Source organism: Salmo salar, chromosome 18 (genome assembly GCF_965601325.2).
Source record: "Salmo salar chromosome 18, fSalSal1, whole genome shotgun sequence".
Lineage (NCBI taxonomy): Eukaryota > Metazoa > Chordata > Actinopteri > Salmoniformes > Salmonidae > Salmo > Salmo salar.
Genome location: NC_138308.1, coordinates 96,049,401 through 96,121,489, shown reverse-complemented (window position 1 = coordinate 96,121,489; position 72,089 = coordinate 96,049,401). Strand labels below are relative to the sequence as shown.

At 43.3% G+C, this 72,089-nt stretch overlaps 2 protein-coding genes across 2 annotated transcripts; both read right to left on the bottom strand.

Moving 5' to 3' along the window:
- Nucleotides 1-16,937: 16,937 nt before the first annotated feature.
- On the bottom strand, nt 16,938-34,414 carry LOC145861708 (butyrophilin subfamily 1 member A1). The gene is made up of 5 exons (XM_082964601.1): nt 34,389-34,414; nt 33,176-33,594; nt 32,420-32,704; nt 32,170-32,298; nt 16,938-24,032 (listed from the first exon to the last, which is right to left on the bottom strand). The coding sequence occupies exons 1-5, from the start codon at nt 34,412-34,414 to the stop codon at nt 23,983-23,985; spliced, it is 909 nt and encodes a 302-aa protein (XP_082820727.1). The 3' UTR covers nt 16,938-23,982.
- An 11,233-nt stretch (nt 34,415-45,647) lies between these two features.
- Nucleotides 45,648-50,193, bottom strand: LOC106574108 (endonuclease domain-containing 1 protein-like). The gene is made up of 2 exons (XM_014149696.3): nt 49,635-50,193; nt 45,648-49,394 (listed from the first exon to the last, which is right to left on the bottom strand). Exons 1-2 carry the CDS (start codon nt 49,980-49,982, stop codon nt 48,693-48,695), a joined length of 1,050 nt encoding a protein of 349 aa, XP_014005171.3. The 5' UTR covers nt 49,983-50,193; the 3' UTR covers nt 45,648-48,692.
- Nucleotides 50,194-72,089: the final 21,896 nt, after the last annotated feature.

Below are 72,089 nucleotides of genomic sequence, written 5' to 3'. Positions count from 1 at the left end.
TACTATATACTGTTTTACTGTACAGTACTATATACTGTTTTACTGTACAGTACTATATACTGTTTTACTGTACAGTACTATATACTGTTTTACTGTACAGTACTATATACTGTTTAACTGTACAGTACTATATACTGTTTTACTGTACAGTACTATATACTGTTTTACTGTACAGTACTAATATACTGTTTTACTGTACAGCACTAATATACTGTTTTACTGTACAGCACTAATATACTGTTTTACTGTACAGCACTATATACTGTTTTACTGTACAGTACTATATACTGTTTTACTGTACAGCACTAATATACTGTTTTACTGTACAGTACTATATACTGTTTTACTGTACAGTACTATATAGTGTTTTACTGTACAGTACTATATACTGTTTTACTGTACAGTACTATATAGTGTTTTACTGTACAGTACTATATAGTGTTTTACTGTACAGTACTATATACTGTTTTACTGTACAGTACTATATACTGTTTTACTGTACAGTACTATATAGTGTTTTACTGTACAGTACTATATAGTGTTTTACTGTACAGTACTATATACTGTTTTACTGTACAGTACTTTATAGTGTTTTACTGTACAGTACTATATACTGTTTTACTGTACAGTACTAAAATACTGTTTTACTGTACCGTACTATATACTGTTTTACTGTACAGTACTATATACTGTTTTACTGTACAGTACTTTATAGTGTTTTACTGTACAGTACTATATACTGTTTTACTGTACAGTACTAAAATACTGTTTTACTGTACCGTACTATATACTGTTTTACTGTACAGTACTAATATACTGTTTTACTGTACCGTACTAATATACTGTTTTACTGTGCAGCACTATATACTGTTTTACAGTACAGCACTAATATACTGTTTTACTGTACAGTACTATATACTGTTTTACTGTACAGTACTATATACTGTTTTACTGTACAGTACTATATACTGTTTTACTGTACAGCACTAATATACTGTTTTACTGTACAGTACTAATATACTGTTTTACTGTAGAGTGCTAATATACTGTTTTACTGTACAGTACTATATGCTGTATTACTGTACAGTACTATATACTGTTTTACTGTACCGTACTATATACTGTTTTACTGTACAGCACTAATATACTGTTTTACTGTACAGTACTATATACTGTTTTACTGTACAGTACTATATACTGTTTTACTGTACAGTACTATATGCTGTATTACTGTACAGTACTAAATACTGTTTTACTGTACCATACTATATACTGTTTTACTGTACAGTACTATATACTGTTTTACTGTACAGTACTATATACTGTTTTACTGTACAGAACTATATACTGTTTTACTGTACAGTACTAATATACTGTTTTAATGTACAGTACTATATACTGTATTACTGTACAGTACTATATACTGTTTTACTGTACAGCACTATATACTGTTTTACTGTACAGTACTATATACTGTATTACTGTACAGTACTATATACTGTTTTACTGTACAGCACTATATACTGTTTTACTGTACAGTACTATATACTGTTTTACTGTACCGTACTATATACTGTTTTACTGTACAGTACTATATACTGTTTTACTGTACAGCACTAATATACTGTTTTACTGTACAGTACTATATGCTGTATTACTGTACAGTACTATATACTGTTTTACTGTACAGTACTATATACTGTTTTACTGTACCGTACTATATACTGTTTTACTGTACAGTACTATATACTGTTTTACTGTACAGTACTATATACTGTATTACTGTACAGTACTATATACTGTATTACTGTACAGTACTATATACTGTTTTACTGTACAGCACTAATATACTGTTTTACTGTACAGTACTATATACTGTATTACTGTACAGTAAAATATACTGTTTTACTGTACAGCACTATACTGTTTAACTGTACAGCACTAATATACTGTTTTACTGTACCGTACTATATACTATTTTACTGTACAGTACTATATACTGTTTTACTGTAGAGTACTATATACTATATTACTGTACAGTACTATATACTGTATTACTGTACAGTACTATATACTGTTTTACTGTACAGCACTATATACTGTTTAACTGTACAGCACTAATATACTGTTTTACTGTACCGTACTATATACTATTTTACTGTACAGTACTATATACTATTTTACTGTACAGTACTATATACTGTTTAACTGTACAGTACTATATACTGTTTTACTGTACAGTACTATATACTGTTTTACTGTACAGCACTATATACTGTTTTACTCTACAGTACTATATACTGTTTTACTGTACAGTACTATATACTGTTTTACTGTACAGTACTATATACTGTTTTACTATACAGTACTATATACTGTTTTACTGTACAGCACTAATATACTGTTTTATTGTACAGTACTAATATACTGTTTTACTGTACAGCACTAATATACTGTTTTACTGTACAGTACTATATACTGTTTAACTGTACAGTACTATATACTGTTTTACTGTACAGTACTAATATACTGTTTTACTGTACAGTACTATATACTGTTTAACTGTACAGTACTATATACTGTTTTACTGTACAGTACTATATACTGTTTTACTGTACAGTACTATATACAGTTTTACTGTACAGCACTAATATACTGTTTTACTGTACAGTACTATATACTGTTTAACTGTACAGCACTAATATACTGTTTTACTGTACAGTACTATATACTGTTTAACTGTACAGTACTATATACTGTTTTACTGTACAGTACTATATACTGTTTTACTGTACAGCACTAATATACTGTTTTACTGTACAGTACTATATACTGTTTAACTGTACAGCACTAATATACTGTTTTACTGTACAGTACTATATACTGTTTAACTGTACAGTACTATATACTGTTTTACTGTACAGTACTAATATACTGTTTTACTGTACAGTACTATATACTGTTTTACTGTACAGTACTAATATACTGTCTAACTGTACAGTACTATATACTGTTTTACTGTACAGTACTATATACTGTTGTACTATTACTATTAATGCACATGATACTTCACAATATCATACTGGAACTATACTGTAAAAATAACTAGCCACAATATATTGTTATAGAGTGATGGTGCTTGATGCTGCTGTGAACCATCACAACTATATCTTTGTTGATGAAGTGGTTCTTCAATCTGGCCAAAATTCAGCGCCGTGGGTCAGAACCTCATCGGCCAACGGGCATCCATCCAGGTGCCTGGACAACGGAGAGGAAACATCTCCATGTGCGCTGCTATCTCTGAAGATGAAGATGGTGTGGTAGGACGTAGACAATTACTTGGATCCTACAACGCTGCACACCTCATTGTGTTTCTCAGTGAAATTGAGCAGGCCTGTCAAGGTGAAGGGGTCACACACCTCATTGTGTTTCTCAGTGAAATTGAGCAGGCCTGTCAAGGTGAAATGGTCACACACCTCATTGTGTTTCTCAGTGAAATTGAGCAGGCCTGTCAAGGTCAAGGGGTCACACACCTCATTGTGTTTCTCAGTGAAATTGAGCAGGCCTGTCAAGGTCAAGGGGTCACATATGTCATTGTGTGGGACAATGTCAGGTTCCACCTTGCAGAGGTGGTTCAGGCATAGTTTTCGGGACCAGCCCTGATTCGTGACTCTACACCTGCCCCCATACTCTCCTTCCCCTCCACACTATTGAGGATTTGTTTTTCAGCATGGAGGTGGAAGGTGTACGATCGGCGTGTCGACCACCTTCTGGCCATGGATGAGGCATGCGACAACATCAACGCAGACTAATGTCAAGCTTGGATTCATGAACAATGAGGACGTTCACTGTGATGTGGATGAGAATTTACAGCTAAATGCTCAAGACAGGCTTGATGCAAATGTGTGCCTGCTAAACATTATGTTTCTGTCATTTCATTCATTTCGTTTGTTTCATTTACTTTCTTACATTTGATTACAGACAGCACACGATTTGAAACACGTATCTTGCATTGTTCACTATTTGATTAAACTGGTAGTTAAAACGACTAAATAAAAAATATATTATTATGCTGTGTTTTGGTGATTAAATCAATGTTCTCATTACATTTCACAATAAACTTATATTTTGAATCAATGGTTATGTGGTGAGAGATGTTTACAATCCAAATGATGCACTATTAATGCACATGATACTTCACAATATCATACTGGAACTATACTGTAAAAATAACTAGCCACAATATATTGTTATAGAGTGATGATGCTTGATGCTGCCGGTAACCATCACAACTATATCTTTGTTGATGAAGTGATTCTTCAATCTGGCCAAAACCCGTCAAACATCGAAGACAGTCAGGTTTTGATCAGCTAGAGAACAACTGGTCTCACCTTGCTGTAGTTGCATGTTCTATCCAGAAGGGGGAGCCGTCTCCCCTCTGTACCACACAACGCTTGATTACTAACACCTACGTTGTAACCTTTCATTCATAGGCCAGGCTGTAGCAACCTCACGATGGGTACAGGGAACATTCTAGTATCATGTAGTAACCTAAACCCATCACTGTTACATTGAACTGGGTGAATATGAAGGACAGTATCCTAAACCCATCACTGTTACATTGAACTGGGTGAATATGAAGGACAGTATCCTAAACCCATCACTGTTACATTGAACTGGGTGAATATGAAGGACAGTATCCTAAACCCATCACTGTTACATTGAACTGGGTGAATATGAAGGACAGTAACCTAAACCCATCACTGTTACATTGAACTGGGTGAATATGAATGACAGTATCATAAACCCATCACTGTTACATTGAACTGGGTGAATATGAAGGACAGTAACCTAAACCCATCACTGTTACATTGAACTGGGTGAATATGAAGGACGGTATCCTAAACCCATCACTGTTACATTGAACTGGGTGAATATGACGGACGGTATCCTAAACCCATCACTGTTACATTGAACTGGGTGAATATGAAGGACGGTATCCTAAACCCATCACTGTTACATTGAACTGGGTGAATATGAAGGACAGTATCCTAAACCCATCACTGTTACATTGAACTGGGTGAATATGAAGGACAGTAACCTAAACCCATCACTGTTACATTGAACTGGGTGAATATGAAGGACGGTATCCTAAACCCATCACTGTTACATTGAACTGGGTGAATATGAAGGACAGTATCCTAAACCCATCACTGTTACATTGAACTGGGTGAATATGAATGACAGTATCATAAACCCATCACTGTTACATTGAACTGGGTGAATATGAATGACAGTATCATAAACCCATCACTGTTACATTGAACTGGGTGAATATGAATGACAGTATCCTAAACCCATCACTGTTACATTGAACTGGGTGAATATGAATGACAGTATCCTAAACCCATCACTGTTACATTGAACTGGGTGAATATGAAGGACAGTATCCTAAACCCATCACTGTTACATTGAACTGGGTGAATATGAATGACAGTATCCTAAACCCATCACTGTTACATTGAGCTGGGTGAATGGAATATGAATGACAGTCATCCATTATGCTGTAATAGAAATAAGGCCAATCCTCATTCCTCATCTGAAACTGCACCGACCGCCACTGGTGTGTGTGTGTGTGTGTGTGTGTGTGTGTGTGTGTGTGTGTGTGTGTGTGTGTGTGTGTGTGTGTGTGACATGGGAAGTTGAACAGTCGAGGTTCTTCGATGATCCTGATGAGAACTTCTCAGCAGGCGATATGTGTTTCAACAGAGAACTGTTCACATACACACACAGACCGACATGTCTCTACAATGCTACCGTTTTCGGGGGGCATATTCTCCTAAAATATTTTGCTGTGCTTCCTGGACTTCTAATTTAGGAGCACCAGCGCCCCTAGAAAAATAATCACTCAGGTAATAATGGTTGTAATGATTTCTTTGCTGTCCCGCAGCCTCAGCAGTATGCATGTGGTGGCACAGAGAGAAAGAAAGACAGAGAGAGAGAGAAAGAAAGAAAGAAAGAAAGAAAGAAAGAAAGAAAGAAAGAAAGAAAGAAAGAAAGAAAGAAAGAAAGAAAGAAAGAAAGAGAGAAAGAAAGAGAGAAATAAAACGAGAAAGAAGGAGAGAAAGAAAGTGTCATGCTCGTCGTAAAGATGAGACCAAGGCGCAGCGGGAATGTGTCTGCTCATCTTCTTTATTTAATGAGACGAAAACGAAACAAAACACTTAATCAAAACGACGACGAGAAACAGTCCTGTAAGGAACACAACTACACAAGGAACAACTACCCACAAAAACCCATGAAAAAAACACCCCTACTAAATAGGACCTTCAATTACAGGCAACGAGAAACAGCTGCCTCCAATTGAAGGTCAAACCAATAAACTAAGCATGGAAATAGATAAACTAGACACAGACATATAAATAGACTAACATAGAACATTGCCCAACAAACCCCGAAACACATTAAACAAACACCCCCTGCCACGTCCTGACCAAACTACAATAACAAATAACCTCTTTACTGGTCAGGACGTGACAGCAAGAGAGAAAGAGAGAAAGAAAGAGGGAAAGAAAGAAAGAGAGAAAGAGAGAAAGAGAGAAAGAAAGAAAGAGAGAGAAAGAAATAGACAGAGAAAGAAAGAGAGAAAGGAATATAGAGAGCTTCTTTATGAGCTGTAAATGTAGCTGGATTCATAAATGTAGGCTGTATCTCAACCTTAGAAATACAAGCACAAGTACACGTGTTTCTGGTGCTCCTGAACAAGTGTTCTCATTAAAGGGGAAATCTGCAGTTACTACATACATTTTTGGATTTATAAATGAATGATATAAACCCATTGGTTCTTGAAGAGTAGGCTAGTTCAACTGTCGTACCCCACGGAAGCCAACGTATTAAACAAAACATGTAAACAAACACTGTATCATCTCTAAACATGTTAAACCGTATCATGTTGATGTTATGGAATTTTGATTTATTTATCCTTTATTTAACCATTGAGACCCAGAGCCTCTTTTTCAAGGGAGACCTGGCCAAGAAGGTAGCAACAATCAATACATTACAGATTTAATACATACAACAATACAATACAACATGATCCAGATTTAAAAAAGCATTTACACTCCTCTGTAACAGAGTCTCCCATCAATATTTTAAATTCATTCAGTGGCACTAACATATCTAGATGAAGCATGGGTTATAGACTATTCCATGCCTCTGGTGCACAAGAAGAGAAGGCAGTCTTGCCTAATACTGTGTATGTCCTGGGGACTTTAAGTAGCAACCACCTAGCAGACCGGTTATGGGAACTGCTGGTGGTGAAGGAGACCAGACTACAGAGTTAAAGAGGGAGTTTACCCAAAAGAGCTTTGTAGAAGAACACATATAAAGTGAAGTCCAACCTACCATTTGGTACAATGTGCAATGGTGGGTGAGTGACTTGGCATTTGTAATAAAGCCCAAGGATGCATGATAAACAGAGTCCAGTCTCTGTAAGATGGAGGAGGCTGCATGATAAACAGAGTCCAGTCTCTGTTAGATGGAGGAGGCTGCATGATAAACAGAGTCCAGTCTCTGTTAGATGGAGGAGGCTGCATGATAAACAGAGTCCAGTCTCTGTTAGATGGAGGAGGATGCATGATAAACAGAGTCCAGTCTCTGTAAGATGGAGGAGGCTGCATGATAAACAGAGTCCAGTCTCTGTAAGATGGAGGAGGCTGCATGATAAACAGAGTCCAGACTCTGTTAGACAGAGGAGGCTGCATGATAAACAGAGTCCAGTCTCTGTTAGATGGAGGAGGCTGCATGATAAACAGAGTCCAGTCTCTGTAAGACAGAGGAGGCTACATGAATATTCAACAAGTCACCATAATCAATTACAGAGAGAACAGTGGCCTGAACAAGCTTCTTTCTAGCCATAAGCATAAGCAAGCCGTATTACGAAAATAAAACCCATATTTTAGATTTAAGCTTCCTCACAAGATTATCCACATGAACTTTAAAGGACAACTTGTCATCCAAACATATACCTAGGTACACTAATTTTAGGATGACACTTTTCAATGGATAAGCCACCAGATATGACAATGCTAACCTTTTCTGGCAGAGTTTGAGCTCTGGTAAAGGTCATTCATTTGGTTTTTTTGTACATTCAAGACCAGTTTGAGACCATAAAGGGAGGCCTGCAGTGACTGAAAAGCTTCTTCAACAGCCTGAACCAGAGAAGGAGCACATGAATATATGACTGTATCGTCTGCATATAAACTCAGCAAAAAAAGAAACGTCCTCTCACTGTCAACTGCGTTTATTTTCAGCAAACTTAACGTGTGTAAATATTTGTTTGAACATAACAAGATTCAACAACTGAGACATAAACTGAACAAGTTCCACAGACATGTGACTAACAGAAATTGAATAATGTGTCCCTGAACAAAGGGGGGGGGGTCAAAATCAAAAGTAACAGTCAGTATTTGGTGTGGCCACCAGCTGCATTAAGTACAGCAGTGCATCTCCTCCTCATGGACTGCACCAGATTCGCCAGTTCTTGCTGTGAGATGTTACCCCACTCTTCCACCAAGGCACCTGCAAGTTCCCGGACATTTCTGGGGGGAATGGCTCTAGCCCTCACCCTCCGATCCAACAGGTCCCAGACGTGCTTAATGGGATTGAGATCCGGGCTCTTCGCTGGCCATGGCAGAACACTGACATTCCTGTTTTGTAGGAAATCACGCACAGAACGGGTAGTATGGCTGGTGGTATTGTCATGCTGGAGGGTCATGTCAGGATAAGCCTGCAGGAAGGGTACCACATGAGGGAGGAAGATGTCTTCCCTGTAACCCTCCACCTCCAAATCAATCCCGCTCCAGAGTACAGGCCTCGGTGAAACGCTCATTCCTTCGACAATAAAAGCGAATCCGACCATCACCCCTGGTGAGACAAAACTGCGACTCGTCAGTGAAGAGCACTTTTTGCCAGTCCTGTCTGGTCCAGCGATGGTGGGTTTGTGCCCATAGGCGACGTTGTTGCCGGTTATGTCTGGTGAGGACCTGCCTTACAACAGGCCTACAAACCCTCAGTCCAGCCTCTCTCAGCCTATTGCGGACAGTCTGAGCACTGATGGAGGGATTGTGCGTTCTTGGTGTAACTCGGGCAGTTGTTGTTGCCATCCTGTACCTGTCCCGCAGGTGTGATGTTCAGATGTACCAATCCTGTGCAGGTGTTGTTACACGTGGTCTGCCACTGCGAGGACGATCAGTTGTCCGTCCTGTCTCCCTGTAGCCCTGTCTTAGGTGTCTCACAGTACGGACATGGCAATTTATTGCCCTGGCCACATCTGCCTCTTTGCAGCATGCCTAAGGCACGTTCATGCAGATGAGCAGGGACCCTGGGCAACTTTCTTTTGGTGTTCTTCAGAGTCAGTAGAAAGGCCTCTTTAGTGTCCTAAGTTTTCATAACTGTGACCTTAATTGCCTACCATCTCTAAGCTGTTAGAGTCTTAATGACCGTTCCACAGGTGCACGTTCATTAATTGTTTATGGTTCATTGAACAAGCATGGGAAACAGTGTTTAAACCCTTTACAATGAAGATCTGTGAAGTTATTTGGCAGCTCTGGCAGCTCCGGACAGGCGGGCGACTCTGGCAGCTCCGGACAGGCGGGCGACTCTGGCAGCTCCGGACAGGGGTCAGGCACAGGACTCACCAGTCTGGGGAGACATGCAGGAGACCTGGCTCTGGGAGCAGGCACAGGACTCACCAGGCTAGGGAGACATGCAAGAGCCCTGGCTCTGGGAGCAGGCAAGGGACTCACCAGGCTGGGGAGACATGCAGGAGGCCTGGCTCTGGGAGCAGGCACAGGACTCACCAGGCTGGGGAGACATGCAGGAGCCCTGGCTCTGGGAGCAGGCACAGGACTCACCAGGCTGGGGAGACATGCAGGAGGCCTGGCTCTGGGAGCAGGCACAGGATAGACCGGGCTGTGGGGGAGCACTGGAGACCTGGTGCGTAGGCTTGACACCACTCTTCCAGGCTGAATGCCCACTTTCGCCCGGCACAGGACGAACTGAGCCCTCCCAGCGCCCCGGAGACACAGTACGCAGAGCCGGCGCAGGATACCCTGGGCCGAAACGGCGCACTGGAGACCAGACGCGCTGAGCTGGCACAATCCGCCCTGGCTCGATGCCCACTCTCGCATGGCACTTGCGGGGGGCTGGTATATAGCGCACCAGGCTATGAGCACGTACTGGAGACACCGTGCGCTTCACCGCATAACACGGTGCCTGACCAGTACCACGCTGCTTCCGATAAGCATGGGGAGTTGGCTCAGGACTATCGCCTGACTCCGCCAATCTTTGGGGGGCTGCCTCTCAGCCTCCTCTTGCCGTGCCAGCCGATCCTCCCAGAAATGCCGTTCTGCCTTCGCTGCCTCTATCTCCTCCGGCGGGCGGCGGTATTCTCCCGGCCTTGTCCACGGTCCTGCCCCATCCAGGATTTCCTCCCAGGTCCATGACTCCTTTTTCCCACGCTGCTTGGTCCGTTGGTGGTGGGTGGTTCTGTAACGTTCGTCTTTGGAAGAAGGAGTAGACCAAAGCACAGCGTGGTATGTGTTCATGATGTTTAATAATACCTTGAACACAGCAACAACAAAACAAAGTGGAACAAAACGCAACAGCTCTGAAAGGAGCAAACACTAAACCGAAATTAACCACCCACAAAACCCAGAAGAAAACAGGCTACCTAAGTATGGCTCCCAATCAGCGACAGCGATGTACAGCTGTCCCTGATTGAGAGCCATACCAGGCCAAAACAAAGAAATACAAAACATAGAATGCCCACCCTAGTCACACCCTGGCCTAACCAAAATAGAGAATAAAACCCTCTCTATGGCCAGAGCGTGACACCGTTACTGCATCAATGCCCTCTACAATAGGGCCTGTTACTGCATCAATGCCCTCTACTATAGGGACCGTTACGGCATCAATGCCCTCTACAATAGGGACCGTTACGGCATCAATGCCCTCTACAATAGGGCCCGTTACTGCATCAATGCCCTCTACAATAGGGACCGTTACTGCATCAATGCCCTCTACAATAGGGGCTGTTACTGCATCAATGCCCTCTACAATAGGGACCGTTACGGCATCAATGCCCTCTACAATAGGGCCCGTTACGGCATCAATGCCCTCTACAATAGGGACCGTTACTGCATCAATGCCCTCTACAATAGGGGCCGTTACTGTAGGGCGTCCTGGAGGTTTTGTAACATTCTTGTGTAATTTCGTATCAGATTGTACAACCAACCCTCCCTTATCAGCAGGACGGGTAAGGACTGACGATCAGATTGTTCTTCATCCTTAAGTAAATGATGGATAGAGATGTTCTCCTGTTGGTTCTACAGTAAATGATGGATAGAGATGTTCTCCTGTTGGTTCTACAGTAAATGATGGATAGAGATGTTCTCCTGTTGGTTCTACAGTAAATGATGGATAGAGATGTTCTCCTGTTGGTTCTACAGTAAATGATGGATAGAGATGTTCTCCTGTTGGTTCTACAGTAAATGATGGATAGAGATGTTCTCCTGTTGGTTCTACAGTAAATGATGGATAGAGATGTTCTCCTGTTGGTTCTACAGTAAATGATGGATAGAGATGTTCTCCTGTTGGTTCTACAGTAAATGATGGATAGAGATGTTCTCCTGTTGGTTCTACAGTAAATGATGGATAGAGATGTTCTCCTGTTGGTTCTACAGTAAATGATGGATAGAGATGTTCTCCTGTTGGTTCTACAGTAAATGATGGATAGAGATGTTCTCCTGTTGGTTCTACAGTAAATGATGGATAGAGATGTTCTCCTGTTGGTTCTACAGTAAATGATGGATAGAGATGTTCTCCTGTTGGTTCTACAGTAAATGATGGATAGAGATGTTCTCCTGTTGGTTCTACAGTAAATGATGGATAGAGATGTTCTCCTGTTGGTTCTACAGTAAATGATGGATAGAGATGTTCTCCTGTTGGTTCTACAGTAAATGATGGATAGAGATGTTCTCCTGTTGGTTCTACAGTAAATGATGGATAGAGATGTTCTCCTGTTGGTTCTACAGTAAATGATGGATAGAGATGTTCTCCTGTTGGTTCTACAGTAAATGATGGATAGAGATGTTCTCCTGTTGGTTCTACAGTAAATGATGGATAGAGATGTTCTCCTGTTGGTTCTACAGTAAATGATGGATAGAGATGTTCTCCTGTTGGTTCTACAGTAAATGATGGATAGAGATGTTCTCCTGTTGGTTCTACAGTAAATGATGGATAGAGATGTTCTCCTGTTGGTTCTACAGTAAATGATGGATAGAGATGTTCTCCTGTTGGTTCTACAGTAAATGATGGATAGAGATGTTCTCCTGTTGGTTCTACAGTAAATGATGGATAGAGATGTTCTCCTGTTGGTTCTACAGTAAATGATGGATAGAGATGTTCTCCTGTTGGTTCTACAGTAAATGATGGATAGAGATGTTCTCCTGTTGGTTCTACAGTAAATGATGGATAGAGATGTTCTCCTGTTGGTTCTACAGTAAATGATGGATAGAGATGTTCTCCTGTTGGTTCTACAGTAAATGATGGATAGAGATGTTCTCCTGTTGGTTCTACAGTAAATGATGGATAGAGATGTTCTCCTGTTGGTTCTACAGTAAATGATGGATAGAGATGTTCTCCTGTTGGTTCTACAGTAAATGATGGATAGAGATGTTCTCCTGTTGGTTCTACAGTAAATGATGGATAGAGATGTTCTCCTGTTGGTTCTACAGTAAATGATGGATAGAGATGTTCTCCTGTTGGTTCTACAGTAAATGATGGATAGAGATGTTCTCCTGTTGGTTCTACAGTAAATGATGGATAGAGATGTTCTCCTGTTGGTTCTACAGTAAATGATGGATAGAGATGTTCTCCTGTTGGTTCTACAGTAAATGATGGATAGAGATGTTCTCCTGTTGGTTCTACAGTAAATGATGGATAGAGATGTTCTCCTGTTGGTTCTACAGTAAATGATGGATAGAGATGTTCTCCTGTTGGTTCTACAGTAAATGATGGATAGAGATGTTCTCCTGTTGGTTCTACAGTAAATGATGGATAGAGATGTTCTCCTGTTGGTTCTACAGTAAATGATGGATAGAGATGTTCTCCTGTTGGTTCTACAGTAAATGATGGATAGAGATGTTCTCCTGTTGGTTCTACAGTAAATGATGGATAGAGATGTTCTCCTGTTGGTTCTACAGTAAATGATGGATAGAGATGTTCTCCTGTTGGTTCTACAGTAAATGATGGATAGAGATGTTCTCCTGTTGGTTCTACAGTAAATGATGGATAGAGATGTTCTCCTGTTGGTTCTACAGTAAATGATGGATAGAGATGTTCTCCTGTTGGTTCTACAGTAAATGATGGATAGAGATGTTCTCCTGTTGGTTCTACAGTAAATGATGGATAGAGATGTTCTCCTGTTGGTTCTACAGTAAATGATGGATAGAGATGTTCTCCTGTTGGTTCTACAGTAAATGATGGATAGAGATGTTCTCCTGTTGGTTCTACAGGAGATGAACACCACATTTTTCAATGAGTCTGCAATATGTCTCAAATGAGAGATTGTGATTGGCTGGAGGTACAACCAACATGTTCAGTTGAAATATCACGATTTGGGGATCTTAAGTATTCCCTTAAACCGATGTTTCTAAAAAATAAAAACCCCTAACTTAAACATGTCTACCTTCACATCGAAATCGTTGCACTGAGTTGTAGACACAAAATATAAGCCATTACAGGCTGTTGCTGAGTGGTGAGGTGTGTGTGTGTGTGTGTGTGTGTGTGTGTGTGTGTGTGTGTGTGTGCGTGCGTGCGTGCGTGCGTGCGTGCGTGCGTGAGTGCGTGCGTGCGTGTGTGTGTGTGTGTGTGTGTTGAGAGAGCACTACAGTTATTTGCTCACTTTGTGTTCCCAGTCAGTCCGCTGGGCTGTGATTAGTCATATCTAGTGGTTACTGTGGTCACTCAGTCGGTCAGTCAATATCGATATTATCCTTGGGAAGGGAGGAGCTGTGGCTTTCTTCAGTGGCTGCACACTTGACAGATTGTGGAAGTAGAAGGAACTATTGGCTAATGGTGTAGTGTGTGTTTGACAAAAGTCGATAAAAGGGTCTGTCTGCTATAGACAGAGGCAGTGTAGCAGCAGCTCAGCGTTTCAGGTCACTGTCTCCTGTCGCAGATAGATTGACATGATCCTATAGTTCTACATAACTTCTATCTTTAACCAGACAATATGAAGACTTATTCAGTCTGCGGGTTGTGGACACTTTTAATGGACATCATTAGTATTTCATCAACATCAAGTGACACAGGCGGTAAGTACGTTTGATAACTAGTGATAATGTGGGTTTTGCAGTTGTAACATTACTTTCTTATACACAGGATCTGTAGAATGGAACAGGGTTAGGGACCGGTTTCCCCAAATCATCAGATAGGATCCTATGGTTGTAACGATACACTGAGCCTTAAGATGCTTCTTGTCGTGTACACAATCTGGGTGGGTATAAACAAACAACGCAAACAACGTTGTATAGCGGCAGAATAATATACCAGGTAGGGAGTGGGACATTTAATTACGTTTTTCACTCACCACGTTTATTCCGGAAAATGTCTGTCCTCACTCTGGTAGCCTAGGGACAAACATTAAGAATAAGCTACGTGGTGAGTTGATGCCTATTCGGCAACTAGTTGAATTGATCGTGTTACTTTGCATTAGTTGTTTGTTGGTAACCTTGTACTTCACCAAGTTTTAGTGAACAGATTCCTGTTGGAACATTACACAAATTATATCCACCCAGACAATCTTGTTTTGTACCAGGGATGCAAACTAGTCACCTGATGGCGAAATTCACCGTTTTATATCCAAAATAGGTGACCTACGTTTTCGTTTATATCCGAGAACAGTTGAGAGGGAACTGTTTCTGAATAAACGTGGTGAGTAAAAAAACGGAATTACATAGGCCACTTCCTGCCCGGTATCTTATTCCGCCGCTATACAACTTTGTTTGCGTTATTTGTTGGCAACCTTGTTATTTACAACGTTTTTGTAACAGATTCCTATTGGACCGTTCCACAAATTATACCCACCCTGACAGGCTGACCATGTGTATATGACCAATACAATCTGACTTGACAGGCTGGTGGGGTGTGTGTGTGTGTGTTGTGTGTGTGTGTGTGTGTGTGTGTGTGTGTGTGTGTGTGTGTGTGTGTGTGTTGAGAGACCACTAGTTATTGGCTCCCTTCGTGTACACTAACACCCAGTGAAACACCGCTTCCCAGTCAGTACTGACCGCTGGGCGGTGATCAGACATATCCAGTGGTTCCTGTGGCGAGTTTGACGCAATGCGACTTTCTAACGATACACTTAGTTGTAACATGAATTTATTCCCAAAATCAGAATATAGTGGACCATATAGCCCATCTATGGTGTAACATAGTGGACCATATAGCCCATCTATAGTGTAACATAGTGGACCATATAGCCCATCTATAGTGTAACATAGTGGACCATATAGCCCATCTATAGTGTAACATAGTGGACCATATAGCCCATCTATAGTGTAACATAGTGGACCATATAGCCCATCTATAGTGTAATATTGTAACATAGTGGACCATATAGCCCATCTATAGTGTATTATTGTAACATAGTGGACCATATAGCCCATCTATAGTGTATTATTGTAACATAGTGGACCATATAGCCCATCTATAGTGTAACATATTGTAACATAGTGGACCATATAGCCCATCTATAGTGTAATATTGTAACATAGTGGACCATATAGCCCATCTATAGTGTAATATTGTAACATAGTGGACCATATAGCCCATCTATAGTGGTACGTGGCCTATGCCCTCGTGGGAGACATAGTGGATCATATAGCCCATCTATAGTGTAACATAGTGGACCATATAGCCCATCTATAGGGTATTATTGTAACATAGTGGACCATATAGCCCATCTATAGTGTATTATTGTAACATAGTGGACCATATAGCCCATCTATAGGGTATTATTGTAACATAGTGGACCATATAGCCCATCTATATTGTAACATAGTGGACCATATAGCCCATCTATAGTGTATTATTGTAACATAGTGGACCATATAGCCCATCTATAGTGTATTATTGTAACATAGTGGACCATATAGCCCATCTATAGTGTATTATTGTAACATAGTGGATCATATAGCCCATCTATAGTGTATTATTGTAACATAGTGGACCATATAGCCCATCTATAGTGTATTATTGTAACATAGTGGACCATATAGCCCATTTGTAGTGTAACATAGTGGACCATATAGCCCATCTATAGTGTATTATTGTAACATAGTGGACTATATAGCCCATCTATAGTGTATTATTGTAACATAGTGGACCATATAGCCCATCTATAGTGTATTATTGTAACATAGTGGACCATATAGCCCATCTATAGTTCTTGTTAATAGAACATCTGATAGTAGACTATAGATGGGCTGTATGATTCACTATCAGATGTTCTATGAACAATAACCATTATAATCTGTAGCCCAACTGATGCAGCATAGAGGCTAGAAAAGGTACAGAGGCTGAAGCCTGGGGTTGGTCCATCTGCATTTACCCCATTGGACACTTCCTGGTTGGTATCATTAATACATTATTATAAATAATGACTACTTATTATTCACTCTAAAATTAGATGTTTTTTCATTTATATGATAAAATATGGTCATTTTCCCGTTCCCTCTGTTGCGTAGTGATGGGCATTCAGTCTTCTGTTAGCCGGATCATTTGTCTCCGTTCACCTAAAAAGAGCCGTTCATTCGGCTCCCAAACGGCTGTTCGTTCAGTAAGACTTAGAAATGGAGAAACCATTACAACAATCACATTTTATTTCACCTTTATTTTGAGTCATGCTGAGACGAAGGTCTCTTTTCCAGGTGAGCCCTGTATAGCACCACAATACAATAAACACATGAAACTACACATTAAACAATTATACACTACAATACATGAAAAGCAAAATACAATCATATAAAACAGACAGGCTTCAGTAAAAAGGCTCCAGAGTGGCACAGTGGTCTAAGACACTGCATCTCAGTACAAGAGGTGTCACTGCAGTAAATGGCTCAAATCCAGTCTGTATCACATCCAGCCGTGAATGGGAGTCCCATAGGGCGGCGCACAATTGGCCCAGCGTCATCCGGGTTTGGCTGGAGTAGGCCGTCATTGTAAATAAGAATTTGTTCTTAACTGTCTTTCCCTAGTTAAATAAAGGTTCAAATAAATAAAAAAATCAAATGCCCTAGAGGCACCAATTGCTCAAATCTTAAAGTGCATTGTTGATCATTCCAAACGCAAGGAAACCAAAGGCTGATTTACCTAAATCTCTAGACCCCAAAGGAAATATATCAAACAGTGTCATATCAAATCAAATTTCAAATTTATTTTTATATAGCCCTTCGTACATCAGCTGATATTCTCAAAGTGCTGTACAGAAACCCAGCCTAAAACCCCAAACAGCAAGCAAAGCATGTGAAAGAAGCACGGTGGCTAGGAAAAACTCCCTAGGAAAAACTCCCTAGAAAGGCCAAAAACCTAGGAAGAAACCTAGAGAGGAACCAGGCTATGAGGGGTGGCCAGTCCTCTTCTGGCTGTGCAGGGTGGATATTATAACAGAACATGGTCAAAATGTTAAAATGTTAAAATGTTCATAAATGACCGGCATGGTCAAATAATAATAATCATAGTAGTTGTCGAGGGTGCAACAAGCACGTCCGGTGAACAGGTCAGGGTTCCATAGCCGCAGGCAGAACAGTTGAAACTGGAGCAGCAGCACGGCCAGGTGGACTGGGGACAGCAAGGAGTCATCATACCAGGTAGTCCTGAGGCATGGTCCTAGGGCTCAGGTCCTCCGAGAGAAAGACAGAAAGAGAGAAAGAGAGAATTAGAGAGAGCATATTTAAATACACACAGGACACCGGATAAGACAAGAGAAATACTCCAGATGTAACAGACTGACCCTAGCCCCCCGACACATAAACTACTGCAGCATAAATACTGGAGGCTGAGACAGGAGGGATCAGAAGACACTGTGGCCCCATCCGATGATACCCCCGGACAGGGCCAAACAGGCAGGATATAACCCCACCCACTTTGCCAAAGCACAGCCCCCACACCACTAGAGGGATGTCTCCAACCACCAACTTACCGTCCTAAGACAAGGCCGAGTATAGCCCACAACGATCTCCGCCATGGCACAACCCAAGGGGGGGGGGGGGGCGCCAACCCAGACAGGAAGACCACGTCAGTGACTCAACCCACTCAAGTGACGCACCCCTCCCTTGGACGGCATGGAAGAACACCAGTAGGCCAGTGACTCAGCCTCTGTAAAAGGGTTAGAGGCAGAGAATCCCAGTGGAAAGAGGGGAACCGGCAAGGCAGAGACAGCAAGGGCGGTTCGTTGCTCCAGCCTTTCCGTTCACCTTCACACTCCTGGGCCAGACTATACTTAATCATAGGACCTACTGAAGAGATAAGTCTTCAGTAAAGACTTAAAGGTTGAGACTGAGTCTGCGTCTCTCACATTGGTAGGCAGACCATTCCATAAAAATGGAGCTCTATAGGAGAAAGCCCTACCTCCAGCCGTTTGCTTAGAAATTCTAGGGACAATTAGGAGGCCTGCGTCTTGTGACCGTAGCGTACGTGTAGGTATGTACGGCAGGACCAAATCGGAAAGATAGGTAGGAGCAAGCCCATGTAATGCTTTGTAGGTTAGCAGTAAAACCTTGAAATCAGCCCTTGCCTTAACAGGAAGCCAGTGTAGGGAGGCTAACACTGGAGTAATATGATCAAATTTTTTGGTTCTAGTCAGGATTCTAGCAGCCGTATTTAGCACTAACTGAAGTTTATTTAGTGCTTTATCCGGGTAGCCGGAAAGTAGAGCATTGCAGTAGTCCAGCCTAGAAGTAACAAAAGCATGGATTAATTTTTCTGCGTCATTTTTGGACAGAAAATTTCTGATTTTTGCAATGTTACGTAGATGGAAAAAAGCTGTCCTTGAAACAGTCTTGATATGTTCTTCAAAAGAGAGATCAGGGTCCAGAGTAACGCCGAGGTCCTTCACAGTTTTATTTGAGACGACTGTACAACCATCCAGATTAATTGTCAGATTCAACAGAAGATCTCTTTGTTTCTTGGGACCTAGAACAAGCATCTCTGTTTTGTCCGAGTTTAAAAGTAGAAAGTTTGCAGCCATCCACTTCTTTATGTCTGAAACACAGGCTTCTAGCGAGGGCAATTTTGGGGCTTCACCATGTTTCATTGAAATGTACAGCTGTGTGTCGTCTGCATAGCAGTGAAATTTAACATTATGTTTTCGAATGACATCCCCAAGAGGTAAAATATATAGTGAAAACAATAGTGGTCCTAAAACGGAACCTTGAGGAACACCGAAATTTACAATTGATTTGTCAGAGGACAAACCATTCACAGAGACAAACTGATATCTTTCCGACAGATAAGATCTAAACCAGGCCAGAACTTGTCCATGTAGACCAATTTGGGTTTCCAATCTCTCCAAAAGAATGTGGTGATCGATGGTATCAAAAGCGGCACTAAGATCTAGGAGCACGAGGACAGATGCAGAGCCTCGGTCTGACGTCATTAAAAGGTCATTTACCACCTTCACAAGTGCAGTCTCAGTGCTATGATGGGGTCTAAAACCAGACTGAAGCGTTTCGTATACATTGTTTGTCTTCAGGAAGGCAGTCAGTTGCTGTGCAACAGCTTTTTCTAAAATTTTGGAGAGGAATGGAAGATTCGATATAGGCCGATAGTTTTTTATAATTTCTGGATCAAGATTCGGCTTTTTCAAGAGAGGCTTTATTACTGCCACTTTTAGTGAGCTTGGTACACATCCGGTGGATAGAGAGCCGTTTATTATGTTCAACATAGGAGGGCCAAGCACAGGAAGCAGCTCTTTCAGTAGTTTAGTTGGAATAGGGTCCAGTATGCAGCTTGAGGGTTTGGAGGCCATGATTATTTTCATCATTGCGTCAAGAGATATAGTACTAAAACACTTTAGTATCTCCCTTGATCCTAGGTCCTGGCAGAGTTGTGCAGACTCAGGACAATGGAGCTTTGGAGGAATACCCAGATTTAAAGAGGAGTCTGTAATTTGCTTTCTAATGATCATGATCTTTTCCTCAAAGAAGTTCATAAATGTATTACTGCTGAAGTGAAAGCCATCCTCCATTTGCGAAGGCTGCTTTTTAGTTAGCTTTGCGACAGTATCAAAAAGAAATTTCGGATTGTTCTTATTTTCCTCAATTAAGTTGGAAAAATAGGTTGATCGAGTAGCAGTAAGGGCTCTTCGATACTGCACGGTACTGTCTTTCCAAGCTAGTCGGAAGACTTCCAGTTTGGTGTGGCGCCATTTCCGTTCCAATTTTCTGGAAGCTTGCTTCAGAGCTCGTGTATTTTCTGTATACCAGGGAGCTAGTTTCTTATGACAGATGTTTTTAGTTTTTAGGGGTGCAACTGCATCTAGGGTATTGCGCAAGGTTAAATTGAGTTCCTCGGTTAGGTGGTTAACTGATTTTTGTCCTCTGACGTCCTTGGGTAGGCAGAGGCAGTCTGGAAGGGCATCAAGGAATCTTTGGGTTGTCTGAGAATTTATAGCACGACTTTTAATGCTCCTTGGTTGGGGTCTGAGCAGATTATTTGTTGCAATTGCAAACGTAATAAAATGGTGGTCCGATAGTCCAGGATTATGAGGAAAAACATTTAGATCCACAACATTTATTCCATGGGACAAAACTAGGTCCAGAGTATGACTGTGGCAGTGAGTAGGTCCAGAGACATGTTGGACAAAACCCACTGAGTCGATGAGCGAAAGCCTTTTGGAGTGGGTCTGTGGACTTTTCCATGTGAATGTTAAAGTCACCAAAAATTTGAATATTATCTGCTATGACTACAAGATCCGATAGGAATTCAGGGAACTCAGTGAGGAACACTGCATATGGCCCAGGAGGCCTATAAACAGTAGCTATAAAAAGTGAGTGAGTAGGCTGCATAGATTTCATGACTAGAAGCTCAAAAGACGAAAACGTCATTGTTGGTTTTTTTTTTGTAAATTGAAAATTGCTATCGTAAATGTTAGCAACACCTCCGCCTTTGCCGGATGCACGGGGGGTATGGTCACTAATGTAACCTGGGGGTGAGGCCTCATTTAACACAGTAAATTCATCAGGCTTAAGCCATGTTTCAGTCAGGCCAATCACATCAAGATTATTATCAGTGATTAGTTCATTGACTATAACTGCCTTGGAAGTGAGGGATCTAACATTAAGTAACCCAATTTTGAGATGTGAGGTATCACAATCTCTTTCAATAATGGCAGGAATGGAGGAGGTCTTTATACTAGTGAGATTGCTAAAGCGAACACCGCCATTTTTAATTTTGCCCAACCTAGATCGAGGCACAGACACGGTCTCAATGGGGAAAGCTGAGCTGACTACACTGACTGTGCTAGTGGCAGACTCCACTAAGCTGGCAGGCTGGCTAACAGCCTGCTGCCTGGCCTGCACCCTATTTCATTGTGGAGCTAGAGGAGTTAGAGCCCTGTCTATGTTCGTAGATAAGATGAGAGCACCCCTCCAGCTAGGATGGAGTCCGTCACTCCTCAACAGGCCAGGCTTGGTCCTGTTTGTGGGTGAGTCCCAGAAAGAGGGCCAATTATCTACAAATTCTATCTTTTGGGAGGGGCAGAAAACAGTTTTCAACCAGCGATTGAGTTGTGAGACTCTGCTGTAGAGCTCATCACTCCCCCTAACTGGGAGGGGGCCAGAGACAATTAATCGATGCCGACACATCTTTCTAGCTGATTTACACGCTGAAGCTATGTTGCGCTTGGTGACCTCTGACTGTTTCATCCTAACATCGTTGGTGCCGACGTGGATAACAATATCTCTATACTCTCTACACTCGCCAGTTTTAGCTTTAGCCAGCACCGTCTTTAGATTAGCCTTAACGTCGGTAGCCCTGCCCCCTGGTAAACAGTGTATGATCGCTGGATGATTAGTTTTAAGTCTAATACTGCGGGTAATGGAGTCGCCAATGACTAGGGTTTTCAATTTGTCAGAGCTAATGGTGGGAGCCGTCGGCGTCTCAGACCCCACAACGGGAGGAGTAGAGACCAGAGAAGTCTCGGCCTCCGACTCGCTTAATGGGGAGAACCGGTTGAAAGTTTCTGTCGGCTGAATAAGCGACACCGGTTGAGCATTCCTACAGCGTTTCCCTCCAGAAGCCATGAGAAAGATGTCCGGCTGCGGGGACCGTGCGAGGGGGTTTATACTAACGTTACTATCTGTACTTACTGGTGGCACAGACGCTGTTTCATCCTTTCCTACACTGAAATTACCCTTGCCTAACGATCGCGTCTGAAGCTGGGCTTGCAGCACAGCTATCCTTGCCGTAAGGCGATCGTTCTCCTGTATATTATAGGTACAACGACTGCAATTAGAAGGCATCATGTTAATGTTACTTAGCTTCGGCTGTTTGAAGTCCTGACGAACCATGTCCAGATAAAACCTCCGGGGTGAAAAAGTTGAATGAAAAAAGTTGAGTGAGGGAAAAAGTAAAAATATACGGTAATGAAAAAGTAAAAAACCGTCAGGTATCAAAGTAAGATCGGCAACAAAAACGCACAGCAGCGTAAACAAGTCTGCAAACAAGTCTGCAAGTCTGCAAGTTCATACTTGAGTAAAAGTAAAGATACCTTCATAGAAAAGGACTCAACTAAAAGTCACCCAGTAAAATACTACTTGAGTAAAAGTCTAAAAGTATTTGGTTTTAAATATACTGAAGTATCAAAATGAAATTACTTTTTAAGTATCAAAAGTAAAATTAAGAATGTAACGAGAATGTGACTTTCGGGTTATTTTCTTTAGGAATGAGGTGGAGTAAAAGTAAAAGTTGTCAAATATAAATAGTACAGAAACCAAAAAACTAGACGCCCTTACTACTGTACGCTAATACATGCCTTATCCAGTGTTTATATGCCAGTAATTCATGTATGGGTACTATCCATACTGCATATCCTGTTTATCTATCCCCTTGGCATAGTTCTGGGTACAGTACAGTATTAAGCCCTTCAAATTGTTGGTTGTGTCTAAGATGGCTACCAGGTGATAATTCTTACACAACCAGTATGGCCGACCGGTGATGTCATCACACCCGGTCACTTCCTCATACGTACCTAGCCTCTACCAAGATGGCTGTCTGTTTACATATTAGCATTGTTAGCCACACAGCATGCTAACTCGCTACCACTAATGGTGCTGGTTATATTATTGCTATATATTCCGCCTGCTAGCCTAGCGTGCTAAGTTATTACCTTTGCTAGCTCTATATATATTGTGTGCTGTTTATCATAGCAGCCCATTGCTAACACCTTGCTGCATAGAGCCATTGTCCCTGTCAAATAAATCAGCACCTATTACAGACTACCTAAACTACACCAAAGATGGCTGATAGAAAAAACTAATGCTGATGACACAGTGCTACATATGGAGTGGCAGGAAGTCTAGTGGTTAAGAGCATGGGGCCAGTATCCAATGTTGCTAGTTCAAATCCCTGAGCCAACATGATGAAAAATCTGTCAATGTACCCATGAGCAAGGCACTTAACCCTAATTGTTCCTGTAAGTTGCTCTGGATAAGAGCGTCTGCTAAATGACTCAAATGTAAATATAGCCACGCATATTCCTATATAGTCATAGTTAAGCATGGTCCTTGTAACTCCAGGATAGTGGGTTTGATTCCTGGGACCATCCAAACAAGTCTGTTAAATGGCACATAATACTATTATTATAGATCATTTCACATTTAAACCAATGAACGACTGGGTTCACTGGCCTCATCTTCATCATTCTTCATCGTCTCCTTGTTCTTCTTCATTACTGACGTCCACGCTTCCTGTTTAAACAGGATGAGAGACAGGACTAGTACTGAACTGTCTAATAGCACCTCACATGAACACAGTCAACTAAGAGAAACATTTTAAAAACTAAACACAAACTAGTTTCATCTAGAAGTATAATATGGTCATCACTGGACTGGTGGAAGCTACTATGTAGTCAAGAACTCTGTGACTCCTATTGACCGTGTAGACCAGTGGTCTCCTATTGACCGTGTAGACCAGTGGTCACCTATTGACCGTGTAGACCAGTGGTCACCTATTGACCGTGTAGACCAGTGGTCACCTATTGACCGTGTAGACCAGTGGTCACCTATTGACCAATGAGACCAGTGGTCACCAACCGTCTGTCAACATCACTACCACTCAGATTCTCTTTTAAACAGGACTTCAAAAACAGAAGCCTACGCAACATTAACCTGTATCTTAAACTGTATCTTTAACCTCTCTTGGGCAGGTGGGATGCTAGCGTCCCACCCACGGTTCACACTATTCAACAGCCAGTGAAAAATCAGAGTGCCAAATTCAAAACAACAAAATGTCATAATTCAAAGTTCTCAAACATACGACTATTTTACACCATTTTAAAGGTACACTTCTCCTTAATGTAACCACATTATCCGATTTCAAAAAGGCTTTATGGCGAAAGCATAAATTTAGATTATGTTAGGACAGGGACAACACAAGAAAAACCACACAGCCATTTTCCAAGCAGGAGAGGGGTCACAAATACCAGAAATTCAGCTAAAATTAAGCACTAACCTTTGACGATCTTCATCAGATGACACTCCTAGGACTCAATGTTAGACAATACATGTATGTTTTGTTTCGATAAAGTTCATATTTATATCCAAAAACAGCATTTTACATTGGCGCGTGATGTTCAGAAAATATTTTGCCTCCAATACTGCCAGTGAATCAGCACAACAATTTACAAAATACTCATCATAAACGTTGATAAAATATTAAACTGTTATTGAAAGAATTATAGAAGAACATCTCCTTTATGCAACCGCTGTGACAGATTTCAAAAAAGCTTCACGGGGAAAGCACACTTTGCAATAATCTGAGTACTGCGCTCAGAAACATACACCAGGCAATAAAGATACCAGCCATTTTGGAGTCATCTAAAATCATAAATAGCGTTATAAATATTCACTTACCTTTGATCTTCATCAGAAGGCACTTCCAGGAATCCCAGGTCCACAATAAATGTTGTTTTGTTCGATAAAGTCCATAATTTATGTCCAAATACCTCCTTATTGTTAGCGCGTTCAGTAAGCAACTCCAAATGTAGGAAGCGCGCCCAATATTTCACGACGAAAAGTTAAAAAAAAGTTATATTTACGTTTGTTGAAACATGTCAAACGTTGTATAGCATCAATCTTTAGGGCCTTTTTAACATAAAACTTCAATAATATTCCAACCGGACGATTCCAATGTCTTGAAAAACGTTTTGAAACACAGATACCTCATCACGTGAACGAGCGCCACAAAACTCATGTCATTTTCTGAGTCACCAACTTCCCGGCCTTCTTGTTCGCTCTCTGTTCACTGCAAAAGCCTGAAACTAGGTTCTAAAGACTGTTGACATCTAGTGGAAGCCTTAGGAAGTGCAAAATGAACCCCAAGTCACTGTGTTAGATAGGCAAGGACTTGAAAAGACTACAAGAACCAGATTTCCCACTTCCTGGTTGGATTCTTCTCAGGTTTTTGCCTGCCATATGAGTTCTGTTATACTCACAGACATCATTCAAACAGTTATAGAAACTTCAGAGTGTTTTCTATCCAAATCTACTAATAATATGCATATTCTAGTTCCTGGGTCCGAGTAGTAGGCCGTTTAATTTGGGTACGTTTTTCATCCGGCCGTGAAAATACTGCCCCCTACCCAAGAGAGGTTAAAATGGTGTAAAATAGTCATACGTTTGAGAACTTTGAATTATGACATTTTGTTGTTTTGAATTTGGCGCTCTGAGTTTTCACTGGCTGTTGAATAGTGTGAAACGTGGGTGGGACGGTAGCGTCCCACCTGCTCAAGAGAGGTTAATCGTTGTAAAAATTCCCTGTCTTAGGTCAGTTAGGAACACCACTTTATTGTGGAGAGTGATTTATTTCAGCTTTAATTTCTTTCATCACATCGCCAATGAGTCAGAAGTTTAAATACACTCAATTAGTATTTGGTAGCATTGCCTTTAAATTGTTTAACTTGGGTCAAAGGTTTCAAGTAGCCTTCCACAAGCTTCCCACAATAAGTTGGGTGAATTTTGGCCCATTCCTCCTGACGGAGCTGGTGTAACTGAGTCAGGTGTGTAGGCCTCCTTGCTCGCACATGCTTTTTCAGTTCTGCCCACAAATTTTCTATAGGATTGAGGTCAGGGCTTTGTGATGGCCACTCCAATATCTTGACTTTGTTGTCCTTAAGCCATTTTGCCACAACTTTGGAAGTATGCTTGGGGTCATTGTCCATTTGGAAGACCCATTTGCGACCAAGCTTAAGTTCCTGACTGATGTCTTGAGATGTTGCTTCATAATATCCACATCATTTTCCTTCCTCATGATGCCATTTATTCTTCGGCTTGCAAGCCTCCCCCTTTTTCCTCCAAACATAACGATGGACATTAAGGCCAAACAGTTCTATTTTTGTTTCATCAGACCAGATGACATTTCTCCAAAAAGTACGATCTTTGTCCCCATGTGCAGTTACAAACCATAGTCTGGCTTTTTTATTGCAGTTTTGGAGCAGTGGCTTCTTCCTTGCTGAGCGGCCTTTCAGGTTATGTCGTTGTAGGACTTGTTTTACTGTGGATATAGATACTTTTGTACCTGTTTCCTCCAGCATCTTCACAAGGTCCTTTGCTGTTGTTCTGGGATTGATTTGTACTTTTCGCACCAAAGTACGTTAATCTCTAGGAGACAGAACGCGTCTCCTTCCTGAGCGGTATGACGGCTGCGTGGTCCCATGGTGTTTATACTTGCGTACTATTGTTTGTACAGATGAACGTGGTACCTTCAGGCGTTTGGAAATTGCTCCCAAGGATGAACCAGACTTGTGGAGGTCTACCATTTTTTTTGGCTGATTTCTTTAGATTTTTCCTATGATGTCAAGCAAAGAGGCACTGAGTTTGAAGGTAGGACTTGAAATGCATCCACAGGTACACCTCCAATTGACTCAAATGATGTCAATTAGCCTATCAGAAGCTTCGAAAGCCATGACATTTTCAGGAATTTTCCAAGCTGTTTAAAGGCACAGTCAACTTAGTGTATGTAAACTTCTGACCCAGTGGAATTGTGATAGTGAATTATAAGTGAAATAATCTGTCTGTAAACATTTGTTGGAAAGATTACTTGTGTCATGCACAAAGTAGATGTCCTAACCGACTTAACAAAACTATACTTTGTTAAGAAGAAATTTGTGGAGTGGTTGAAAAAGTAGTTTTAATGACTCCAACCTAAGTGTATGTAAACTTCCGACTTCAACTGTATGAAATGGTTCTAAATAGGAACACTTTGCCTTCCTGGTACCAGGGCTGCTGAATCAAATGTACCTACTGCAAACAGCACAAAAACAAACAAAAAAAATAGGAACGCGAGGCTTTATCGTTGGATGTTTTACAGAAATGTTTGGTGATAAACTAGGAATGGCTTGGAGATGGACCAGTCAATCACGATCGACCGGTTGGTGACCACTGATGTAGACAGACATGACTTTCCTCTCTCTTTAGGTTGTTTTATATATTATAGCTCCACCAGATAACACCACCACACCAGGAAGTAACTCCACCAGATAACACCACCACACCAGGAAGTAACTCCACCAGATAACACCACCACACCAGGAAGTAACTCCACCAGATAACACCACCACACCAGGAAGTGTGACTTACCTTTCTGATAGTCAATATCCCTTTTTTTATCAACAGGTAGAGACCTCCAACTTCAACAAGAACTGTAACAAGAACTGTAACAAGAACTGCTACTACAACTGTCAGCCAGCAGGAATGACACATCTTCAAAATTATTGCTTGAGAAAAGTCTCTTTGCTAAGATTCTATTTTTGTTTCTTTTTGACCATTTTAATTGAAAACAATCACAATAAGGTACTTAATCGTTACCCAGAAATTATTTGCTATTGAGATAAAAACGGCTACATTGGATCTTTTAACCGTGTCTCCTGAGGTAGCCTAGCATAATGTGGAAGCTCTCACTAAAGAGAGATCAGCTGTCTGTGGAAATGCAGCCTTTTTCATATCTGTGATTGATTCAAACACCCCCGATCAACTAATCAATAAACCGATTATTCTAACTGATCCCTACTATTTAGTGAGATGATTTATTGAATTGTCTATGAGAGTAAAGTTCACATTTGTAGGACGACGACAGGGTCCTGAAAAAGGGACGTTTCTTTCTTTGCTGAGTATATCTGGCTTTGTCTCAAAGTATATCAATCTGTAATCTGTTTCTTTCAGGTACAGTTCAGCACATTGTGGCCTTAGTTGGTGATGACGTCATCCTGCCCTGCACCCTGAGCAGCACTGTCAGTGCTGTGTATCAGTCAGTAGAGTGGCAGAGACCAGACCTAAAACCAAAAGAGGTCCATCTTTACAGAGATGAGAAGGACGATCTTGTGCTCCAGAATCCAGTCTTCAGGGGAAGAACGTCACTGTTTAAAGAAGAACTAGAGAACGGCAACGCTAGTTTAAAGTTGACCAGAGTGAAACTCTCTGATGCTGGAAACTACACCTGTTACATTCCACTGCTGGACCACCAGAAAACCATCATTCAACTCATTGTTGGTGAGTCAACACACCTGCTGACCACCCAAACCCCCTTAGGATACAGATCTCATGAAATCAAGGGTGAGTTCAATGTCATGTCCATAGCATGATGAGTATTAGTTACATACTGTACATTTTTTCTATAGGATTGAGGTCAGGGCTTTATGATGGCCACTCCAATATCTTGATTTTGTTGTCCTTCAGCCATTTTGCCATAACTTTGGAAGTATGCTTGGGGTCATTGTCCATTTGGAAGACCCATTTGCGACCAAGCTTAAGTTCCTGACTGATGTCTTGAGATGTTGCTTCATAATATCCACATCATTTTCCTTCCTCATGATGCCATTTATTCTTCGGCTTGCAAGCCTCCCCCTTTTTCCTCCAAACATAACGATGGTCATTAAGGCCAAACAGTTATATTTTTGTTTCATCAGACCAGATGACATTTCTCCAAAAAGTACGATCTTTGTCCCCATGTGCAGTTACAAACCATAGTCTGGCTTTTTTATGGCAGTTTTGGAGCAGTGGCTTCTTCCTTGCTGAGCGGCCTTTCAGGTTATGTCGTTGTAGGACTTGTTTTACTGTGGATATAGATACTTTTGTACCTGTTTCCTCCAGCATCTTCACAAGGTTGTTTGCTGTTCTGGGATTGATTTGTACTTTTCGCACCAAAGTACGTTAATCTCTAGGAGACAGAACGCGTCTCCTTCCTGAGCGGTATGACGGCTGCGTGGTCCCATGGTGTTTATACTTGCGTACTATTGTTTGTACAGATGAACGTGGTACCTTCAGGCGTTTGGAAATTGCTCCCAAGGATGAACCAGACTTGTGGAGGTCTACCATTTTTTTTCCTGAGGTCTTGGCTGATTTCTTTAGATTTTTCCTATGATGTCAAGCAAAGAGGCACTGAGTTTGAAGGTAGGACTTGAAATACATCCACAGGTACACCTCCAATTGACTCAAATGATGTCAATTAGCCTATCAGAAGCTTCGAAAGCCATGACATTTTCTGGAATTTTCCAAGCTGTTTAACCTCTAGGGTCGGCGGGACAAAATCGTCCCACCTACTCAACAGCCAGTTGAATCCCGTGGCGCGTTATTCAAATACCTTAGAAATGCTTTTACTTCAATTTCTCAAACATATGACTATTTTACACCATTTTAAAAGACAAGACTCGTTAATCTAACCACACTGTCCGATTTCAAAAAGGCTTTACAACGAAAGCAAAACATTAGATTATGTCAGCAGAGTACCCAGACAGAAATAATCAGACACCCATTTTTCAAGCTAGCATATAATGTCACATAAACCCAAACCACAGCTAAATGCAGCACTAACCTTTGATGATCTTCATCAGATGACAACCCTAGGACATTATGTTATACAATACATGCATGTTTTGTTCAATCAAGTTCATATTCATATCAAAAACCAGCTTTTTACATTAGCATGTGACGTTCAGAACTAGCATACCCCCCGCAAACTTCCGGTGAATTTACTAAATTACTCACGATAAACGTTCACAAAAAACATAATTATTTTAAGAATTATAGATACAGAACTCCTCTATGCACTCGCTATGTCCGATTTTAAAATAGCTTTTCGGTGAAAGCACATTTTGCAATATTCTCAGTAGATAGCCCGGCATCACAGGGCTAGCTATTTAGACACCCACCAAGTTTAGCACTCACCAAAATCAGATTTACTATAAGAAAAATGTTATTACCTTTGCTGTCTTCATCAGAATGCACTCCCAGGACGTCTACTTCAATAACAAATGTTGGTTTGGTTCAAAATAATCCATAGTTATGTTCAAATATCCTCTGTTTTGTTCGTGTGTTCAAGACACTATCCGAATGGTAAATATGGGTGACGCGCACGACGCATTTCGTGACAAAAAAATTCTAAATATTCCATTACCGTACTTCGAAGCATGTCAACCGCTGTTTAAAATCAATTTTTATGCCATTTTTCTCGTAAAAAAAGCGATAATATTCCGACCGGGAATCTGTGTTTAGGTTCAAAGACGATAGAAAATAAAAACATGGGGTCGACTCGTGCACGCGCCTCAGCACATTGTCCTCTGATAGAGCACTTGCCAAAAGTGCTAATGTTTTCAGCCTGGGGCTGGAATTACATCATTCAGCTTTTTCCCGCTTTCTGAGAGCCTATGGGAGCCGTAGGAAGTGTCACATTACAGCAAAGATCCTCAGTCTTCAATAAACAGAGTCAAGAAGCTCAAGGAATGGTCAGAGAGGGCACTTCCTGTAAGGAATCTTCTCAGGTTTTTGCCTGCCATATGAGTTCTGTTATACTCACAGACACCATTCAAACAGTTTTAGAAACTTTAGGGTGTTTTCTATCCAAAGCCAATAATTATATGCATATTCTAGTTTCTGGGCAGTAGTAATAACCAGATTTAAATCGGGTATGTTTTTTTATCCGGCCGTGTAAATACTGCCCCCTACCCCCAACAGGTTAAAGGCACAGTCAACTTAGTGTATGTAAACTTCTGACCCAGTGGAATTGTGATAGTGAATTATAAGTGAAATAATCTGTCTGTAAACAATTGTTGGAAAGATTACTTGTGTCATGCACAAAGTAGATGTCCTAACCGACTTACCAAAACTATACTTTGTTAACAAGAAATTTGTGGAGTGGTTGAAAAAGTAGTTTTAATGACTCCAACCTAAGTGTATGTAAACTTCCGACTTCAACTGTATGAAATGGTTCTAAATAGGAACACTTTGCCTTCCTGGTACCAGGGCTGCTGAATCAAATGTACCTACTGCAAACAGCACAAAAACAAACAAAAAAAATAGGAACGCGAGGCTTTATCGTTGGATGTTTTACAGAAATGTTTGGTGATAAACTAGGAATGGCTTGGAGATGGACCAGTCAATCACGATCGACCGGTTGGTGACCACTGATGTAGACAGACATGACTTTCCTCTCTCTTTAGGTTGTTTAATATATTATAGCTCCACCAGATAACACCACCACACCAGGAAGTAACACCACCACACCAGGAAGTAACACCACCACACCAGGAAGTAACTCCACCAGATAACACCACCACACCAGGAAGTAACTCCACCAGATAACACCACCACACCAGGAAGTAACTCCACCACACCAGGAAGTAACACCACCACACCAGGAAGTAACACCACCACACCAGGAAGTAACTCCACCACACCAGGAAGTAACTCCACCAGATAACACCAGGAAGTAACTCCACCAGATAACACCACCACACCCGGAAGTAACTCCACCACACCAGGAAGTAACTCCACCAGATAACACCAGGAAGTAACTCCACCAGATAACACCACCACACCAGGAAGTGTGACTTACCTTTCTGATAGTCAATATCCCTTTTTTTTATCAACAGGTAGAGACCTCCAGCTCCAGCAAGAACTGTAACAAGAACTGCTACTACAACTGTCAGCCAGCAGGAATGACACATCTTAGGAAACATTTGATCTGAAACACAGGATGTAGAATTATTACAATACCTAATGCTTAATACACATGAAATGACTTTTAAACAGGACATTTTTTTACAGATAGTGCCTTTTTTCAAATATCCAAAACAGACCCTCACCTGGAACATGAACCCGTCTCTCCTTCATGTGTTTGATCTCCAACTGTTGAACCCGACAGGTGAAGGTGTTGTTGTCAGAGTTCTGGACGATGACATGGCTTGTCACAGTGTAGCAGCCTTCACGGTCTCTGGATGTCTCTGTAGGTCCAGCAGCAGAGAGGACACGTCCATGAGCATCACACCACTCCATGACAGGCTCTGGGTAGCAGCCTTCAGCCTCACACCGCAGGACCACCTCATCGCCTTCGTTTCCCTCAATGATGATAACTGGTCTAGACGCAGCACCTATACAGATACAAAGATATACCACGGCTTTCAGCCAATCAGCATTCAGGGCTCAAACCACCTAGTTTATAATGTTTGTGATATCAGACTGTATACCACAGGTATGACAAAACAATACTTTTTACTGTTCTGTTACCTTGGTAACCAGTTCATAACAGCAATAAGGCAACTCAGGGTTAGTAGTATATGGCCAATATACCACGGCTAATGGCTGTATCCAGGTTGCGTCGTGGATAAGAACAGCCCATAGCCGTGATATATTGGCCATATACCACACCCCCTCGTGCCTTATTGCTTAAATATAACACAAGGGTTTGTTGATATTCTTGGACCTTTAAATTAATAGAGGAACTAACAAGTGATCACAGCATTGCACATGGACTTAACTAGGGTTAAGGTAAGGATGTAGTCTAACCAATGTACAGTATGTAACTAATACTCATCATGCTATGGACATGACATTGAACTCACCCTTGATTTCATGAGATCTGTCTCCTAAGGGGGTTTGGGTGGTCAGCAGGTGTGTTGACTCACCAACAATGAGTTGAATGATGGTTTTCTGGTGGTCCAGCAGTGGAATGTAACAGGTGTAGTTTCCAGCATCAGAGAGTTTCACTCTGGTCAACTTTAAACTAGCGTTGCCGTTCTCTAGTTCTTCTTTAAACAGTGACGTTCTTCCCCTGAAGACTGGATTCTGGAGCACAAGATCGTCCTTCTCATCTCTGTAAAGATGGACCTCTTTTGGTTTTAGGTCTGGTCTCTGCCACTCTACTGACTGATACACAGCACTGACAGTGCTGCTCAGGGTGCAGGGCAGGATGACGTCATCACCAACTAAGGCCACAATGTGCTGAACTGTACCTGAAAGAAACAGATTACAGATTGATATACTTTGAGACAAAGCCAGATATACTCAGCAAAGAAAGAAACGTCCCTTTTTCAGGACCCTGTCGTCGTCCTACAAATGTGAACTTTACTCTCATAGACAATTCAATAAATCATCTCACTAAATAGTAGGGATCAGTTAGAATAATCGGTTTATTGATTAGTTGATCGGGGGCGTTTGAATCAATCACAGATATGAAAAAGGCTGCATTTCCACAGACAGCTGATCTCTCTTTAGTGAGAGCTTCCACATTATGCTAGGCTTCCTCAGGAGACACGGTTAAAAGATCCAATGTAGCCGTTTTTATCTCAATATCAAATCATTTCTGGGTAACGATTAAGTACCTTATTGTGATTGTTTTCAATTAAAATGGTCAAAAAGAAACAAAAATAGAATCTTAGCAAAGAGACTTTTCTCAAGCAATAATTTATCTGGGACTTGTCTGGGGCTGGTCTGGGAGTGGTATGGGACTGGTCTGGGACTGGACTGGGACTGGTCTGGGACTGCCTGAATGTAGCATTGACATTGTCCATATGTTGCCTTTCTAGATCCATGGACCTTATCCGTATATCAGCTCTGCTGCACGGCAGGTCTCCACTGCCAAGACCAGCAGCAAACGTCTGTGGGTTCCCTCATCAGTTATGCCAAGCACTAGCTTATCTCTGATCAGTTCATCTCTTAAAGCACCATAGTCACATGTAGCTGCCTTTTCCCTTCGCCTAGTGACACAGCTGTCAATGGACTCCCCGTCCTCTGGTTTGCAACAACCGAAAACATAACGCTCGTAGATAAACGTACTTTGCTGGCTTAAAGTTCAAGAGCATCGAGAATAGCTGTAGCGTTACCATGCTGAGCTGCTGTTAGGTTCAGGTTGTGTTTGAAGCTAACTAGCATAGTCCTCCCATCCACCTCTAAACGTATCCCAGTTTGTGCTGGATGTCTAACCGCTGCTAACAACACTGAAGCTAACTAGCAAACTCACTCTAGCTAAGGACAAGTTTTACTCAAATAAGCATGTTTTTGGGGCGGTAAACCAGAACAGGTGACTCTAATTTGCGGAAAGCATGGTTAGTTATCCGACTCTGACACCATGTTTGAATGTTAAATAACGAGACAGAGGCATTGATGCGAGTAACCAGTCTTGTTCAGTATATTACAATACATCCGGGTATTTCAAGCACATCGGTAAAAACACTGGAGTTGCAGTAATTAACATTGACCACCAGATGGCGGTGCCACCTTACAGCCATAACAATAGGATCCAATCTGATGATTTGGGGAAGCTGTCCCTAACCCTGTTCCATTCTACAGATCCTGTGTTTAAGAAAGTAACGTTACAACTGCAAAACCCACATTATCACTAGTTATCAAACGTACTTACCACCGGTGTCACTTGATGTTAATGATATACTAATGATGTACATTAAAAGTGTCCACAACCCGCAGACTGAATAAGTCTTCATATTGTCCGGTTACAGACAGAAGTTATGTAGAACCTGCCTCTCTCCTAAACCGGTTAAAGACAGAAGTTATGTACAAATATAGGATCGTGTCAATCTATCTTCTACATGATACAGTGACCTGAAACCGCTGAGCTGCTGCTGCAAACACACTCTCCTTGATGAAGAAAGTCGCATTGCGTCAAACTCGTCACAGGAACCACTGGATATGTCTGATCACCGCCCAGCGGTCAGTACTGACTGGGAAGCGGTGTTTCACTGCGTATTAGTGTACACGAAGGGAGCCAATAACTAGTGGTCTCTCAACACACACACACACACACACACACACACACACACACACACACACACACACACACACACCCCACCAGCCTGTCAAGTCAGATTGTATTGGTCATATACACATGGTCAGCCTGTCAGGGTGGGTATAATTTGTGGAACGGTCCAATAGGAATCTGTTCCAAAAACTTTGTAAATAACAAGGTTGCCAACAAATAACGCAAACAAAGTTGTATAGCGGCGGAATAAGATACCGGGCAGGAAGTGGCCAATGTAATTCCGTTTTATTACTCACCACGTTTATTCAGAAACATGTCTGTCTTCATTCTGGTATCCTCCACCGTCTCTCGTTCGTTGTTTTAGTTATTATTTCCCGTGTGTCGGCATTCGGCAGGTGAACTCTACTGCTCCTCTATTAGGCTCCTCTATTAGGCTCCTCTATTAGGCTCCTCTATCAGGCTCCTCTATCAGGCTCCTCTATCAGGCTCCTCTATCAGGCTCCTCTATTAGGCTCCTCTATTAGGCTCCTCTATCAGGCTCCTCTATCAGGCTCCTCTATCAGGCTCCTCTATTAGGCTCCTCTATTAGGCTCCTCTATTAGGCTCCTCTATCAGGCTCCTCTATTAGGCTCCTCTATCAGGCTCCTCTATCAGGCTCCTCTATCAGGCTCCTCTATTAGGCTCCTCTATTAGGCTCCTCTATCAGGCTCCTCTATCAGGCTCCTCTATCAGGCTCCCCTATATTAGGCTCCTCTATTAGGCTCCTCTATCAGGCTCCTCTATTAGGCTCCTCTATCAGGCTCCTCTATTAGGCTCCTCTATCAGGCTCCTCTATTAGGCTCCTCTATCAGGCTCCTCTATCAGGCTCCTCTATCAGGCTCCTCAATCAGGCTCCTCTATTAGGCTCCTCTATCAGGCTCCTCTATTAGGCTCCTCTATCAGGCTCCTCAATCAGGCTCCTCTATTAGGCTCCTCTATCAGGCTCCTCTATTAGGCTCCTCTATCAGGCTCCTCTATTAGGCTCCTCTATCAGGCTCCTCTATCAGGCTCCTCTATCAGGCTCCTCTATCAGGCTCCTCTATTAGGCTCCTCTATTAGGCTCCTCTATTAGGCTCCTCTATGGTTAACATGTAACTTCACTAATGACTGCCTGCTCCAATATTTTATTAACTAGGTGGCTTGTACATAATTGTTACCGATGATACTGTATATACCAGCCTACTCCAAATACAGAAGCATACATTGTATTTTACCAAGTTTTCTCTGTCTTAATCCTGTTGCCCAAATATAGCAGGTAACGTGTGTCTGTGTCCAAGATGTTGAGTTAAATGTAATATATGCTTTGACCTATTTCAGGTAACCTCAAGATGCTTGACTCACTACAGCTGCTTCTGAAGAACTTTCCAGTCGTTTGTTCTTTACATTCCGACTTTACATTCCGACTTTGCATGTCTGTTTATTGGACATATATATTAGTGAGAAGAGCAACGTATGTAAAGCATCCCATCTGTTTTAAGGTGATTGTGTGTGTGGTGTAGTTCCTCTTGATGTCCACCAGGTGTCAGCACAGTTTCAATAATGTCACACCAGGTTCACAACATGTTTTTATGTTGTGAATACGACATGTGTAGACCTTACAGTGAAATGCTGAATACACCATGTGTAGACCTTACAGTGAAATGCTGAATACAACATGTGTAGACCTTACAGTGAAATGCTGAATACAACATGTGTAGACCTAACAGTGAAATGCTGAATACAACATGTGTAGACCTAACAGTGAAATGCTGACTTACAAGCACTGAACCAACAATTGAGTTTTAAGAAAAATACAGACAAGCACAAAAAAAGGTGAAACAGATCAGGGTGTTACAGTATAACATGTTGAAGCAGCACGACCCAGGTAATGGTGTCCAGGTGTTCCCAGAGCAGTGTCCAAAAGGTTCTTCTCAGAAAGAGAGAGAGAAGAGTAGAGAGAGGGAGGTAGGAAGGGGGGATGTTAGCAGGAAAAGGTTAATGAAATGTGATGAGGATTGTAAATGTGTCTCTTTGTAGTTGTCACAGATCATTTCCTGTCCCAGAGTTTGGTCCAGTGGAAACACAGACAACTATAAAGTACATTCCCTCATGGGAGACCAGGGTTCAAGTCAAATCTTTCTATACTGACTTTCACTGCTATGTCTATATATCACATGAAATTCTGAAGAAAATAAAGTTTAATTCAGTTATGATATAAAGACATTACTGTTGTTAATACATAGTCCAACAGTATGTCAGGTTCTGACTACCATGTAACTGTTACCATGGAGATACTATTATATGTTCTGAATGTAATTCTATCACTGTTACCATAGAGATACTATTATATGTTCTGAATGTAATTCTATCACTGTTACCATGGAGATACTATTATATGTTCTGAATGTAATTCTATCACTGTTACCATAGAGATACTATTATATCTCCGAGTTGGGCATCTCCGGCACGGCCCACGCTTGGATTGCGTCCTACCTGACAGGTCGCTCCTACCAGGTGGCGTGGCGAGAATCTGTCTCCGCACCATGCGCTCTCACCACTGGTGTCCCCCAGGGCTCTGTTCTAGGCCCTCTCCTATTCTCGCTATACACCAAGTCACTTGGCTCTGTCATATCCTCACATGGTCTCTCCTATCATTGCTATGCAGACGACACACAATTAATCTTCTCCTTTCCCCCTTCTGATAACCAGGCGGCGAATCGCATCTCTGCATGTCTGTCAGACATATCAGTGTGGATGACGGATCACCAGCTCAAGCTGAACCTCGGCAAGACGGAGCTGCTCTTCCTCCCGGGGAAGGACTGCCCGTTCCATGATCTCGCCATCACGGTTGACAACTCCCTTGTGTCCTCCTCCCAGAGTGCTAAGAACCTTGGCGTGATCCTGGACAACACCCTGTCGTTCTCCACTAACATCAAGGCGGTGACCCGATCCTGTAGCTTCATGCTCCACAACATTCGCAGAGTACAACCCTTCCTCACACAGGAAGCGGCGCAGGTCCTAATCCAGGCACTTGTCATCTCCCGTCTGGATTACTGCAACTCGCTGTTGGCTGGGCTCCCTGCCTGTGCCATTAAACCCCTACAACTCATCCAGAACGCCGCAGCCCGTCTGGTGTTCAACCTTCCCAAGTTCTCTCACGTCACCCCGCTCCTCCGCTCTCTCCACTGGCTTCCAGTTGAAGCTCGCATCCGCTACAAGACCATGGTGATTGCCTACGGAGCTGTGAAGGGAACGGCACCTCCATACCTTCAGGCTCTGATCAGGCCCTACACCCAAACAAGGGCACTGCGTTCATCCACCACTGGCCTGCTAGCCCCCCTACCTCTGAGGAAGCACAGTTCCCGCTCAGCCCAGTCAAAACTGTTCGCTGCTCTGGCACCCCAATGGTGGAACAAGCTCCCTCACGACGCCAGGACAGCGGAGTCAATCACCACCTTCCGGAGACACCTGAAACCCCACCTCTTTAAGGAATACCTAGGATAGGATAAAGTAATCCTTCTAACCCCCCCCCCCCCCTTAAAATATTTAGATGCACTATTGTAAAGTGGTTGTTCCACTGGATATCATAAAGTGAATGCACCATTTTGTAAGTCGCTCTGGATAAGAGCGTCTGCTAAATGACTTAAATGTAAATGTAAATGTAAATGTAAATATGTTCTGAATGTAATTCTATCACTGTTACCATAGAGATTCTATTATATGTTCTGAATGTAATTCTATCACTGTATGTATCCATCTTCTTCCCAACTGAAGGAATAAAAACTGTAATGATTTAAGTGTTTGAGAGTTTAAAGGTTTGTCTGTATGGTGTTAAATGGAGCCACAGGTAGTGTACACACACTAATCACAAGCCCTGTCAGAGAGAAGTTCAACTAAAATACTTTTAACAATGTATTTTGGTCACATTAGATGTTGAGAGTCTATATACCAGCATTCCCCACACGGGGCCTGGCAGCCCTGGCTCATTATATGAGAGAACGAGAAACTAACAAATACCCACCAACAAACTTTATTCTACAGTTGAATATGTTTTGACATATAACTATTTCAGGTTTGATGATGAATTCTACCTCCAAACGAATGGGACGTTGAAGGGCTCCTAATTTGCTCCAAGCAATGCTAACCTTTATGTGGGTCATTTTTAAAGAACATTTTGTTAACAATGAAAATTAAAATCGTTTTTTAAATAAAAAATCCTGAAGTTGTATCGATATATTAATGACATGTTTTGCATATGGGGAGGAACGGGAGAAGAGCTGTCAGACTTCATGGCATTTCTCAATGACATTGACCCCAATCTGAAATTCACTATTGAATGTGACACCAGACTTGTTCATTACCTCGATATGTGGATTGAGAAATCACATGGTACCCTGTTTACAACTCTGTATAGAAAACAAACAGAAATACTCTATTACAGGGAGACAGATTCCACCCTGAGACAATACTACATTACAGGGAGACAGATTCCACCCTGAGACAATACTACATTACAGAGAGACAGATTCCACCCTGAGACAATACTATATTACAGAGACAGATTCCACCCTGAGACAATACTATATTACAGGGAGACAGATTCCACCCTGAGACAATACTATATTACAGAGACAGATTCCACCCTGAGACAATACTATATTACAGGGAGACAGATTCCACCCTGAGACAATACTATATTACAGAGAGACAGATTCCACCCTGAGACAATACTATATTACAGGGAGACAGATTCCACCCTGAGACAATACTATATTACAGGGAGACAGATTCCACCCTGAGACAATACTATATTACAGGGAGACAGATTCCACCCTGAGACAATACTATATTACAGGGAGACAGATTCCACCCTGAGACAATACTATATTACAGAGAGACAGATTCCACCCTGAGACAATACTATATTACAGAGAGACAGATTCCACCCTGAGACAATACTATGTTACAGAGAGACAGATTCCACCCAGAGACAATACTATATTACAGAGAGACAGATTCCACCCTGAGACAATACTATATTACAGAGAGACAGATTCCACCCTGAGACAATACTATATTACAGAGAGACAGATTCCACCCTGAGACAATACTATATTACAGAGAGACAGATTCCACCCTGAGACAATACTATATTACAGAGAGACAGATTCCACCCTGAGACAATACTATATTACAGGGAGACAGATTCCACCCTGAGACAATACTAGATTACAGGGAGACAGATTTCACCCTGAGACAATACTATATTACAGAGACAGATTCCACCCTGAGACATTACTATATTACAGGGAGACAGATTCCACCCTGAGACAATACTAGATTACAGGGAGACAGATTCCACCCTGAGACAATACTATATTACAGAGACAGATTCCACCCTGAGACAATACTATATTACAGGGAGACAGATTCCACCCTGAGACAATACTATATTACAGGGAGACAGATTCCACCCTGAGACAATACTAGATTACAGGGAGACAGATTTCACCCTGAGACAATACTATATTACAGAGACAGATTCCACCCTGAGACATTACTATATTACAGGGAGACAGATTCCACCCTGAGACATTACTATATTACAGGGAGACAGATTCCACCCTGAGACATTACTATATTACAGAGAGACAGATTCCACCCTGAGACATTACTATATTACAGGGAGACAGATTCCACCCTGAGACAATACTATATTACAGGGAGACAGATTCCACCCTGAGACAATACTATATTACAGGGAGACAGATTCCACCCTGAGACATTACTATATTACAGGGAGACAGATTCCACCCTGAGACATTACTATATTACAGGGAGACAGATTCCACCCTGAGACAATACTATATTACAGAGAGACAGATTCCATCCTGAGACATTACTATATTACAGGGAGACAGATTCCACCCTGAGACAATACTATATTACAGGGAGACAGATTCCACCCTGAGACATTAAAAAGAGGACTTCCAAGAAGCCAGTTTTTCAGACTGCGTGGTATATGCCACTCCAAAGAGGACTCTGTAGAAAAACCAGCGGAGACGCAATAGGTTTCTAAGGTAAATCTACTCTCCACAATGTGTGGATGAAGCTCTTAATGTGGCATTAGGGAAAACACGAGATGAACTGATACAAAAAGAGCCACTAGAGCTAAAGAACTCTGTAATGTTCACCACCACATAGACTTTGAACTCACACAAAGTGGGAGATGCTGTCAAGAACCATCGTCATGTTTTATCATCGGACCCAGCTCTGCCAGCTGAATTTAACAACCCACCACTTATTGTATATCAAGTCAAATCAAATGTATTTGTCACATACACTTGGTTAGCAGATGTTAATGCGAGTGTAGCGAAATGCTTGTGCTTCTAGTTCCGACCATGCAGTAATATCTAACAAGTAATATAACCTAACAAATTCACAACTACCTTATACACACAAGTGTAAAGGAATTAATACAAATATGTACATAAAAATATATAAACGAGTACTGGCCGAGCGGCATAGGCAAGATGCAGTAGATGGTATAGAGTACAGTATATACATATGAGATGAGTAATGTAGGGTATGAAAACATATAAAGCAGCATTGTTTAAGGTGGCTAGTGATACATTTAATACATCAATTTTTCCATTATTAAAGTGGCATTGTATATAGGAGAGGTCGCAATTTACGTGACAAATTGGTCCATGCCAAACTGCCAGCCACAAAAGAAAACGAGCCAGGCTCTTTACACCCTCTTCTGAATGGTAGCTATAAATGCAGATGCTAAGCTCAGTACAACAATATGATGAAGTGTGAATGTTTCTGTCACCCACATACAGGAAAACGGGTCCAAATAAATGACATCATTACCTGGTCCACCACCCATGTTATCTACATTATTACATGTCCATGTGAGCTGTGTTATGTAGGTAAAACCTCTCGTTATCTCAGAGAATTAGTGAACATAAAAGTTAAATCAGGAGTAAAGACAGGGATTATCCAGTCGCAGTACATTGTAATGACCTAAAACATGACATTTCTACCTTTAGGTTGTGAGAAATAGAGAAAGTCAAGATATCAGACAGGGGAGGTGATATAACACTGAGCTAATGAGAATGTTTTGGGATTTTCACCCTCCAGACATTATTCCCTAAAGGTCTTAATGATGAAATGTCCATGCATGTTATGTTGTAAATGTGAACATGAATTAATGCCTCCACTTCAGACTACTCTGACGTTTTTTCTTGAACGGAACCCAATGATTTATGAAAACTTACTTGATGTCCTCATTGTGGGTTTACAGACGTGTTCAGGGCCAGCCCTCCCAGTAGGCCGTCGCCTGTGGCAGCACTTGAATTTGAGGTGATATTTTGACAATTGTCTGCCGCCCTCCGGTGCCCCTGTTCGGTCACTACACCGCCCGCTGCGCCCCAGCCACCAGCTCATAGTGTTGCTACAGTCCCTCCCCCACGAATATTAAAAAAAAAACAATGAGAAAAGAGGCACAATCTCTAAACCAAAGAAATATCTCTGGTGAAATGTATCAGTGTGCAGCAACGTCCATCAGCCGGTGGGGAGAATTACAAGCCTACCAGGACAGGCCATTCATTCACCGAGAACGACGAGCCCCCGTTAGCTGATTCTAGCAGCGAAGAGGACAAACCGGAGGAGTCCGAGCCATGCACTTCCACCGATGATGACAGCTCTCTGGCTGGACAAGAACAGGTGGTCGCACCAGGCCCAGCTACACCTCCAAACAATGCCGGAGAAGACCCTACTATCTTGGACCCAGACTCAGATTCGTCGCTCCCCGTCCCCGGTGACAGTGGTGCTGCTGCTGCTAAATCCGACTCCCAGACAAAAATCATAGAAGATCCCGGTGAGTTGCCAAAATATATGAATGGATCTTTACGGGATATGTTAGAACAGGCTGGGCCACATCAGGATAAGGAGGGGAATTTACCAAGAGATGAGGGGCAACGACAGTTTTCGGTGGCCAACTACAATAGGAGGATGGTGAACGGGGAGAGAGTGGAGAGACCAAGGCTTGTCTATTCCAAGAAAAACGATGCAGCCTTCTGTTTTTGCTGCAAACTTTTTTCACAAGAGTGTAAATCTGCGCTGGTCAGGGATGGAACCAGGGACTGGAGGAATCAGTGTCTCCTCCTCAGCCTCTCATGAGAAGTCGCATGACCACCCAGATAGTTTCCAGAGGTGGAAGGAGCTGGAGATCAGGCTGGTGTCCAAGCAAACTCACATGATTTGATTTCAGGACCATGGACAGCTACCGAGAGAAAACATCGCTGACTGCAATGCAGCACCACAGCAGAGGAAAGAGGCCACTCTACACAATAAATACATGCTGATGTTGGACCATCACATTCGATATGGAAATAAACATCATTCATTAAGGCTGGGTCATTGACAGAAAGATTATTTTACACTGCTACAGCGAAACGAGGCCCGCCATGCATTTATGAAAGCGCTTGTTTCCAAAGCTCAAATTATCTGTATTTTACAGTTCTACAGGAATATTACAATATATGTTCAATATGTTATATAAAAGTGTTATTTTTATTGTAATTGTAACATTTATGGGGTCGTTCCATGTGTGATAACAGGTGGGATATTATTAATCAGAAACCCGTTTTCCTACTGTAGGTAGTAGGTTGCATAGTGACAGCAACATTGTAACTCTCCGATGCAGCGGTTCAAGTTAAATTCCCTTCTGCCTGGTAAGGAACCTCCTATATGTACACGCGTCCACACAACATGTTAACGGTCATAAACACACAATCACACAGATAATTGGAGCTTATTTCTTCATCCTCCAATAAATAAGTGGTGAGATTCGCTGTTTGACGGACACAATTATCCTCCATAGATGTCGGTATAGACATATACTCCAATACTGTCGCATGTTCTGATTAAATACCTCCGTGTCTGGGAAGGGCTTGGTGTGTTTGGTTCTGATTAAATACCTCCGTGTCTGGGAAGGGCTTGGTGTGTTTGGTACTGATTAAATACCTCCGTGTCTGGGAAGGGCTTGGTGTGTTTGGTTCTGATTAAATACCTCCGTGTCTGGGAAGGGCTTGGTGTGTTTGGTTCTGATTAAATACCTCCGTGTCTGGGAAGGGCTTGGTGTGTTTGGTTCTGATTAAATACCTCCGTGTCTGGGAAGGGCTTGGTGTGTTTGGTTCTGATTAAATACCTCCGTGTCTGGGAAGGGCTTGGTGTGTTTGGTACTGATTAAATACCTCCGTGTCTGGGAAGGGCTTGGTGTGTTTGGTTCTGATTAAATACCTCCGTGTCTGGGAAGGGCTTGGTGTGCTTGGTTCTGATTAAATACCTCCGTGTCTGGGAAGGGCTTGGTGTGTTGGACTAAAACCAGGGCTCCAATTGACTGAGGGTATCACGTGTCCTTTGTTAAAGAAAATAGCAAAAATGATATCTATTGTTTGCTTTACATTTGTGAATAAATAAAACGTATCCAGATTATATCCAGCGGTCTATAACAATGCTTAACTCTGTGACGTCTTATGGTAGAAACAACCTCTAAAATGCCGAGAAAGACGGGACTCCGATGCATATGGAGATAAACTGATTCCTCTCTATGACAATCTGAAGCTGAGCTGCAGCCTATATTATTCTTAGAGGTACAAAAAAATGGACTTTGCTATTCTGTCCCTATTAATTGAGCTTTTCTCTTTCTGAAAGAGAAGATTTTTGTTTAAACCCAGGCAGCTTTTAATAAGGAAGCACTTCTGTTGTTGGGTTTTACAACGGACTGCACTACATAGGGAATAATGGTCAAATAGGCCCTGGTCTAAAGTAGTGCACTTCATAGTGCACTACTTTAGTGACTTCTCGTCAGTATGACGAGAAGCCAGCAGTTGAAGCTTACAGTTTTCTGCGACAGTAGAGCCTCTGTCTGGGTGGAAAGTTCACTTTTGAAAGTGCCATGCTTAGATTCATCAGGATGTCTAAGATGTCATTATTTTTCTCTCGTCTAGGATGGCAGAGGACATTGGTGATTTTATCAATGTAATCAGATATACCAGGCTATGTTATTGACATTGAACTGATTATATAGCCTACTAACCAGTTGTGTTAAATGGTGTTTCATTTGTAGCAGAGGACTATTAATTGGGCTGCTATTATGTTCTGTTCCTCCGACGTTTAGCTGAGAAAAAATGGACCCAAACACATTGGGGGGCAGAACGTCCAGGTCCGGTCCTGGAAGTGTTTAACACGTTTTATGTACACACTTTATTAGAATACTTATGAAAAACACATTGTTATATTTGGTAACACATGTTTATTTCCCCTCGACTCCAACCCCATTCGATGTAATGTCTACATAAGGGTCCAAACGACAAAACACTCACACAGCTCTGAGGAAGGCCTTGAGGCCGATACGGACAGCTGAATAAAGAGCAGTGATACTAGCAAGAGCAGTGGGCTGGTTTCTCCTTTTTTATCAGTTTAACAACGTATAAAATACAACATTATTCAGAATATCAGATAACAGGACTTATTATCCAGCTGTGTATTGTTAGGTAGCTCTGGTCCAGGGTGTTATATCCATCAAGACGGTTCAGCACCCTCAAGATGCACGTCACACCCTGGTCCAGAGCTATTCATTAGGACCTAGTGCAACAACATATTCCAGTTAGCTACGTCCCTACTGGCCACCTATTCCCTTTATAGTGCACTACAATAGGGTACCATTTGGGAAGGAAATAAGTTCGTAATTATAACAAAGAACCACTGGGGGGCGACAGACAACAGTAGACAACTCTGTACAATAGAACATAAATACATAAATTACATTATAATGCCAATCACTGCAGAAAGTGTGTGTGTGTATGTGTGTGTGTGTGTGTGTGTGTGTGTGTGTGTGTGTGTGTGTGTGTGTGTGTGTGTGTGTGTCAGTATGACTCCAGTTACAATGAAAATCACTTTGTTCAACAGACCTGGAGATATTTATTGGTTATTGATGGATCAGCAAAGTGATTGGTGATTGATTGGTAACATGGTGAGTACAGGGTTCTCCATGTTTTCTCCCAGGTCAGTAATGTATTGCTTTGTCCCAAATGGAACCCTATTCCCTATGTAGTGCGCTACTTTAGACCAGGGCCTATATGAAATTAAAACTAAATAGAACGTTCAGTACATTAAAACTAAATAGAACGTTCAGTACATAAAAACTAAATAGAACGTTCAGTACATTAAAACTAAATAGAACGTTCAGTACATTAAAACTAAATAGAACGTTCAGTACATTAAAACTAAATAGAACGTTCAGTACATTAAAAGTAAATAGAACGTTCAGTATATTAAAACTAAATAGAACGTTCAGTATATTAAAACGTAGTGGAGCGTTCAGTTGAATAGAAATGGTGCTGTACTGAACAACCAGCTGAAGAAATGGGGAGCGGTTGGGTTGTGGGTTCAAGATGCATCGTTGCCCTTAAAACACGTCACTCAATGCTTTAATCCACACCCGGCAGACCCACTGAACGGAACAAAGCTGAGAAAAGATTAGGGACCTGCTTTGTTTACTGTACAAGACTCATATTGTCTAACAATGATCACATTTTCAATCCCTGTTCAACCTCACTTGAACCAGGAAATACACATTTTAATATTCCCCTTACCAAACCAAACCCTAACCAAATCAGCTACTCGGTTATATTCTCTAAGAATCAATGGGTACATATCAATCATTTAAGATTGCCCCTTTAACAAGAGAAATAGACTTATAAATAATATACAGAGTGAATCTACTAAAGCAGGTCAGGTCAGTAGTCTACTAAAGCAGGTCAGGTCAGTAGTCTACTAAAGCAGGTCAGTAGTCTACTAAAGCAGGTCAGGTCAGTAGTCTACTAAAGCAGGTCAGGTCAGTAGTCTACTAAAGCAGGTCAGGTCAGTAGTCTACTAAAGCAGGTCAGGTCAGTAGTCTACTAAAGCAGGTCAGTAGTCTACTAAAGCAGGTCAGTACAGTAGTCTACTAAAGCAGGTCAGTAGTCTACTAAAGCAGGTCAGGTCAGTAGTCTACTAAAGCAGGTCAGTAGTCTACTAAAGCAGGTCAGGTCAGTAGTCTAATAAAGCAGGTCAGGTCAGTAGTCTAATAAAGCAGGTCAGGTCAGTAGTCTACTAAAGCAGGTCAGGTCAGTAGTCTACTAAAGCAGGTCAGGTCAGTAGTCTACTAAAGCAGGTCAGGTCAGTAGTCTACTAAAGCAGGTCAGGTCAGTAGTCTACTAAAGCAGGTCAGTAGTCTACTAAAGCAGGTCAGGTCAGTAGTCTACTAAAGCAGGTCAGTAGTCTACTAAAGCTGGTCAGTACAGTAGTCTACTAAAGCAGGTCAGGTCAGTAGTCTACTAAAGCAGGTCAGTAGTCTACTAAAGCAGGTCAGGTCAGTAGTCTACTAAAGCAGGTCAGGTCAGTAGTCTACTAAAGCAGGTCAGGTCAGTAGTCTACTAAAGCAGGTCAGGTCAGTAGTCTACTAAAGCAGGTCAGTAGTCTACTAAAGCAGGTCAGTACAGTAGTCTACTAAAGCAGGTCAGTAGTCTACTAAAGCAGGTCAGGTCAGTAGTCTACTAAAGCAGGTCAGTAGTCTACTAAAGCAGGTCAGGTCAGTAGTCTAATAAAGCAGGTCAGGTCAGTAGTCTAATAAAGCAGGTCAGGTCAGTAGTCTACTAAAGCAGGTCAGGTCAGTAGTCTACTAAAGCAGGTCAGGTCAGTAGTCTACTAAAGCAGGTCAGGTCAGTAGTCTACTAAAGCAGGTCAGGTCAGTAGTCTACTAAAGCAGGTCAGTAGTCTACTAAAGCAGGTCAGGTCAGTAGTCTACTAAAGCAGGTCAGTAGTCTACTAAAGCTGGTCAGTACAGTAGTCTACTAAAGCAGGTCAGGTCAGTAGTCTACTAAAGCAGGTCAGGTCAGTAGTATACTAAAGCAGGTCAGTAGTCTGCTAAAGCAGGTCAGGTCAGTAGTCTACTAAAGCAGGTCAGGTCAGTAGTCTACTAAAGCAGGTCAGGTCAGTAGTCTACTACAGCAGGTCAGGTCAGTAGTCTACTACAGCAGGTCAGGTCAGTAGTCTACTAACGCAGGTCAGGTCAGTAGTCTACTAAAGCAGGTCAGGTCAGTAGTCTACTAAAGCAGGTCAGGTCAGTAGTCTACTAAAGCAGGTCAGGTCAGTAGTCTCCTGTGCTGATAGTTCAGAAAGTATTGTCATTAAAAGTGATTGCTGATCACAGCGTGAAACTCAGGTCAGACTAAACCAGGTCCATTATTACCTGCTTGACCTGATGATGTCACAGGTTCCTGATGGTTATGTCACTACATCATCATCACCAGCACAGAAACTAATACAACAGGTAGGTAATAACCTTTGACCCCAACAGAGGAATAGACACAGTCATTATAATAGACACTATGATCATGTACATCCCCATCCTTGAGGAGAAGCTCTCTCAGAATATCACCTTTTGGACACTGATCTGGGAACACCTGGACATCACCACCACCACCATAATGCCTGTCCAGCATGTCATACAGTTCTGCCAAGGTATTTGAGGGCAATGTTTTATTGTCCTCCTTTTGGTTCTCACCCCAGTGTGCTTGGGCCACCCACTGTTTCAGGTTGTTGTTGTAACAGCAGTAGGCTGTCCACATGAGATCTGGGATGTTCACTCGGTTCTTCAGTGTGTTGTTGTTACTGGGAACTGCTCCAGTCACCACATAGGCTTTTATCTGGTCGTTAGCATCCTTACAGTTAAGCTTAAGAGTCGTTTGGACTTTGCACTCCATTTTCTTCCACCTGCCATTGTTGAAGGACACCACCTGGGGAACGATGTTGGTCAGGGTAAAGGTGGACTTCTGAGTATCAAGGTCATGAGCATGTGAACATGGGAAGAGGTGACCTCTGTTCACCCCTTTAATTGGTATTGAGTTCTTATAGTCGTTGTCCCCAGCCTGCTTTTGATATTCAATCTCTTTACTATCCTTCTGCATTTCAGGGCTGTTGTTTTCCCCGTTGAGCTGCAGGAAACAACAGTCATACATTCATTCACATTTTTCTGTACAATAAACCCTCCTTTCTATACAATAAACCCTCTTTTCTGTACAATAAACCCTCTTCTGGGGGTGTTCACAATCAAGACAAATCAAGTCTCTATACCCTCCATAGTGGTAGTTCTATATTCTGTAACATAACTGTCTGTGATTTATAGCAGTAAACAAATACAAATGTTATGTTATATGAGAAAACATTAGTCCTACCTGGGGCTCAATCATCCAGGGTTGATCTGGTCTGGGGTCTGTAGGAGGACCAGTGAAGGTGTAGGCTGAGAACACAGGGATCCTGTTGGTCGTGTCGTAGAGAGTTGCAAACCTGTAGATGTTGTTGAACAACTGGCAAATCGGCTTGTAGCGGTTCTGGTTCTGGACCGTCCCATCAACCAAAATACCCGTCAGATTTGGAGTTGTCCCCTCTAGGAAGAAATTCTGGCACTGTGGAACATCACTGAACTTCTCCACTACATGAGAGAGAGCAGGAGGAAGGAGAGAGAGAAGGAGGAGAGTAGAGAGATGATTCAATACCCCCATCATCACCTGAAGACTGTACATCACAGAGACAAAGATGAAGTTACAGAGACCAGTTGGTAGACTGGAGACTGTTGAGCTGAGTCAGGACAGACTGCTTTAAATAGTTATTACAGAGACCAGTTGGTAGACTGGAGACTGTTGAGCTGAGTCAGGACAGACTGCTTTAAATAGTTATTACAGAGACCAGTTGGTAGACTGGAGACTGTTGAGCTGAGTCAGGACTGGCTGCTTTAAATAGGTTTTCAGAGACTCCTCCTTCATGTGAGACAGAAAGGGTTGATTTGCATAAACTCTTCTGTATGTTTCCATGGAAACTGCTGTAACAAATAACATGTGACTCACCTCCTGCCCAGTCGTGGCCAAAAGATTTGAGAATGACACAAATTTAAATTTTTCACAAAGTCTGCTGCCTCAGTGTCTTTAGATATTTTTGTCAGATGTTACTATGGAATACTTGGGTGAGCAGGCAACTGTCGGGGGAAGGAGAGGGGGGACATTAAAGATAAACTAAAATTCCTTATAAACTGTGTTGTTTGATTTTGAAATTCTAAAACCTATGTTAAAAACACTATTTTAAGAAAAATCAAGGAGGGGGGCAGGGGGTTGGGGAAATTACTTTTACAATGACAGAGTTAGGGCCAATTTTTAATTCCTCAAACACGTCTGTGATGGTTCTTGTTAAAAGGACTGATCACCACACAGTCCCAGGAAGTAGACCTACAGTAGGTTTACATTTGATTTGTCACACCAGATCCAGGAAGTAGACCTACATTAGGTTTACATTTGATTTGTCACACCAGTTCCAGGAAGTAGACCTACAGTAGGTTTACATTTGATTTGTCGCACCAGTTCCAGGAAGTAGACCTACAGTAGGTTTACATTTGATTTGTCGCACCAGTTCCAGGAAGTAGACCTACTGTAGGTTTACATTTAATTTGTCACACCAGTTCCAGTTCATATTCGCTTTCCCTAAAAATTGTATTTCCTGACAACAATATTTCAAAGTTCACCCAGTATAACCAGCTCACCCAGAGATGCAACCTCTCTTATCATTACTCAGTGCCTGGGCTTACCTCCACTGCACATTATGCCCTGAATCTATTCTACCACGCCCAGAAATCTGCTCCTTTTTTTATTCTCTGTCCCCAATGCACTAGACGGCCAGTTTTGATAGCCTTTAGCCGTACCCTTATGTTCCTCGGGTGATGTGGAGGTAAACCCAGGACCTGCATGTCCCCAGGCACTCTCATTTGTTGACTTCTGTAATCGAAAAAGCCTTGGTTTCATGCATGTTAACATCAGAAGCCTCCTCCCTAAGTTTGTTTTACTCACTGCTTTAGCACACTCCACCAAGCCTGATGTCCTTGCCGTGTCTGAATCCTGGCTTAGGAAGGCCACCAAAAATTCTGAGATTTCCATCCCCAACTACAACATTTTCCATCAAGATAGAACTGCCAAAGGGGGAGGAGTTGCAATCTACTGCAGAGATAGCCTGCAAAGGTCTGTCATACTTTCCAGGTCTATGCCCAAACAGTTTGATCTTATAATTTTAAAAATGAATCTCTCCAGAAATAAGTCACTCGCTGTTGCCACCTGTTATAGACCCCCCTCAGCTCCCAGCTGTGCCCTGGACACCATATGTGAATTGATTTCCCCCATCTATCTTCAGAGTTCGTTCTGTTAGGTGACCTAAACTGGGATATGCTTAACACCCCGGCAGTCCTACAATCTAAGCTTGATGCCCTCAATCTCACACAAATCATCAAGGAACCCACAAGGTACAACCCTAAACCTGTAAACATGGGCACCCTCATAGATATTATCCTGACCAACTTGCCCTCCAAATACACCTCTGCTGTTTTCAGTCAGGATCTCAGCGATCACTGCCTCATTGCCTGCATCCGCTATGGGTCCGCGGTCAAACGACCACCCCTCATCACTATCAAATGCTCCCTAAAGCACTTCTGCGAGCAGGCCTTTCTAATCAACCTGGCCCGGGTATCCTGGAAGGATATTGACCTCATCCTGTCAGTTGAGGATGCCTGGACGTTCTTTAAAAGTAATTTCCTCACCATCTTAAATAAGCATGCCCCTTTCAAAAAATGTAGAACTAAGAACAGATATTGCCCTTGGTTCACTCCAGACCTGACTGGCCTCGACCAGCACAAAAACATCCAGTGACGGACTGCACTAGCATCAAATAGTCCCTGCGATATGCAACTGTTCATGGAAGTCAGGAACCAATACACGCAGTCAGTCAGGAAAGCAAAGACTAGCTTTTTCAAACAGAAATTTGCATCCTGTAGCTCTAACTCCAAAAAATGTTGTGACACTGTAAAGTCCATGGAGAATAAGAGCACCTCCTCCCAGCTGCCCACTGCACTGAGGCTAGGTAACATTGTCACCACCTATAAATCCACTATAATTGAGAATTTCAAGAAGCATTTCTCTACGGCTGGCCATGCCTTCCTCCTGGCTACCCAAACCCCAGCCAACAGCTCCGCACCCCCCGCAGCTACTTGCCCAAGCCTCCCCAGCTTCTCTTTCACCCAAATCCAGATAGCAGATGTTCTGAAAGAGCTGCAAAACCTGGACCCGTACAAATCAGCTGGGCTAGACAATCTGGACCCTCTCTTTCTAAAATTATCCGCCGCCATTGTTGCAACCCCTATTACCAGTCTGTTCAACCTCTCTTTCGTATCGTCCGAGATCCCTAAAGATTGGAAAGCTGCCGCAGTCATCCCCTTGTTCAAAGGGGTTGACACTCTAGACCCAAACTGTTATCGACCTATATCCATCCTGCCCTGCCTCTCTAAAGTCTTCGAAAGCCAAGTTAATAAACAGATCACTGACCATTTCGAATCCCACCGTACCTTCTCCACTGTGCAATCCGGTTTCTGAGCTGGTCACGGGTGCACCTCAGCCACACTCAAGGTACTAAACGATATCATAACCGCCATAGATAAAAGACAGTACTGTGCAGCCGTCTTCATCGAGCTGACCAAGGCTTTTGACTCTGTCAATCACCGTACTCTCATCGGCAGACTCAACAGCCTTGGTTTCTCAAATGACTGCCTCGCCTGGTTCACCAACTACTTCTCAGACAGAGTTCACTGTGTCAAATCGGAGGGCCTGTTGTCCGGACCTCTGGCAGTCTCTATGGGGGTACCACAGGGTTCAATTCTCGGGCCGACTCTTTTCTCTGTATATATCAATGATGTCGCTCTTGCTGCGGGCGATTCCCTGATCCACCTCTACGCAGACGACACCATTCTGTATACTTCTGGCCCTTCCTTGGACACTGTGCTAACTAACCTCCAAACGAGCTTCAATGCCATACAACACTCCTTCCGTGGCCTCCAACTGCTTTTAAACACTAGTAAAACCAAATGCATGCTTTTCAACCAAACTAGCTTCAATACCATACAACACAGTGTTGCCTTGAATCAAATCAAATCACATTTTATTTGTAGCGAAATGCTTGGGCTTCTAGTTCCAACAATGCAGTAATATCCAACGAGTAATCTAACCTAACAATTTCACAACAATTACCTTATACACACAAGTGTAAAGGAATGAATAAGAATATGTACATTAAAAAAATTATATATATGTATGATGGTATAGAACGGCATAGGCAAGATGCAGTGGATAGTATAGAGTACAGTATAAACACATGAGATGAGTAATGTAGGATATGTAAACATATAAAAGTGGAATTGTTTAAAGTGGCTAGTGATACATTACATCAAGATGGCAAAGATGCAGTAGATGCTATAGAGTACAGTATATACATATGAGATGAGTAATGTAGGGTATGTAAACATTATATGAAGTGGCATTGTTTAAAGTGGCTAGTGATACATTTATTACATCAATTTTTCCATTATTAAAGTGGCTGGAGTTGAGTCAGTATGTTGGCCGCCGCCAATCAATGTTAGTGATGGCTGTTTAACAGTCTGATGGCCTTCAGATAGAAGCTGTTTTTCAGTCTCTCGGTCCCCGCTTTGATGTACCTGTACTGACCTCTCCTGCTGGATGATAGCGGGGTGAACAGACAGTGGCTCGGGTGGATTTCCTTGATGATCTTTTTGGCCTTCCTGTGACATCGGGTGGTGTAGGTGTCCTGGAGGGCAGGTAGTTTGCCCCCGGTGATGCGTTGTGCAGACCTCACTACCCTCTGGAGAGCCTTACGGTTATGGGCGGAGCAGTTGCCGTACCAGGCGGTGATACAGCCCAACAGGGTGCTCTCGATTGTGCATCTGTAAAAATTTGTGAGTGTTTTTGGTGACAAGACGAATTTCTTCAGCCTCCTGAGGTTGAAGAGGCGCTAGTGCACCTTCTTCACCACGCTGTCTGTGTGGGTGGACCATTTCAGTTTGTCCGTGATGTGTACGCCGAGGAACTTAAAACTTTCCACCCTCTCCACTACTGTCCCACCGATGTGGATAGGGGGCGGCTCCCTCTGCTGTTTCCTGAAGTCCACGATCATCTCCTTTGTTTTGTTGACATTGAGTGTGAGGTTATTTTCCTGACACCACACTCCAAGGGCCCTCACCTCCTACCGTAGGCCGCCTCGTCGTTGTTGGTAATCAAGCCTACCACTGTAGTGTCATCTGCAAACTTGATGATTGAGTTGTATGCGTGCATGGCCACGCAGTCGTGGGTGAACAGGGAGTACAGGAGAGGGCTGAGAATGCACCCTTGTGGGGACCCAGTGTTGAGGATCAGCGGGGTGGAGATGTTGTTACCTACCCTCACCACCTGGGGGTGCCCGTCAGGAAGTCCAGGACCCAGTTGCTCAGGGCGGGGTCGAGACCCAGGGTCTGCGCAAGGGCGTCGAGCTTAATGATGAGTTTGGAGGGTACTATGGTGTTAAATGCTGAGCTGTCGTCGATGAACAGCATTCTTGCATAGGTATTCCTCTTGTCCAGATGGGTTAGGGCAGTGTGCAGTGTGATTGCGATTGTATCGTCTGTGGACCTATTGGGGCTGTAAGAAAATTGGAGTGGGTCTAGGGTGTCAGGTAAGGTGGAGGTGATATGGTCCTTGACTAGTCTCTCAAAGCACTTCACTATGACGGAAGTGAGTGCCAAGGGGCGGTAGTCATTTAGCTCAGTTACCTTAGCTTCTTGGGAACAGGAACAATGGTGGCCCTCTTGAAGCATGTGGGAACAGCAGACTGGGATAAGGATTGATTGAATATGTCCGTAAACACACCAGCCAGCTGTTCTGCGCATGCTCTGAGGACGCAGCTGGGGATTCCGTTTGGGCCTGCAGCCTTGCGAGGGTTAACACGTTTAAATGTTTTACTCACGTTGCCTGCAGTGAAGGAGAGCCCGCAGGTTTTGGTAGCGGGCCGTGTCAGTGGCACTGTATTGTCCTCAAAGCGAGCAAAGAAGTTGTTTAGTCTGTCTGGGAGCAAGACATCGTGGTCCGTGACGGAGCTGGTTTTTCTTTTGTGGTCCGTGATTGACTGTAGACCCTGCCACATACCTCTCGTGTCTGAGCCATTGAATTGTGACTCTACTTTGTTGCTATACTGACGCTTAGCTTGTTTGATTGCCTTGTGGAGGGAATAGCTACACTGTTTGTATTCAGTCATGTTTCCAGTCACCTTGCCCTGATTAAAAGCAGTGGTTTGCGCGTTCAGTTTTGCGCTGAATGCTGCCACCAATCCACGGTTTCTGGTTGGGGAATGTTTTGATAGATGCTGTGGCTACAACATCACCGATGCATTTCCTAATAAACTCGCTCACCGAATCAGCGTATTCATCAATGTTGTTTTTCGACGCTATGCAGAACATATCCTTGTCCACGTGATTGAAGCAATCTTGAAGAGTGGAATCCGATTGGTTGGACTAGCATTGAATAGACCTGAGCGCTGTTGCTTCCTGCTTTAGTTTCTGTCTACAGGCTGGGAACAACAAAATGGAGTCGTGGTCAGCTTTTCCTTAAGGAGGGCGGGGGAGGGCCTTATATGCTTAGCGGAAGTTAGATTAGCAATGATCTTGGGTTTTGCCAGCCCTGGTAGTGCAATCGATATGCTGATAGAATTTAGGGAGCCTTGTTTTCAAATTAGCCTTGTTAAAATCCCCAGCTACAATAAATGCACCCTCAGGATATGTGGTTTCCAGTTTACATAGAGTCGAATTAAGTTATTTCAGGGCCGTCGATGTGTCTGCTTGGGGGGGAATATACACAACTGTGATTATGATCGAAGAGAATTCTCTTGGTAGATAATGCGGTCGGCATTTGATTGTGAGGAATTCTAAGTCAGGTGAACACAAGGACTTGAGATCCTGTATGTTGTTATGATCACACCACGTCTCGTTAATCATAAGGCATACACCCCCGCCCTTCTTCTTACCAGAGAGATGCTTGTTTCTGTCGGCGCGATGCATGAAGAAACCAGGTGGCTGTACTGAAATTCAGATAGCGTGTCTCGAGTGAGCCATGTTTCGGTGAAACAAAGAACGTTACAGTCTCTGATGTCTCTCTGGAAGGCAACTCTTGCGCGGATTTCGTCTACCTTGTTGTCAAGAGACTGGACATTGGCGAGTAGTACGCTCGGGAGCGGTGCGCGATGTGCCCGTCTACGGAGCCTGACCAGAAGACCGCTCCATCTGCCCCTTCTGCGGCACCGTTGTTTTGGGTCACCTGCTGGGATCCGATCCATTGTCCTGGGTGGTGGGCCAAACAGAGGATCCGCTTCGGGAAAGTCGTATTCCTGGTCGTAATGTTGGTGCGTTGACATTGCTCTTATATCCAATAGTTCCTCCCGACTGTATGTAATAAAACCTTAGATTTCCTGGGGTAAAAATGTAAGAAATAACACATAAAAAAACGAAATACTGCATAGTTTCCTAGGAACGCGAAGCGAGGCGGCCATCTCTGTCGGCGCCGGGAGTAGTATGGTATTATCTAAGAAATGCTCCAGTCACCACATAGACCTTGGGTTTACCAGTATTATCTAGGCACTGCTCCAGTCACCACATTGACCTTGGGTTTACCAGTATTATCTAGACACTGCTCCAGTCACCACATTGACCTTGGGTTTACCAGTATTATCTAGACACTGCTCCAGTCACCACATTGACCTTGGGTTTACCAGTATTATCTAGGCACTGCTCCAGTCACCACATTGACCTTGGGTTTACCAGTATTATCTAGACACTGCTCCAGTCATCACATAGACCTTGGGTTTACCAGTATTATCTAGACACTGCTCCAGTCACCACATAGACCTTGGGTTTACCAGTATTATCTAGACACTGCTCCAGTCACCACATAGACCTTGGGTTTACCAGTATTATCTAGACACTGCTCCAGTCACCACATTGACCTTGGGTTTACCAGTATTATCTAGACACTGCTCCAGTCACCACATTGACCGTGGGTTTACCAGTATTATCTAGACACTGCTCCAGTCACCACATTGACCTTGGGTTTACCAGTATTATCTAGACACTGCTCCAGTCACCACATAGACATTGGGTTTACCAGTATTATCTAGACACTGCTCCAGTCACCACATAGACCTTGGGTTTACCAGTATTATCTAGACACTGCTCCAGTCACCACATAGACCTTGGGTTTACCAGTATTATCTAGGCACTGCTCCAGTCACCACATAGACCTTGGGTTTACCAGTATTATCTAGACACTGCTCCAGTCACCACATAGACCTTGGGTTTACCAGTATTATCTAGACACTGCTCCAGTCACCACATAGACCTTGGGTTTACCAGTATTATCTTGACACTGCTCCACTCACCACAGAGGCGTTTTTGCAGTGTCCAGTGGCTCTTGCCCTTTGGGACATTCTGGCTCAGGCAATACCATATTACCTGTTTCTTTGGAAACAAAATGAGTGAACTATCGTTTTAACTGTTGTCAACTGACTACTTAAGTAAGTAAACCTTGCCTCACTACTTTACATTGTAACAAAGTGTAATTTCTTCAGTGTTGTCACATGAAAAGATATACTCAAATATTTACAAAAATGTGAGGGGTTTACTCACTTTTGTGAGATACTGTAAATATCCAATGTTTTCTCTCCCCTCCCTTTTCACTGTAAGGTCTACACCTGTTGTATTCGGCGCATGTGACAAATAACATTTGATTTGATTAGGGGAGAGAAAACAACAGCTGGTGCACGATATGTAAGGAAGTCTCGAGTCATTGCTCTACTGAGGTAGTTTCTCATGAAAGAGCTGTAGACCACATTACCTACTGAGAGAGTTTTTATCTATATTCTTTGCAGCTGTTTACATACTACAGCAGTCAGAGGCTGGAACCAAGATAGCATTGAATGAGCTCTATTCCACCATAAGCAAACAAGAAAATGCTAAGGGCAAAGTGCAACTGCCAACATTCATTATCCAAAGGGATACATTCTAATGACAAGCATCTCACATAAGCATATTATGCAAATACAACATCTTAATTATCTATGTTACCCAACTAATTCTGATTCATCCGCCACACTTCTCAGGGCTTTGACTGTCCTGTCCTCTTCACTATCAACATGTCTATGTTCTACCATTAACTCTAGCTTTTCTACATCTAAACGTCCATCAAATTCGTACTTATTTCTCCATTTTGGGCCATTATCCTTGGATTCAATATATCTCTCTTAATTCCGGGACCTCCTTTGAGGATTTACCACCCATATTATTCAATTACTTTCCTTGTTATTATGCTTATTCTCACAATCTATGTGTGTGCTTGTACTGTTTTTATACTTAAATCTTACAATCTATGTGTGTGCTCTTATTCTCATATATTTTTAATAGTCCCAGACTACTTCCCATATGTTTTTACTTGTCCCAGACTACTTCCCATATACCCCAAATAGTCCCAGACTACTTCCCATATACCCCTAATAGTCCCAGACTACTTCCCATATACCCCAAATAGTCTCAGACTACTTCCCATATACCCCTAATAGTCCCAGACTACTTCCCATATATTCTTGAATAGTCCCAGACTACTTCCCATATACCTCTAATAGTCCCAGACTACTTCCCATATTCCTCTAATAGTCCCAGACTACTTCCCATATACCCCTAATAGTCCCAGACTACTTCCCATATACCTCTAATAGTCCCAGACTACTTCCCATATTCCTCTAATAGTCCCAGACTACTTCCCATATACCCCTAATAGTCCCAGACTACTTCCCATATACCCCAAATAGTCCCAGACTATCTAGATACTTTGTTACTTTTGAACTTTCTCTATATAAACTTCTAAAAACGCTATACTGAATATGAATCCTCCTGGACGTTGTCACGTCATGACCAGTAATAGGGGTTATTTGTTATGGTAGTTTGGTCAGGACGTGGCAGAGGGTATTTGTTTTAGGTGGTTTGGGGTGGTTGTGTGTTTAGTGGTGTGTTTGATTTATTATTCCGGGTTTTTTGGGCAATGTTCTATGTTTATGTATTTCTATGTTTAGTCTAGTTATTTGTATTTCTATGTTTATGTAATTGGGGTTTGGACTCTCAATTGGAGGCAGGTGTTTTCTAGTTGCCTCTGATTGAGAGTCCTATATATAGGTATGTGTTTGTTTGAGTATTTTGTGGGAGATTATGTGCTGTGTATAGCTTTGTGCCTTACCGGCCTGTTATTTGTAGTCGTGTTTTCTGTATACGTGTTTATTTTGGTTTTTCCTTCTTTGCCGTTAATAAAAGAAGATGAGTGTACATATACCCGCTGCGTCTTGGTCCACTTTACCCTACGACAACCGTGACAGAATCTCCCACCAACCAAGGACCAAGCAGCGGAGGAAGGAGCAACGGGTGGACTGTCGGGAGCAGCACCTGGAGTGGAGAAAACAGCGCGCTCGGGAGGTAATGGCATCCTGGTCGCTGGAGGTATTAGAGGCAAGGATTGACTGGACGTGGGTACAACTACTGGACCATTGTGACAGCCTGCCTGGGAAACAGGTAAAGGTGTTGAGGACGGTAGTTTGGCTGGGCAAGGATTAAGCCCCAAGCCAAATCCCCGTGCTTTTGTTGAGCAACCTTTGACTGGACAGGTCCTGTGCTTCGGGTTATTGCGTACTGTGGAGAGGCCAGGTGTTTTTAGGCCGGTGTGCGCAGTGCCAGTGCCCCGCATTTGCCAGGGGGAATTGGGCACCCAGCCAGTAAGGGCGTTGCCAGTCCTGCGCTCGAGACCGCCAGTGTGCCTCTATGGTCCAGTACATCAGCCCAGTCCAGTATGTCCTGTTCCCGCTCCTCGCACTAGCCTTGAAGTGCGTGTATCCAGTCTGATACCTCCAGTACCAGCCCCACGCACTAGGCTTCCAGTGCGTCAGCCCAGTCCAACTCGGCCGGTTCCTGCTCCCCGCACTAGCCCTGAGGTGCGTGTCCCCAGTCTGGTACCTCCACTACCAGCCCCACGCATCAGGCGTCCAGTGCGTCAGCCCAGTCCCGAGCTTCCGGCAACAGTGCCTCGTCCAGAGTGTCCGGAGACAGTGCCTCGTCCAGAGTGTCCGGAACCGAGTGAGTCGGCCTACAGTCTGGAACCGAGTGAGTCTGCCTACAGTCTGGAACCGAGTGAGTCGGCCTACAGTCTGGAACCGAGTGAGTCGGCCTACAGTCCGGAACCGAGTGAGTCGGCCTACAGTCTGGAACCGAGTGAGTCGGCCTACAGTCCGGAACCGAGTGAGTCGGCCTACAGTCTGGAACCGAGTGAGTCGGCCTACAGTCTGGAACCGAGTGAGTCGGCCTACAGTCTGGAACCGAGTGAGTCTGCCTACAGTCTGGAACCGAGTGAGTCGGCCTACAGTCTGGAACCGAGTGAGTCGGCCTACAGTCTGGAACCGAGTGAGTTGGCCTACAGTCCGCACCCGAGTGAGTTGGCCTACAGTCCGGAGCTCCCAGAGACGCTCTACAGCCCCGAGCATTCAGCAGGGGTGGACAGGTTTGGTGGGGGAAGTAGACCAGAGCCTGAGCCACCTCCAGTATAGGTGGGTTGGGGAGGGGGGGGGGTGTAGCACAGTAGCCGTCGTTGACGGCAGCCACCCTCCCTTCCCTCCCTTTAGTTAGGGGTTTATTTTGGGGGGTTTTGTTGAGGTGCATACAGGGTCTGCACCTTTGGGGGGGGGGGGGGGGGGGTAATGTCACGTCCTGACCAGTAATAGGGGTTATTTGTTATTGTAGTTTGGTCAGGACGCGGCAGAGGGTATTTGTTTTAGGTGGTTCGGGTGGTTGTGTGTTTAGTGGTGTGTTTGATTTATTATTCCGGGTTTTTTGGGCAATGTTCTATGTTTATGTTTTTCTATGTTTAGTCTAGTTATTTGTATTTCTATGTTTAGGTAATTGGGGGTTGGACTCTCAATTGGAGGCAGGTGTTTTCTAGTTGCTTCTGATTGAGAGTCCTATATATAGGTATGTGTTTGTTTGAGTATTTTGTGGGAGATTATGTGTTCTTGTTTAGCTGTGTGTGCCTGAGAAGACTGTCAAGTTCGTTTAGTTTTTTTTGCATACGTTTTTCTGTGTTTTTCCTTCTTCACTAAATAAAAAGAAGATGAGTATACATTTTCCCGCTGCGTTTTGGTCTACACCCTACGACAACCGTGACAGACTTTAGTAATTATCACCTTACCTACACAAGATTTATAACAATGTATACGTCTTATGCAAGTTTAGATCCTACCCCCAAAATCCATGAATAAAGACTACTGACCTTATTCTTGCAGCTGAGAATTCAATGTAGGTTGGATCTCGTCACCGTTTCTGTTGCATACCAATTCGCCATCGGTCTGTAAAGAACCCTCAGTCTGGGGCCAGGTCTTTAATCTATGGATATCTCATCCGCCCGTGCACGGTTTCGGTGTCTCCATGGAACGACAGAAAAAGGTATTGAGATCCGGCTCGAAGGACCAAGCTGTCATAAGAATTTTTCAATCCCAATGATGATAACTAACAGTCAATAAGCTTTGACTAATCCCCGAGGTTTGTAAGACACTGGGTTAATAATAATTAGGCAAAGACTCAGCTTCTGCAAAAGGTCCGTACAGTTTAATTCAGAGAACGTTCTGAAGTTCATAATCCAAAGACATCCATTTTATAGTTCACTGCCTACGTACACACATACATACACACGAATGTAGATATCCTACACACATACATACACATGAACGGTAGGTGAGTTGTATCCCTCCCCAGAGTTCTCACCACTGTTTATCACTACCCAGCACTGTCCATTCCATTCCCCCGAGATTAGAGAAACCTTGAGAAGTATTCCCTGTCCTATCATAAGTTCCTCAGAGTTTTAGCCAGGTCGGGCCAAACACAGTCTAATTGTTCTCGGTATTTTCTTAGGCACACACATACAGATCTCTTCCTCACAGGTCTCTACTAAACCTTATGGGACTTACGTTTAGTACTTTAATTATTCATTATACATGCTACATAACCTAATAATCACTAATAGTTAGGTTTCAGGGTAGAATTATTTAATCATTACATTTAAACATATAAATCCCTTATCAGGGATGTCTTCTACCTGGGGGGATGTCTTCTACATCCTGAAATATATTCCTGGGGGGATGTCTTCTACATCCTGAAATATATTCCTGGGCGGGGATGTCTTCTACATCCTGAAATATATTCCTGGGGGGGGATGTCTACTACATCCTGTAATATATTCCTGGGGGGATGTCTTCTACATCCTGAAATATATTCCTGGGGGGATGTCTTCTACATCCTGAAATATATTCCTGGGGGGGATGTCTTCTACATCCTGATATATATTCCTGGTGGGGATGTCTTCTACATCCTGAAATGTATTCCAGGGGGGGATGTCTTCTACATCCTGAAATATATTCCTGGTGGGATGGCTTCTACATCCTGAAATATATTCCTGGGGGGATGTCTTCTACATCCTGATATATATTCCTGGTGGGGATGTCTTCTACATCCTGAAATGTATTCCAGGGGGGGATGTCTTCTACATCCTGAAATATATTCCTGGGGGGATGTCTTCTACATCCTGAAATATATTCCTGGTGGGGATGTCTTCTACATCCTGAAATATATTCCAGGGGGGGGATGTCTTCTACATCCTGAAATATATTCCAGGGGGGGGATGTCTTCTACATCCTGAAATATATTCCAGGGGGGGATGTCTTCTACATCCTGAAATATATTCCTGGTGGGGATGTCTTCTACATCCTGAAATATATTCCTGGTGGGGATGTCTTCTACATCCTGAAATATATTCCAGGGGGGGATGTCTTCTACATCCTGAAATATATTCCAGGGGGGGATGTCTTCTACATCCTGAAATATATTCTTGGTGGGGATGTCTTCTACATCTTGAAATATATTCCGGGGGGGATGTCTTCTACATCTTGAAATATATTCCGGGGGGGATGTCTTCTACATCTTGAAATATATTCCGGGGGGGATGTCTTCTACATCCTGAAATATATTCCTGGTGGGGATGTCTTCTACATCCTGAAATATATTCCTGGTGGGGATGTCTTCTACATCCTGAAATATATTCCAGGGGGGGGATGTCTTCTACATCCTGAAATATATTCCAGGGGGGGGATGTCTTCTACATCCTGAAATATATTCCAGGGGGGGATGTCTTCTACATCCTGAAATATATTCCTGGTGGGGATGTCTTCTACATCCTGAAATATATTCTTGGTGGGGATGTCTTCTACATCCTGAAATATATTCCTGGGGGGATGTCTTCTACATCCTGAAATATATTCCTGGTGGGGATGTCTTCTACATCCTGAAATATATTCCTGGTGGGGATGTCTTCTACATCCTGAAATATATTCCTGGTGGGATGTCTTCTACATCCTGAAATATATTCCTGGGGGGGATGTCTTCTACATCCTGAAATATATTCCGGGGGGGATGTCTTCTACATCTTGAAATATATTCCGGGGGGGATGTCTTCTACATCTTGAAATATATTCCGGGGGGGATGTCTTCTACATCCTGAAATATATTCCTGGGGGGATGTCTACTACATCCTTGTCACGTCCTGACCATAGTAAGTTTTTATTTTCTATGGTAGAGTGGTCAGGGCGTGTACTCACCATGTTACCAATCAATCACCAATCACTTTGCTGATCCATCAATAACCAATAAATATCTCCAGGTCTGTTGAGTGTGTGTATTGTGTACATAGTTAGAATACATCCTGGTACTAGAGGTTCTGATCTCTACCGTTCAACAGTTTGGGGTCACTTAGAAATGTCCTTGTTTTTGAAAGAAAAACAAATTTTTCGTCCATTAAAATAACATCAAATTGATCAGAAATACAGTGTAGACATTGTTAATGTTGTAAATGACTATTGTAGCTGGAAACGGCTGATTTTTAATGGAATATCTACAGAGGCCCATTATCAGCAACCATCGCTCCTGTGTTCCAATGGCACATTGTGTTAGCTAATCCAAGTTTATCATTTTAAAAGGCTAATTGATCATTAGAAAACCCTTTTGCAATTATGTTAGCACAGCTGAAAACTGTTGTCTTGGCTAAGGGGTTAATATTGTAACTAGGTATTGTCTCTCTCTCTCTGGTACCAGGATATATTGTAACTGTGTCTCTCTCTAGTACCAGGATGTATTGTAACTGTCTCTCTCTCTCTCTCTAGTACCAGGATGTATTGTAACTGTCTCTGTCTCTCTCTAGTACCAGGATGTCTGTTGAACAAAGGTATTTTCATTGTAAGTGGGGTCATACTGACACACACACACACACACACACACACACACACACACACACACACACACACACACACACACACACACACACACACACACACACACACACTTTCTGCAGTGATTGGCATTTTAAAGTAATTTATGTATTTATGTTCTATTGTACAGAGTTGTCTACTGTTGTCTGTCGCCCCCCAGTGGTTATTTGTTGTAATTACGAACTTATTTCCTTCCCAAATGGTACCCTATTGTAGTGCACTATAAAGGGAATAGGGGGCCATTAGGGACGTATCTAACTGTAATATGTTGTTGCACTACGTCCTAATGAATAGCTCTGGTCCAGGGTGTGACGTGCATCTTGATGGTGCTGAACCGTCTTGATGGATATAACACCCTGGACCAGAGCTACCTAACAATACGCAGCTGCATAATAAGTCCTGTTATCTGATATTCTGAATAATGTTGTATTTTATACGTTGTTAAACTGATAAAAAAGGAGAAACCAGCCCACTGCTCTTGCTAGTATCACTGCTCTTTATTCAGCTGTCCGTATCGGCCTCAAGGCCTTCCTCAGAGCTGTGTGAGGGTTTTGTCGTTTGGACCCTTATGTAGACATTACATCGAATGGGGTTGGAGTCGAGGGGAAATAAACATGTGTTACCAAATATAACAATGTGTATTTCATAAGTATTCTAATAAAGTGTGTACATAAAACGTGTTAAACACTTCCAGGACCGGACCTGGACGTTCTGCCCCCCAATGTGTTTGGGTCCATTTTTTCTCAGCTAAAAGTCGGAGGAACAAAACATAATAGCAGCCCAATTAATATTCCTCTGCTACAAATTAAACACCATTTAACACATCTGGTTAGTAGGCTATATAATCAGTTCAATGTCAATAACACAGCCTGGTATATCTGATTACATTGATAAAATCACCAATGGCCCGGATGTTCTGCCATCCTAGACGAGAGAAAAATAATGACATCTTAGACATCCTGATGAATCCAAGCATGGCACTTTCAAAAGTGACCTTTCCACCCAGACAGAGGCTCTACTGTCGCAGAAAACTGTAAGCTTCAACTGCTGGCTTCTCGTCTGTTGTAAAACCCAACAACAGAAGTGCTTCCTTATTAAAAGCTGCCTGGGTTTAAACAAACATCTTCTCTTTCAGAAAGAGAAAAGCTCAATTAATAGGGACAGAATAGCAAAGTCCATTTTTTTTGTACCTCTAAGAATAATATAGGCTGCAGCTCAGCTTCAGATTGTCATAGAGAGGAATCAATTTATCTCCATATGCATCGGAGTCCCGTCTTTCTCGGCATTTTAGAGGTTGTTTCTACCATAAGACGTCACAGAGTTAAGCATTGTTATAGACCGCTGGATATAATCTGGATACGTTTTATATATTTATTCACAAATATAAAGCAAACAATAGATATCATTTTTGCTATTTTCTTTAACAAAAGATATGTGATACCCTCAGTCAATTGGAGCCCTGGTTTTAGTCCAACACACCAAGCCCTTCCCAGACACGGAGGTATTTAATCAGAACCAAACACACCAAGCCCTTCCCAGACACGGAGGTATTTAATCAGAACCAAACACACCAAGCCCTTCCCAGACACGGAGGTATTTAATCAGAACCAAACACACCAAGCCCTTCCCAGACACGGAGGTATATAATCAGAACCAAACACACCAAGCCCTTCCCAGACACGGAGGTATTTAATCAGTACCAAACACACCAAGCCCTTCCCAGACACGGAGGTATATAATCAGAACCAAACACACCAAGCCCTTCCCAGACACGGAGGTATTTAATCAGAACCAAACACACCAAGCCCTTCCCAGACACGGAGGTATTTCATCAGAACCAAACACACCAAGCCCTTCCCAGACACGGAGGTATTTAATCAGAACCAAACACACCAAGCCCTTCCCAGACACGGAGGTATTTAATCAGAACCAAACACACCAAGCCCTTCCCAGACACGGAGGTATTTCATCAGAACCAAACACACCAAGCCCTTCGCAGACACGGAGGTATTTAATCAGAACCAAACACACCAAGCCCTTCCCAGACACGGAGGTATTTAATCAGAACCAAACACACCAAGCCCTTCCCAGACACGGAGGTATTTAATCAGTACATGAGACAGTATTGGAGAATATGTCTATACCGACATCTATGGAGGATAATTGTGTCCGTCAAACAGGGAGTCTCACCACTTATTTATTGGAGGATGAAGAAATAAGCTCCAATTATCTGTGTAGTTGTGTGTTTATGACCGTTACCATGTTGTGTGGACGCGTGTACATATAGGAGGTTCCTTACCAGGCAGAAGGGAATTTAACTTGAACCGCTGCATCGGAGAGTTACAATGTTGCTGTCACTATGCAACCTACTACCTACAGTAGGAAAACTGGTTTCTGATTAATAATATCACACCTGTTATCACACATGGAACGACCCCATAAATGTTACAATTACAGTAAAAATAACACTTTTATATAACATATTGAACATATATTTTAATATTCCTGTAGAACTGTAAAATACAGTAAGATCATTTGAGCTTTGGAAACAAGCGCTTTCATAAATGCATGGCGGGCCTCGTTTCGCTGTTGCAGTGTAAAATAACCTTTCTGTCAATGACCCAGCCTTAATGAATGATGTTTATTTCCATATCGAATGTGATGGTCCAACATCAGCATGTATTTATTGTGTAGAGTGGCCTCTTTCCTCTGCTGTGGTGCTGCATTGCAGTCAGCGATGTTTTCTCTCGGTAGCTGTCCATGGTCCTGAAATCAAATCATGTGAGTTTGCTTGGACACCAGCCTGATCTCCAGCTCCTTCCACCTCTGGAAACTATCTGGGTGGTCATGCGACTTCTCATGAGAGGCTGAGGAGGAGACACTGATTCTTGTCCTCGTAGGCTTGTAATTCTCCACACCGGCTGATGGACGTTGCTGCACACTGATACATTTCACCAGACAATTTCTTTGGTTTAGAGATTTTGCCTCTTTTCTCATTGTTTTTTATTTTTATATTCGCTTCCTGATATTTTTGGTCTATTAGACATGGTAGCAAATTGTTTGAAATCTCTATAGATGACTTTTATCTAAAATGATATCCACTAGTAGTACTCCTGAGGTGCTGAGCAGTTGCAGCCTCTACAACCACTGTGATTATTATTATTTGAACCTGCTGGTCATCTATGAACATTTGAACATCTTGGCCATGTTCTGTTATAATCTCCACCCGGCAAGGCCAGAAGAGGACTGGCCACCCCTCAGCCTGGTTCCTCTCTAGGAGTTTTTCCTAGCCACCGTGCTTCTACACCTGCATTGCTTTCTGTTTGGGGTTTTAGGCTGGGTTTCTGGGTTGGTCTTGAAGCATCGAGATTGTGACTCTTTTCTCAATGTTTTTTATTTTTTTTAATTTTCACTTCCTGATATTTTTTGTCTATTAGACGTGGTAGCAAATTGTTTTATATCTCTATAGATGACTTTTATCTAAAATGATATCCACTAGTAGTAGCTAGCTAACGTTAACAGGTTAGGTTACTGTCTTAATCACTAACGTTAAGTTACTGTCTTAATCACTAACGTTAACAGGTTAGGTTACTGTCTTAATCACTAACGTTAACAGGTTAGGTTACTGTCTTAATCACTAACGTTAACAGGTTAGGTTACTGTCTTAATCACTAACGGTAACAGGTTAGGTTACTGTCTTAATCACTAACGTTAACAGGTTAGGTTACTGTCTTAATCACTAACGTTAACAGGTTAGGTTACTGTCTTAATCACTAACGTTAACAGGTTAGGTTACTGTCTTAATCACTAACGTTAACAGGTTAGGTTACTGTCTTAATCACTAACGTTAACAGGTTAGTGTAACGGCTGTCTTCTGTAAAAATGGACCAAGGCGCAGCAGGTATGTGAATACTCATCTTTAATAAAAATAAAGGAGTAGAGCATCCACTTCACAATTCAAACAATATATAAGACAGGAACAGTTTTGCAGGCACACAATACGCAGTGCAAAAACAACTACCCACAAAACCAAGTGACAAACATACTCCTACATATATGACTCCCAATCAGGAACAACGATCCCCAGCTGTTCCTGATCAGGAGTCACAAGACCAACACAGAACACAAGACTGCCACGTCCTGACCCCAAAACTACAACAACAGCTCCATCTGCTGGTCAGGACGTGACAGTACCCCCCCCTCAAGGTGCAGACCCCGGAATGCACCTAACAACGAAAAAACACCAACAAACAAAATCCCCAACAAAACCCATAAACAATAACCCCTAAACAATAAGGGAGGGAAGGGAGGGTGGCTGCCGTCAACGACGGCACGGTGCTACACCCTCCCTCCCCAACCCACCTATCCTGGAGGTGGCTCCGGTGCAGGACGTGGACCCTGCTCCACCCTCGGCGTCGCCCACTTCGGTGGAGCCGATAGCTGCGCCAGGCAGACGGACCCCTCGAGCCGGGCCGGAGGACAGGAGGGCCCCTCGGGCTGGGCCGGGGGACAGGAGGGCCCCTCGGGCTGGGCCGGGGGACAGGAGGGCCCCTCGGGCTGGGCCGGGGGACAGGAGGGCCCCTCGGGCTGGGCCGGGGGACAGGAGGGCCCCTCGGGCTGGGCCGGAGAGCAGGAGGGCCCCTCGGGCTGGGCCGGAGAGCAGGAGGGCCCCTCGGGCTGGGCCGGAGAGCAGGAGGGCCCCTCGGGCTGGGCCGGAGAGCAGGAGGGCCCCTCGGGCTGGGCCGGAGAGCAGGAGGGCCCCTCGGCCTGGGCCGGAGAGCAGGAGGGCCCCTCGGGCTGGGCCGGAGAGCAGGAGGGCCCCTCGGGCTGAGCCGGAAGGCATGCGGGCCCCTCGGGCTGAGCCGGAAGGCATGCGGGCCACTCGGGCTGGGCCGGAAGGCATGCGGGCCCCTCGGGCTGGGCCGGAAGGCATGCGGGCCCCTCGGGCTGGGCCGGAAGGCATGCGGGCCACTCGGGCTGGGCCGGAAGGCATGCGGGCCACTCGGGCTGGGCCGGAAGGCATGCGGGCCACTCGGGCTGGGCCGGAAGGCATGCGGGCCACTCGGGCTGGGCCGGAAGGCATGCGGGCCACTCGGGCTGGGCCGGAAGGCATGCGGGCCACTCGGGCTGGGCCGGAAGGCATGCGGGCCACTCGGGCTGGACCGGAGGGCAGGAGGACCACTCGGGCTGGACCGGAGGGCAGGAGGACCACTCGGGCTGGACCGAAGGGCAGGAGGACCCCTCGGGCTGGACCGAAGGGCAGGAGGACCCCTCGGGCTGATCCTGACAGGCCGGGCACCCTGGCAGATCAGGGCAGGCGGGCACCTCTGGCAGAACCGGGCAGTCCGGCCACTCTGGCAGAACAGGGCAGTCCGGCCACTCTGGCAGAACAGGGCAGTCCGGCCACTCTGGCAGAACAGGGCAGTCCGGCCACTCTGGCAGAACAGGGCAGTCCGGCCATTCTGGCAGAACAGGGCAGTCCGGCCACTCCGGCAGAACAGGGCAGTCCGGCCACTCCGGCAGAACAGGGCAGTCCGGCCACTCCGGCAGAACAGGGCAGTCCGGCCACTCCGGCAGAACAGGGCAGTCCGGCCACTCCGGCAGAACAGGGCAGTCCGGCCACTCCGGCAGTTCAGGGCAGTCCGGCCACTCCGGCAGTTCAGGGCAGTCCGACCACTCCGGCAGTTCAGCGCAGTCCGGCCACTCCGGCAGTTCAGCGCAGTCCGACCACTCCGGCAGTTCAGCGCAGTCCGACCACTCCGGCAGTTCAGCGCAGTCCGGCCACTCCGGCGACTGTTGACTGGCGGGCAGCTCCGACGACTGTTGACTGGCGGGCAGCTCCGACGACTGTTGACTGGCGGGCAGCTCCGACGACTGTTGACTGGCGGGCAGCTCCGACGACTGTTGACTGGCGGGCAGCTCCGACGACTGTTGACTGGCGGGCAGCTCCGACGACTGTTGACTGGCGGGCAGCTCCGACGACTGTTGACTGGCGGGCAGCTCCGACGACTGTTGACTGGCGGGCAGCTCCGACGACTGTTGACTGGCGGGCAGCTCTGGTGACTGTTGACTGGCGGGCAGCTCTGATGACGACTGTTGACTCCTGATGCGTGGGGCAGGTATTGGACGTACCAGCCTGGAGACACGCACCTCCATGCTAGTGTGTCTAGCGGGAAACACCGGACCGAAAGGGCGCACTGGCGGTCTATAGTGCAGGGTTGACATCACCCCTTCCGGCTCGATGCTCCCCTTGCCCTGGCACCTGCGGGGCGCTGGTACTGGGCGCACTGGGCTGTGCGTCCGTATAGGCGAGATGGTGCGCACCTCAGCGTAACATGACGCCCTCCACCTCGTACGCACCTCCCTGTAGTCACGGGTAGCTGGCTTACGGCTCTTCCCTGGCCTGGCCAAACTACCCGTGTGCCCCCCCCAAAAAAAATCTTGGGGCTGCCTCTCGGGTTCCCTTAGCTCCCTTAACTTGTCCGCCCAGAATTTTCTTTCGTCCTGCCAGGTCCATTCTTCCATTTCCTTCTCCTGTGGCTTCCTCCTCTTCTGCTGCTTGGTCCTTTGGTGGTGGGTAGTTCTGTAACGGCTGTCTTCTGTAAAAATGGACCAAGGCGCAGCAGGTATGTGAATACTCATCTTTAATAAAAATAAAGGAGTAGAGCATCCACTTCACAATTCAAACAATATATAAGACAGGAACAGTTTTGCAGGCACACAATACGCAGTGCAAAAACAACTACCCACAAAACCAAGTGACAAACATACTCCTACATATATGACTCCCAATCAGGAACAACGATCCCCAGCTGTTCCTGATCAGGAGTCACAAGACCAACACAGAACACAAGACTGCCACGTCCTGACCCCAAAACTACAACAACAGCTCCATCTGCTGGTCAGGACGTGACAGTTAGGTTACTGTCTTAATCACTAACGTTAACAGGTTAGGTTACTGTCTTAATCACTAACGTTAACAGGTTAGGTTACTGTCTTAATCACTAACGTTAACAGGTTAGGTTACTGTCTTAATCAATTAACGTTAACAGGTTAGGTTACTGTCTTAATCACTAACGTTAACAGGCTAGGTTACTGTCTTAATCACTAACGTTAACAGGTTAGGTTACTGTCTTAATCACTAACGTTAACAGGTTAGGTAACTGTCTTAATCACTAATCGTCTTCCACACACACTTACAAAAAATACAATCATTTATTTGGCAGATTCATTTATTAATGTTTCATAATTGGATAATCCCATAAACACACACATCACCATAGCTACCAAGGATAGTGGTATGAACTTCGGGAGATATAAACACACACATCACCATAGCTACCAAGGATAGTGGTATGAACTTCAGGAGATATAAACACACACATCAC

Bases quoted from the DNA above. Each gene is read 5' to 3' on its own strand.
- LOC145861708 (XM_082964601.1), bottom strand. From the start codon at position 34,414: ATGCTCTTGAACTTTAAGCCAGCAAA. The intron at 33,595-34,388 runs GTACGTTTATCT...TTTGTCTCAAAG, and splicing joins TTGAACTTTAAGCCAGCAAA to TATATCAATCTGTAATCTGT. The intron at 32,705-33,175 runs GTGAGTTCAATG...GTATCTGTATAG, and splicing joins CAGATCTCATGAAATCAAGG to GTGCTGCGTCTAGACCAGTT.
- LOC106574108 (XM_014149696.3), bottom strand. From the start codon at position 49,982: ATGTACAGTCTTCAGGTGATGATGGGGGTATTGAATCATCTCTCTACT. The intron at 49,395-49,634 runs GTAGGACTAATG...TGTTTCCTGCAG, and splicing joins CCTGGATGATTGAGCCCCAG to CTCAACGGGGAAAACAACAG.